Source organism: Miscanthus floridulus, chromosome 1 (assembly GCF_019320115.1).
Source record: "Miscanthus floridulus cultivar M001 chromosome 1, ASM1932011v1, whole genome shotgun sequence".
Lineage (NCBI taxonomy): Eukaryota > Viridiplantae > Streptophyta > Magnoliopsida > Poales > Poaceae > Miscanthus > Miscanthus floridulus.
In genome coordinates, this window is record NC_089580.1 from 131,912,172 (window position 1) to 131,984,260 (window position 72,089).

Consider the following 72,089-nt stretch of genomic DNA (forward strand, 5'->3'; position numbering starts at 1 on the left):
TATTTTAATCATAACTAAAGACATAAGCATCCAACAAGGGTGACCCTAGACTTTCTGCAAATCTAATGAAATTTTCTACAACATTGTTATTATCACCAAAAGCTCATTCCAAAGCTAGCCAGGTCAAACATGCCAATGTTTCACATCTACATAGATCTAGGATAGAAAAGTTGCAGTAATTTCAACAATGCATAACTAGAGTTATGGACATCCAACAAGTATGAACCTTCACTTTATAAAAATATTATTAAATTATCTAAAACATGTTTATTATCATCACAAGGTGATTCCTCAATTAACAAGGTCAATCAAGTACAACTGAGCACCTCTGTCCAGGCTTGAATAGCTTCTACCATGCAACTTCACAAGCTTATAACTGGAGATTTAGACCACCAAAAGGAGATGTCTCTAACAATTTGGAAAGCTAATGAAAAGCACTACACTTCTTCTATTATCTCCAAGACATGATTCAAAGCTTAGTTGGATCAAAACAACACAATCATTCAGATCTGTACAGAGAGCATGCAAAACCTAACAGGGAAATTATAAAATCTATAGCTCCTAAATTATCAGGCCTATGGTCATGAAAATTTAACACAAGATATATTATGAAGTTACCTATAACTTTGGTATTCACTACAACCACATCAAACATCATTTACACTATTAAAATAATTGCACAAGCAAACCTGCACCTGTAGTCCAAACAATAGTGGTATAGAAAACTGATAGGAACTTCAGAGAAGCATAACTAGAGTTCTAGACCTCCAAAAACCATGAATCATAACTTTTTGAAAATATTATGAAGTTACCTACAAATTTCTTATTCTCATCTTAAGATGATTCTACAGTTAAAATGGTCAATTAATGCAATAAATGCATGTCTATCCAAAACATGGATAGAAACTGACATACCATTTTAAACAGCTATAACTAGAGTTCTACATGTCCAATAAATGTGGTTCTAGACTTTTTGGAAATCTTAAAAAATTATAAACAACTTTGTTATAAACACCTAAAGCTAATTATGCTCTTAACAAGGCCAAACATTACCAACAAGGCAACCCTATCTGGGTTTGGGCGGAAACAACCACAGAAATTTAAGGAACAAAAACTAAAAATCTACTTAACAAAAATTATGCCATTTAGCTTTTTGGAAAGCTTAAGAAAAGTACTACAACTTATGAATTTTCATAAAATCATTATTCTTAATTTAACTAAGCCAATTAATATAAACATGCAGTCCTATCCAGAATAGGAGCAAAGCAACACAGGGCATTTGTTATTTTTATAGCTCTTAAACTATCAAATCTAAATTCCTAACATTTTTACCACAATATACACATAGCATCAGTAGACTACCATAAACATTTCACATTTATTTCAGCAAAACAACTGCAGTTATGAAAAAGACAAGACACAACTAGTATTAAAAACCTAACTGCATAAATTGATTTTTACAGCAAAAACTTTAAACTAAATCATGCCATATTATTGATCTATTGAATATATAATTTCACAAGGATTCCAAAAAGTCCTCATTTGCTATTTTAGGATTTCTCTACAATTTACAATGATTTTCCAAAGTTCCTCTGATTTCCTTGAAAAAGAGAAAAAGGAAAAAGGAAAAGAAAAGGCCACTTCGCATCGGGAACTCTAGAGTTTTTGCTAATCAACCTGTAGTACAAGAGCACTATTCACATGAGTCATGAGATCTACATTTAGAACCCTCTAAAAGTGTCTATTTATGTGCAAGATCCTCCTCTCTTTCTTCTTCACGGAGTCACAGCAGAGCACGACAGAGGAGGCTGTCGGGCCGGCCGGTGGCCGATTTGGCCGGCTAGGGAGGGCCATCGGGGGCCACAGAGGGGTGATGCATCTTCGTAGTGGCCGGCCATGGCCGTGCCTAGCCCTGGTTTGGCCTATAGCAGCTTGTGGCTGCCTGGCCATGGCAGCCGAGGGAGGCGGCCAGAGCCGTTCCGGCAATAGCAGGTTCGACAACGCTGGCTTGGACGCGGGTGTGTGCGAGGGAGAGGAGAGGGTCACTAAGCTTCTGGTGGATGCTGGGGAAACACTGACTCAACATCCATGGCTGCATGGAGCTCGGCTGCGGCTGGCCATGGCGAGCGGCTGTGCGGCAGTAGGGCGAGCGAGAGCGCTGGGAGCACAAGGGAGGCCAGAGGAAGCGAACGTGAGTGAGGAGGGAGCATGGAGAAGCTTGGGCGCTTGGTTTGGAGGAGCAGGGGTACGATAGGGAGGTAGTCCTCATGGCAGTGGCACACGACAATGGTGGGAGCGTGCTCGTGCGTAAGGACGATGCGTCGGCCTTTCGCCGAACACGTGGCGTGTGTCGCTGTGCCCGACTTGGAGTCCATTTTTGGGCCAGCTCTGCTCCAAACTAGGCTATGGGACTTTAAGCAAAGTTGTTCCTCTTCTAGGTGCTCTACAAACTTGATGAAGGGGTCATAGCCATTAGGTCTTTCAAACAGCGGTTAATTAGTGTCCAATTAGCAAGTGTCAACGTGTTAACGCTGATTTATCAAATCCAAAATTGAGGACCAAAACAGAGTCAAACTTAGTCCAACTTTTTATATGCTCTTCTCCACCATATATACTCTAACTTTTATTTTGGTACCAAATCATGTTGCTTAACAAAATTTGGAGAACGCGGAATGCCGACGTGTCAATGTTAGTTAAGTAACAAAGTAACTTTTGCTGTTTTTGGAAACTATTTTTGAAGATCCAAATGAACTCCAAATTTGATGAGACTTGATTTATTGTTTCCACCATGAAAGGTACTTCAACTCATCTTAAGGAATCCAATTGAGCTACCACATGAATTTGGAAGATAAAAATTCACAAACATTGTCAACTTGCCGTTGTCAATCGGGGACTTAGAATATTTTTCTGAGAGCCCTAAGACAACAGTTGATTCAATATTCAAACCTCGGTTTGACAATGTTCTAAGTTGATCTGGCTCTTGGTCCAAAAACAAAGTTTGTTCTACTCCAATCAATCTTCAACTTTTATTTAAGGTTCAACTCCATACAAACAATCTAAGCTACAGTTCAAACCAAGTCAAAGTAGCATCGCGGTAAAGCTTAAATCAGAGTTTTTGACAGATTGAGGCATTTTCTTGACCTTTGTTCAACATGAACCCTTCATGAATTTTGTTGTAGAGTTCAATTAGAGTCATTTGGGTAAGGTAGCAAGGTTTGGTCGACATCTCATATTCCCATTTACTTAATAAAGCAAGCCAAGAAATATTATGACTTATCATTTCATGTGACTCCTTGATTCCAAACTTCACGAAAATTTTCCACTGGTCAAGATGGATGCATGTTGATGTAATATACATGAAATAAGCATGTTTAACATTACTCTTGCATAATCTTAATAAGGTTACCCATGTAAGTAAAGGTGTGTTGTCCAAGTTTAAGTTGGAGCTTACTCTTGTAAATTTGATCTTGACACCTTCATCATCACTTAAAATGTCATGTTTGAGCTCAAACCCATTGCTTAATTGGTGACAAACACCTAGGGTGTTATAGCCCTCCCCCTTACAAGAATCTCACCCTGAGATTTGGTGCAAAAGACTTTTAAGGGAAGAAAAGCATGTCATCCATTTTCCAACATCAGTGATATCCTTAGGCTACTTAACTTCAGAGTAACAGAGAGGCTAATTTGGTCAAGACACTTTCTGATACTTGCTCTTCGTAGTAAGTTTTGTCAGAAGAATTTCCTTCATTGACATATGTGAAGCATTATTACTTTGGGAGGAATCCACATCAGCACAACACTTCATTCTCGGGATACAGAGGGTACTATGGAGCATAAACTAACTACCCATAATATCTATTTCCCTAGTGAATATAGCATGGACCATGTGAACTTTGCATTAGACTGCAAGCTTCAGGAAAGCTACTCATTATAATGGTTCCATGTTCATTCACAATGTTTGAAAAGTAGTCCTCTACCATAGTAGCTTGAGTACAACCTTTCATAAGAGATGAGATCATAGATGGGGTAAACATCCTCTGTAGTTGTGAGAAACCGAGTAACCAACAACAATATCTATGCCAGTCATAACCGTTCAATCACTCAGATGCCAACCAATGGAAAAAAACTACATAATGTCCCATGTGTGCAGTTCTCTTTCTTTAATGACAACACTGTATTATTTGAGTCCGTTGAGTGAGCGGTGAATGTGATAGCTAACTCTGTTGACTTAGTGTTTTCGACGATCATTACTTGATGGAATCCTCGTATCCAAGTGGCAACAGATATCTAGGTTGAATCTGAGGCAACCTCTTAGGTAAAAACACATAGAATGTACCAAGGACAAGTCTACCTTGGAAAACATTGCTGAAGAAGGATGTTAGCGAGGCCTAGAGGTCAACGAAAGTTGCAAGTATACACTGGCTAGAAAATAGTACACTACCAAGCAGGTTGAGCACAATTTGCCTTCATGGTGAAGTGGCGTAGTAAGTTGATTTGACTTGCACTGTAGCAAAACTAGCTTTGTTGAACTACATTGGACATTGAAGCTTCCTTTCTAATGTCAATCAACAACTCAAAATCAAAGTCTGAAATCTGTTGTTTGACACTTTTTGAATTGTTTTTTACTCATAATGGCACAAATTGACTTGTAGAACACCTTGACTGCTCCAGCATTAATTGATTTGAGAGGGCAAAAGCGAGGTACAAAGGGGTGCAAGGAGTCTCCTCTAGGGCATCTAAAGTATTAACAGTCATCACATTGCCAACATGACCTAAACTACAACACAACCTACTAATATGAGGGATACTAGTAGTCAGCAGAGGAATCACAGATTCTGTACCTCATGGTAATCAGTTCACATCCTACAAACTACTACTCCAAAATTTGGCTCAAACAAACACCATTTGACTATCCAAACAAATCATCTACCAAAACTACTTTGTTCTAAAATTTTGGAATTGAACTATCAAAACATCTCTCAAATCCGATGCTTTTCTCAACCAATCCTCAAACCAACTTAAGACATCAAAGTACCTTAAGCGAGGAATGAGATTACCAAGTTTGGTGTGAATTCAACCATGTTTGAGCCACTAATCACTTGGCTTAAAGATAACCGGTGGAGTTACTCAATTGAAGAGCATGACAAGCCATGGCTGCTTCTCCTCCTCTCCATGCAAAAATTAGATACACCAATTCCTTCCTCTCTTAATTTTCTAGACCACCTTTACTCCATGGGTATCCCTCATCTTCAATTGCATGAAGGCATGTAGAAACAACAGCCATATCTTCTCTCCTTCCTCCCTCCATCACGCACAATAGATGGACAACCCCTCCCTGGTTGCCATCCTCATTTATGCTGCCTCCTTTCCTTCCTCACATGCAAATCAGCAGCAATTAGTTCTCTCTTAATCCTTTGTTCCATATCTCTCTCAAATACAAAGCACCTAGACGCCTCCTCTCCTCCCCAAGTCACACCCTCCCTTTTTTTCTGTTTTTGCTCGACCAACATAGCAAGCAGTCCCTATTCTCCTTGCCTTCCTCCACCTTGGATGTTCCCTCCTCTTCCTCTATCTTCCTCTCCCTCCAGTCCATCAAAATTGAGTGCTCTCGCTGCAATGAATCTATTTTGCTGCTGCACGTCTTCCCATCGCCGGATTCCTAGAATCCTTCGTATTGTGCTGTAGTAAGGATCATTGCTTTCCCTGTTCTTCCTCGAAACTCATGTTAACCATGATCCCTCTCTGCTATGATGCCCCAAGTAAACACCATGGTGCTACAACGCTTCATGGAAGCCATCTCGGTGTGCCTTGTCGCCTCCCCAAACCTGCAGCAGCACCTCACTGATTGTCGTCGCCGCCGTTTCTATACAGCACATGGTGAGGTCGACCCTACACATTCCCTCTTTGATCTTGCTGCTCTTGCACATCTCATCCATCTCTATGATCTGTCATGTGGTGTAGATCATCACTGAAGTGGAATTGGCGATGCCCCATTGATTGCTGGCCCTACTGTCAACTGTCATCAACATCGGACGTCGTCAAATCCATCTATGGCCACCATGATTTTCCAGTGTGAGAACCCAACATCCTCCTTTATCTGATATGCAATACCTACTGCAATTTGTGTGCCATAGATCATGATTCAATTCATTATGGTGATGTCACCTTTGTGAACTTGCCGCTATCCTTGTGGGCAATAGCGTTGCCGCTGATGGAAACAACATTTCCCATTGATCCAACAGATAAAAGGATGAGTCTTTTCACCCAAAGAAGTCTCATATATTTGTGCACGTTTGTACAAAGTGGATAGGTCATTTGACAAGTGTCGACCATGTTTTTGACAGCCATCAAATACCTGCTGCTCTACTGCCCGAACAGATGTACAACACTGACTTGTTTAGACGTTTCCCGTTAGTCTGGCATACCTACCATCAAACCATTTTACCACATCATAGAACATGATCTTGCACACACCTCCACAAAATTTCATGGCCATAGGAGCTGCAAGCCAAAGATATTGATGTCGCCGCGCTCGCTAATCTTGCTGCCCCATCTGTTCTACAGTGTCACTGCCCCATCTTGTAGTTCTGTTCCCCGACCAACCATAACTCCTCTTGTTAATTCCTTTGAACCACATGTGTATTATGAACTTGAACACACCTATGTAAGTTGGTTTGGTCATAGGAGTTCAGATTCTAGAGATATCATCGTCACTATGTTCCCTGCTCTGCTGCCACATATGCCGCACTAGCAATCCACAATCCAAATCATTAAACCATTCATCCAACATGTGTATCATGTACTTGCACACATCTCTGTAGAATTTCATGGTGAGAGACACCAAGACGAATGAGATATCATCAGCTTTGTGCTTGCTGCCCCTGCTGTGTTTATAGTAGCGTACACCCTGTTTTGCAATCGCGTTTCCCAGTCAACCAATGCTCAATATGACTTACCCTTTTGCCAACACATGCCACATACAGTCCACAATAACTTCACAAAATGGTTTTCTAGTTGGTGCTACTTTGATCATGATCCTTGTGATCATAAACTCCGCTACGCGCTTATGTGCATGTTCTAGATGCACCAATGTTTCGTTGCATTCCCCTCTAAACTAGACTTTGAATTGTGAGCCCTTTGTCTTGAACATTCATAGGGTAGTTTCACACAATCCCACAAGATATCCTTACCAAAAGTTCAGCATGACCCTTCCTTTTGATGGCCACTGCCACCGCTACCCGCTGCATGGGCATGTCCAGCCGGTGCACACATTGTTGTAACTGTGTCCCTCATTGATCTAGCATCCACCTCAGCGCATCGGTTGTTCAGATATGTTCCCAAATGTCCGCTTCACAAATCCAAAACATAATATTCATATGAGTTTGCAAAACATGATCTAAATGTTTAGCTTCACTTTTTGCCTCGTATCAATATATGGTCGCCTCGCTATTGGTAAATTCCAACTATGCCAACCACCACCATTGTCCTTGCTTCATGTTCCTTGACCGGTGACAAATATTCTTGATAGTATCTCACCATACCTTCTCACTCTTGCATAGTTATTGCCATGTATATGTTCTCTCCAATCAAGCTTTCATAGTCATCTCGTGTGATCCAACTCTTAAATCTTCGTATGCTTACTTCATTCTCATAATGTCTGGTCCATCTTGTATACAAATTCTTTGATCATTTACCCTTCATCTATAAATCCACATGCTCTCTAAATCTTTCAAGTTAGCCCACATACATCATGTCTATTCTATTCCTATCATTTATCAAACTTTCGAACTTCTACCTTTGAACTTTCATGACTTTTAAATCGTAGCTTCGTTTCTAGTAGTCTTTGCGCTCATACATTCATAGCTACAAGCCCTATGTATTTTAAAACCTTTATATCTTGATTCATAATGCTTGGTGTACTATTTCTAGGTTTGTTTTACATGCTTGTACTGGATGATGCTATCGTTAGAAGTGGAGCTAAGCAAGGATGGTCCAGAAGAGTTGGAAAGTTGGATGGCAAGCTTTTGGAAAGCAAGTGTAACATAAGTACCCTAGTTACCTAATATTCTTATATTCACATTTCATGTGCATGTGTCTAATTTGATGAACCCTTAAGGACTTTACCTAGAACTATTGTACCCTATATTCCTTGATTACCTATGGGTTTATGCATATGGGTAGTTGCTTAGTCTGTAATCACCAAACTATGATCTTGACTAATGGATTATGGAATCAATATTAAAATGATGTTTTTTAGCAACATGGACATAAGGGGGCTAGAGCATTGGGCCTTTTTGGGTGCTCTAGTCTACCCTCCATAAGGACTGAATGTTAAAGTGGCAACCCAGGACTTATCGTACAACCATGAGAACTACATGGCTCTAGTCTTAGCCTAGTATCTTGATCTGTTCTAGTTCATCAGCAGCTTACTAAAAGGGCAAGAGGGGGGCACTAGTTGGTATGTTTCTTTTTTAGCCAGGGTGTGTACTATGCCATGACCATGAGTGCCACTCCTGGAGGAGGGCTGCATACGGCTAGACGGCTTAAACCTTAGCGGCTACTACTTATTAGAATGACTGGTAAAAAGCTTCGTAGTGATCCCTGCCGACTTATCTTGGAAGTGAGTCAAGAGGCTGATCACCTCAGGCAAAGGGCAATCATGGCTCATGGTGAAAGTGTACAAACTCTGTAGAGTATAAAACTGATATATCAGTTGTGTTCACGGACATGAGCGGCCTAGATCCTTTTTGAGATAGATGGTTTGGGATAATATCAACCTTAATGTTAAATATACTTTCACCTTGGGAGCTTAAGCATAACCTAGTGACACAGGTTTAACAAATAAAATATGATGAATTAAAAGTGCTTACCATAGTTCAGCCATGTCTAGCCTTTTTAGCCTTGCATCCCCTCATGTTATACTTGTTGAGTATGGTGCTTTACAATCAATAAAAATCTCGGATGGGTACCAGATGGTGGATCAAGTGAAGAGTTTCTTGTGGAGTCCATGAGTACCAAGCGAGAGATTCCCCCAGTCAACCGCCCCTGTGGGGTATGGAGACCCAAAGCGAAGATTAAGAGTAGTTTCCGCTATGCTTTGTAATAGATGTAAGTCTTGTTGTAACTATGTTTCAATATGTAATAAAGCATTGTCTTTGATAATCTCCATATTTGTCGCTATATGTGTCATGTGGACATCCTGGGCACACATATAGTTAGCGCTTGGCAATTCTTTGGAAAACCGGGTGCGATAGTGGCTATGGCGTCTTTGCTCACCAGCGTGATCAGAATTTGCTCACTCGCACCCCGAGCTTTACGACCTTAATGACAGAAAGGGTCGAAATTGAAAGCTCTAGTTTGGTTTTGGTGAATTGATGAAACCCTAAGTGTTAACCTAGTTTATCAAGTGATCATGAGATAGGTAGCACATTCCAAGTGGTGAAGCAAATGAAGATCATGACATGATGATTGTGATGCCATGGTGATGATCAAGTGCTTGGACTTAAAAAGAAGAAGAAAAACAAAATGCTCAAGGCAAAGGTATAAATAGTAGGAGCTATTTTGTTTTGGTGATCAAGACACTTAGAGAGTGTAATCATATTTAGGTTTGATAGTCGTACTATTAAGAGGGGTGAAACTCATATCGAAATGCGGTTGTCAAAATGCCACTAGATGCTCTAACTCATTGCATATGCATTTAGGATCTAGTGGAGTGCTGACACCCTTGAAAATGTTTGTGAAAATATGCTAACACATGTGCACAAGGTGATACACTTGGTGGTTGGCACATTTGAGCAAGGGTTAGGAACTTCACCGGTGGATTATCCATCCATAGAGTGCGGGCAGTCCGACGGTGCCACCGGCGCCCTAGACTAAAAAGATGGAGGTCACTGTAAGTGACCGGACGCTGGTCTTGGTTGGACCGGTGCGTCCGGTCAGTGGCAGTAGAGGGCATGTGTTTCGGTCTCATGACCGGACGCTGGGTCGCTCAGCGACCGAATGCTGGAAGGCTACGTCCAGTCATGTTGACATGGCAGCACAGAGGAAGACACCATGTGACCAGACATTGGCTGTGTTCGATCAAGAAAAATCGTTTCTGGAAGCTTACTGGAAATGACCGGATGCTAGGGGTTCAGCATCTGATCACTGTTAGCTGCTGCGTCTGATCGACTGTTGACCGTTGAGATTGGGTGAACAGTATTCAAAGAGAGGGGACATGTGGCGTGTATCGCGTGACCGGACGCTAAGGGCCAGCGTTCGGTTGATCTGACCAGAGCATCCGGTCACCCCGTGTTGTGCCCAGTGAAGGGGTACAACGGCTCTATTTTGTGGGGGCTTCTATTTAAGCCCCATGGCCCGCTCAAGCTCTCTGTGTCTCTTCTCCATCATCTTCTTGTCCTCTGTCTCCCACCGAAATAGTTTTTGCATCCATTTCTTATCTTCAGGCTTGATCTCAGTGTCGATCCACTGCTCAAAATTACAGAGCAGTGGAGGGGTCTGCATAAAATGCAATTATTACAAAACAAAAAAAAGTCATGCAAGATGTCATATGACACAAACATCAATTCCTCACCATCTTGTTAATGCGGCGCTGACGAAGTGTAGGCTCAAATGCAAAATTGGAACACATCCAATACCTCTGCATATATGTGTTCTCTTCATTGGACTTGGCTACCTTACAAGGATCGCCGCACAAGCACATGGGCACTGGAACACCGCTAGGCAGAGGCAATAGGTCAAAGGCATTTCCGGTCATCCGGCCATAACTACAATTCAACCATTTTCGTTCTAAGAACCAAAAGCAATTAATATTAAACCATAAACCTAGGGTTTCCCATTTGATGCACAACAATGAACCCATAACATAACAACATGCACTGAGGTTACCTTGGTTTGCTAGTTTTTCCACGCCATGGCATCCTACGGTTGTATAATACAAATATTAAAAATTACATGAAACCCTAAGTAATGATGATTCTTAGGTTGAAAATTCGACTAATATATACCAAACTGATGCGAAAAAACTAGGAGAGGAGCGAGGATACCTTGCCCTCGAAGATCTACGGATCAAATCAAAGTTTCCAATATCCAATATGCCGATTCATGAGGTAGGGCGAAGTGGGGAGAGAAAAAACCCGAGAAGGAGGAGAAACAAGAGGAAGAAGGCTCGGGCAGGAAGGTTGGGGGCCGGGTTAAAACACCACCTTAGTGCCATAGATATTGGCTCCAAGCTCAACACCAAGCTCGGCACCAGGATCTATGATGTCAAGCTCGCGCCAGGATATACGACGCCGAGCTGCCTACCAAGTCACCGCCATGTCTGCGTCGAGCCCAAGATGTAGGCGCCAGAATCTATGGTGCTAAGAAGTGTAAGCTCGACGCCACCAACGATGGCGCTGAGGTAAGGGTCTAGATTTTGAGATCATACCTCTAGGGGCATATTTGTGATTTTTTTTTAAAAAAGTTGGCGCCAGTGATGGACACGACCGCGATGAGAAGCTGTCCCTTTTGACATCTACAGGGTCGGCGAGACCCACATAAAGGAGAAGAAGGACCCAGTGACCCTGAAGGACTTCTTCCTCTCGTTCTCTTCTCTTCCTCCACTGTAACCCGTGCTCTCCCTTGGCCTATAAATAGAAAAGCAGGGCGTCCCACAAATGAGGACCGAATCAAACACATCCGAACTTGACTCGACTCGACTTGAATCAGAGCTCACCGAAACACACCACCAGAGACTTGGGACCAGTCCCTCTCCTGACCATTTATAACCCATGTTATGAACTTTTAGTGCTAGTAACACGAGCAGCAGCGACGAAGTGGACGTATGGACATTCTGCCCGAACTAGTATAAACCTTGTGTCCTCTTAGCACACCATCTGGGCCAGATGCGCAATATTAGAAATTTACTCATCGGTGGTAACTCAAAACATTGACACTACTCTTCAAAATTAAATTCTCCCATTGGCTCGAATTTAATTGGAAGATAATCTGTATTATTGCAGCAGAAACTTGATAATGAAATACATTCTTTTAGTTCAGGAGCATTTCTTGGTCCTTATCTACTCTCTGAAGAATTGACCACATTGGTGTAAAATTTATCAAAAATTTAAACTTCAAACTTAAATTCATTATAATATTGTCATCATCAACGTTGATCAGAAAATGACAATACCATAATCTTACTTAAACAAAAAATAGACTACTCCTCTAATTAAATTTTTCCGTTGGTTCTAATTTAATTAGAGGATAAACATAATAATAATTTACTAAATATAACTGCTCTTCAAATTAGATTCTTCCGATGGTTCGAATTTAATTAGAACATAATCAACATTAAACTTACAGCGAAAATATGAAAAAAATCTTTATCTACTTTTTAGAAGCATTTTACTTTACTCATCTACTCTCTGAAACAATTATCCCGTTGGTTCAAATTTCGACAGAGATACAAAACTTGATAAAATTCATTGAAATTTGCTTCTGAAAATAATAAAACAAAAACTTGAAGTTCACTGTTAATTTTGGGCTGAAACCCTCTCGCGTGCTGCGCGCTGTCGCGGTCCAGCAGCGAAATGCGGCCTAGTCAGTCGTGCGCTGCCACGCTGTCCCTGCGCCCAGGCCACAACCTAGGCTTGGGCCAAGATTCCCCAAACCCGCTTGGGCCAAATCCGGTCCGATCTCTATCGACCGTCGGATCTCATCGGATGGTGCACCGCGCGTTTTGTCCGATCAAAATTGCGTCGCAGCCGCTCCGATGGAAACCCTAGGTCCATTCATCACCCTCCTCTCCTCTCTCTTCGCCGTAGACGGCTCTTCTCTCCCTACGCCACACCGGCTCTCTCTCCTTTCTCACCCAAAACATGGCGGTCAGAGATGGCGGCGCTGCCATCAGTCCCCTTGCTAGTGCGCGCACCCACCATAGGGTGAGCACACCACCATCGAGCGGTCTAGCGGCGTTGCCCTTGACCCCGCGTGGCTCCACTCTCGAACCCTAACTCACTCCTCTCTCCCCATTCTCTCTCTGAGCGGCTCAACACCGAGTGGGTGAGCGCAGACAGCCACCTGAGCGAGCCCACGGCGGAGGGATGGTGGCGTCATCGCTGGCCCCCTCGCTGGCGTGCGTGCTCCCCAGCGGGTGAGCGCACCGTCGTCGAGCGGCCTAGCCACGGCGCCCTAGCATGCCCGTAGTACATCCGTCATGGAGGCCCTTCCTAGGGTGATCCGGTGAGTGGAGGCCAGTGAGGTAAGCCGCCTCCCTAGCCCTTCCCCTTTCCCCTTGATCTTCTCTGTTTGGATCTTCTATTCTTCTCGGAGCTGGTCCGATCTAGGGTTATGGTTAGGGTTAGGATTCAGGTTACTGTTCATCTTTTCCAATGGGTTAGGGTTAGGGTTCGAGTGTGGGTCGATCCAAATCGGCCCGAATTGAACCTTCATTGTTCTGTTGTTCTTCCCCTTCTAGGGTTAGGGTTTAGAACCCTCTATTTCGATTCGAATCGGATCTGTCTCATCATCTTCTAAACTGCTGCCCTTGACATGATCTACACACTAGATCGATGGCTCTGATACCATTGTTAGTCTCTTAGGATCATCTCAGTGTAGATTAGAGGGTGAATTCATTACTGGTTTAGTTTAATTCGACCTATAACATCATATAGAAAGGGGGACGGTGAGAGAAGGAGATGTAGGAGTGGCTGACCATCGGCTTCGGAGGAGGATGAGCCGTCCATGTCGAGGTCCAGTCGGTGGTGTCGTCCGGCGGTGGTGGATCCAGGTGGCGGTGGCAGCAGGGGTAGAAGACGCAATGGAGTCCGACATGGTGTAAACGTCGGGCGTGGCGCAGAGGCAGTGATGGTGCTTCCCGTCGCTAGCAGCACCCCCTCTCGATCGGTCTAGGGTTAGGAAGTAGGTGAGGGCGTCTGGCGGCTCAGGTGAACCTCTTGTCTGCGCCCTGGCCTCCACCTCCATCTATATAGTGCTGCGCGACAGGAGCCCACCAACCTTGGTTTGGTTAGATGCCCCCGATCAGGGCATTGGATCAAGGTCCGACTCGACCGTTGGGCCGAGTCGGGTGAGATCAACACTAACAGTTGTTAGTTCTGGTCCATCCAAACAGGCCCTAAGGAAGGTACATGGAAGGGAGAGATCTAAATACAAAATAAGGCTTTCTAGCTCAAACACAAGTTTAAAATTTTCTACGAGTTTGGATTTAACCTTCTATTTTCTAAACAATGCCTTGAAAGGTAGGAATCGGAAATAGATGATGATGGGGTGGTCGCATGTATAGCCTTTTATGTAAGCATGTCGTACTGAGACTGGATATTGCATGGCCTTAAGGTAATAGCCATGTTCGGCTTACTCCATATTCGGCTTGTTCGGCTTTTTTTCAGTCGGAATAGTATTTATCTCTCACAACAATTCAGCCAGAACAGTGTTTTCAGTCGGTTTCAGCCAAGTTTCAGACCAGCGAACGGGGCCGATGCTTATTCAACCATCAACATGTGCATCCATGACCATTTGCTTTCTAATCTGGAGTCAAGTAAGGCAAAGGCTCGAAGATTCAATCTTTTCTTTTATGGAATCGCCTCTCTCAAGAAGCTTTCGAGGGACCAGCGCTACAGCAACTGAACGCAACTTTAACGACAGCCGGAACGGTCAAACGGCATGACACACGGGCCTCGTTAGATTGCGAAAAAATTTCAACCGATAAAATTACCACTTTCGTCTTATTTGACAATTGTCCAGCGTGGACCAACTAGGCTCAACAGATTCATTCGATTCAACTAAACGTTAATTAGTATTTTTTTTTACCGACATTAAACTCCCGAAGCGGTTAAAAATTGAGACGGAGAGAGTGAAAACTTAGAATTGCACCTGGTAAACAGGCGCTGATCATATTTGGAACTCAAAACACCTTGGTTTTTCAAATGGATAGAGGCTTATCTCAGGTGGCTCTAGAAATCCTCATCTCAATGCAAGTCCATGATTTTTTTTTTGTTGGTAAACATAAGAAATATCGGCCCCGTTCGCTGGTCTAAAATTTGGCTAAAAAACACTGTTCTTGCTGAATTGTTGTGGGAGAAAAACATTGTTCCAGCTGAAAAAAGAAGCCAGACAAACCGAATATGGAGTAAACCGGATGAGAAGGCATGTCACTTGAAAATTTCAGTTACTAGGAGTACGTGCTTTTGAATCCCTATATCAAAAATCCCTGTATCATCCGAACAGCAATACATCAACACCCAAATCATTCATTCGTGTTACTCTGTCGCAGTCACTGGTCGTCGCACTCGAATTGGATTCATCCTGGACCTGACCTGACAAACGCGTGCAGATTCACCGGAAGATATTTTTCTCCCTACGTACGAGGGTTTGTTTGTTTAATCGCTTTTAAAATTTATGTCACATCAAATATTTAGATACTAATAAAGAGCATTAGATATAGATTAATTACAAAACAAATTACATAAATGGAGGCTAATTTGCGAGACGATTTTTTAAACATAATTAATCTATCATTAGCACATATTTACTGTAGCATCGAGTTATCAAATCATAGCCTAATTAGGGTTAAAAGACTCGGCTCTCAAATTAGTCGTAAGTTATGTAATTAGTTCGTAATTAATCTATATTTAATACTCTATGTATGTGTCTAAATATTTGATGTAACAGAAATTTTAGACTAAATATTTGATGTAACAGAAATTTTAGACGTCACGTAGAAACCAACATAGCCATAAAGAGCTCGTTGGGCGTTGGCTGATCAACCATTAAAGTGTGCATCCATCGATGAGTCGGGATCCGACACGACGGGACCCCCGCAAAGCCCCCAGGCCCAGCCAGCGCACCTGGCCGATCGATCGGGCACGGAAAACGCCATGCCGGCAAGGCAGCCGGGACCGTCCATCACGCCTACTACGGTGACCTTGTTGGCTGATCAACCAGTTCCATCCATCGATCAGCCGGGGATGGACTGGACCCTGCAAGCCGGCCCAGCGGTGTCCGCGCGCGCAATGATTTGTGATAAGGAGGCGGGCAGGGATTCGATCGCCGCACCCGCATCTCGCCACGGGCCCCCAGTCCCCCACGGCAGTTGCGTGGCCTACAGCGAGAGGAGTACGTACGGACGGGAGATGGCGGCACGCCGCACGCGTCCTTCGCCAGATTGCCCGCTCTTGTCGTGTGTGTCCCCGATGCGCAGCTGCCTGCTGGATGAGTCGTCCGTCCGTGGCCCGTGACGAGGGCGCCGCGCCGGGCGGTGGCTGCCATACTGATCCTGCGGCGCGTCACGATCACGCGTGATGGAAATGCGGTGAGACTGAGACGGTAGTAGGCGGCCGCCGATCCTAGCCGCTCTGGACTCTGGAGTTTGGACGGAAACTTGGATCGGGTGAGGTAGCCTGGTGTACACGTCAGGACGGTTAAGTTCTTCAAGCGTAAGTCACGGCTTAGTCGTCCACACCTCGTTCACAGCTCCTACTCGAACCTTCCTTTCCTGCTTGTGACATCGGTGCCTGGAGAAGAACGTACTGTCAGTGTCAGGTCATTGCGAATAACCTGCTCTCGGGCCTGGCTCATTGCGGGCTTCTTCTTGTGACCCAATGGGCTACAACAAAGCCATTCGTAATCCATGGGCCTCTGCTCTTCACAAAGCCTCCCAGGCCGAACTGGGCCAATGTCTATGCGGGCTGAATTGGAATCTGGCGACTCGTAGTTTGCAACAAAAAAAAAAACTGACCCAGGGTGTGTGAGTTGACCCGACGACTGGTCCAAACCTGGTCGTCCCGCGCACGCCATGATAGTGACGTGACCCAGAACGGGTCAATCCTGCAATTCCAAGTTTATCCACTAGTAGCAGTACATAATGTAGTGGTCGCAGCTCTCGCGCAGGAGATAGGAGCCTAGATATTCTCTTTCTTTGGCGGATATTCGCGCGGAGGGAGACCCAATTATTCACGCCACGATTCATCTCAACATGAAGATTAGTATAGGTTATATATATATTTGGCCTGATGTTCAGCACTACTTCAGCAGTGTTTTTCAATAAATAAATAATATTTTTCTCTTACAACAAATCAGCATATATCAAATTTCAACCAAACGAATAGACCTCTTATACCGTGACTATTAGTATGTTATTACTATAACTTAACACAAATTATTATATCTATACAACAATACAAAAGATGAATTTAGGAAGCATCCGTGTATCCAACACACGTAACTCCTCGCATCATTAAGAGCATAAATAAATACTACCTAGTCAGCACGGTAAGAATAAACATAGCGGGTACGCGTCATTATATATCCAAATAAGCACCAAATATGTTCATTACCCTTGGAACACCGTCGTCTGCACCTCGCTTAACTCCGGTTTTTGTTTATTGCGCCAGCCTCCCTTAAAAGCGACCTGCACTATTACGCGCGCGCGCGTAAACACACGTTCGCCGGCCGCTCGAGCCAGCCAGCAGTCCTCTCTTCCGTTTCTTCCGCCTCGTGTCGTCCCCCTCTTCCTACTCCCTCGCCAAGTCGCCGTCCATGCCGAGCACCGTCTCGCCTAGCAGGCGCCCCGGCGGCGGCAGATGGTGGCGCTGGCGCACCCTCACGCGCGGCGACCTCCTCACCTTCCTGGTCGCTGCGATGCTGTGCTCCGCGTCCTACTGCCTGTCGATATGGCACAACAGCCGCGGCGCCGCGGACAGCCGCGTCGTCCTCGGGCCCAGCGCGGGCGCGGGCGCGGCCGGGGCCTCGTGGCCCTGCGGAAGCGATGCACGCGCGGGCGCGGCTGACGCGAACGAGTCGCTGGACTTCGAGGCCCACCACACCGCCGAGAGCGCCGGGCTGTCCGTCTCGGCTTCTTCTGCGGCCGCAACGACGACGACGACCAGAGCCCGGCGGGCATTAAGCGGGGCCACGGCGTGAGCGGGGAACTTGCTTGGGCCGCGGCGCGGAGGCTGCCGCCGGCGCCAGGAGGTGATCCCGAGTTATGGGTGGGTCGTTCCGACCTCCGTGTGTGCCGGGTCTCGACGTCGGAGCCATGGTGAGTTCTGAGTTGATTGAGTTCGCGCCTGTGACTCTGTTTTTCAAGTATAGTTTGCATTGAGTATTTACTTGATAGAGGCTCTAACAACAATCGCAGTGCAAAACCACCGCTTTGTCCTATATGTTTCTTAAGTAGTTTCTAGGGGGATGTATGGTTGCAAGGACTTGTATGAAAAACTCCTTTGGCGTGGTGCGTGTGTGTAAGTGTAACGAAAGCGATCGGGCGACAACGCTGCAATTTAGTGGTCGAGCACTGCAATTTAGTGGTCGAGCACTGCAGGCGAGGACAAACCAGTGACCTCGTCAACGAAAGTTGAGTTTTAGATCTTCGTTCAGTCATAACATCGAGGAAGCAACACATAAGCATCCGGAGCTAGCAAGATGTTCAGTAGTATCTTGTACAGCGACGTGTCATTTTATTTTCCTGCGAGCTCATGTGTTATCAACTACGTCTACGACGATGCTACTTGTTCCGTCTAGACGGCGCATGCTGCGAAATTGGTCGAACCAATACCTATACCTAGTAAATAAAGAGGTAAAATTTATGCCATAATTTTTTTTCATCCAACTCTGATCTCTACTCGGATTTTGATTTCTTGTCCAGAAATCCTCTTTTCAAAAGTGTTGTTCAGCTTGGATCTAATCTATAATAACTTTTATATCCATAATTTCCCTTTCCTTGATTTGTGTCCCCACCTCCAACGTGATGGACTCCCCGTACTGATCCAATAGAAGAAATCGAATACAATACAACAACTCAATAAATAAATACGGATGCACTAGGAGAAATCGAATCGAATACAATAAAACAACTCAATAAATAAATGGAATATAAATTGGGTTAAACTGAACACCAATTAAACCAAATATGCAAGGCACCGTATCAGCGCAGGCGAGACGGCGCGAAAAGATGCTGAGACCGGAACGACAATGGCACGAGGCGTGGAGACTATGGCTTGGGCAACGGAGGGGCAACCCACGGTGATGTGAGCAAGACCGACGCAAGGATGGGCGACAGCGATGACGCAGGGCGAGGTCGAGGAGAGAGGAGACGGCGACGCAGGCAAGGCTGCCAAGTCGTTGGGGCATGCAGCCACTGGGGCTCCATCGCATGTACCTGCCAGGCTGTGGGGATGCCGTCGCGTGGAGCTACCGGGGCGTGGTCGCGTCGGGGCTTCGTGGCCGCCGGGGTGATGTGACCGTTAGCCCGTCAGGGCTCCATGGCCGCCTTCACTACTACAGAAAAACTTTTGCGAGGCGTTTCGAAAATGGCCTCGGAGGCGGACAGATATTTGAACCGCCTCGGTTAATGCATGGGATTAACTGAGGCGGGTCTTTTATTAACCGAGGCGGTCACAAACAACTGCCTCACAAAATTGATTAACGGAGGCGGTTAAAAAAATATCCGCCTTCTAAAATCTATTAACGGAGGCCGGCCTTATGCAAAGCCCGCCTTCAAAAATACCCCTGTTAACCGAGGAGGGCCACTTATAAGGCCCGCCTCGGTTAATCGTGACCTAGCCCACAAGCAATGAAAAAGCCCAAACCAGCCCAATTTCATGCCCACACTATATATACCGTGACTTAGGGTTTTAGCTCTCATTCCTCACCCTAACCTCTCATTCGCTGTCGCGGCTCCCATTCCTTCCCCCCACGCCCGTTCCTCACCGAGGCTTCCTCTCCCTCACCTCTCACTCCACCACTCTCTTTCTCCCTCCACTCTCCCTCCGCGCGCAGCGCGGCCGAGCGGGCTCGGCGCGGTGGAGCGGTCTCTCTCCCTCGCTGGTGCTTAGATCCATGGTGGTGGCTGGCGGATATGACGTCCGTGGCCCAGATCCGCCCCCTGCTCCCGGATCCGGCCATCCCCACGCGCGGCGGAGGCTTCGCGAGTGGCGGCGTGATCCCAAGCAGCAGTGGCTTCACACGGATCTGGTGCGACCCTAGCAGATCGAAGCGCCTCCCAACAGCAGATCCATGTTAGGCGCCCCCTTGCGGCGGATCTGACAACGACGACGACGGCGCCCTGATCCAGCGAGCAACGACGACGACGGCCCATGGATGGGCTCGGCGGTCCCGTGGATGGGCTCGCCAGGCTTATCCAAGGTTTTTCTTTTTTTCTTTTTTTATTCGATTTAATGAGGCGGGCATCCAACCGCCTCGGAAAATGTCCCATTTACTGTTACCTTTTGTCCGAGGCGGATGTGATGCCCGCCTCGGTTAATCGTTTTTGCCCGCCTCGATAAAGTTTTATGTAGTAGCGCTTTGCAAGGCTTCAGGCGGACGAAGTTGGAGACCTCGGGGTGTGAGTGGATGAGGCCACGTGACTCCAACTCCAAGCTAGCAGATAAGGATGAGAAAGAGAAAAAAAATAAAAAATAGAAAAGAGAAAAGAGAAAAGAGAAAAAATAAAAAAGAAAGAAATAAAAAGATAGGGTATTATGTTTCTTCCATTGATTAATTGTGTGCTATTGGTCTCGACTTTAACAAAATTTGCACGATGAAGTGTTTATACACTATATAAATTCACTGGTATGCAATATGCTCCATTATATTTGTTGATTCTTTGATGGCATAATTGGAAGTGGAAGTGAAAACGTGCGCCCTAGCCCTTCGTGTTCACCTGTGCTATGGCATAGATGCAATTGATTACTTAAGTAAAAGAAAATATATTGAACCAAAGTTTTATATATATATATATATATATATATATATATATACACACACACACACACGTTTTAGCATAACGAGTGCAATAAAAATATAATGATGTAAATGAAAAATTATAGCTTTTAAGACAAAACAACACATAGATATCAAAATTTTGGGCGACGCTAATATCTTTCCTCTCGTTGCATCGTACGGACACTTTTGCTAATAAATTACAGGGGCAAAAAAAGTTTGTAGACGCGACCAGGTGATTCAATAGCGTACCGGTTCATCATTGATATGTTTGAGTACTATTATTCATGAACGATATCTTACTTGCACTGCGGTGTTATTCGGGACTCCAACTCTTCAATTTTAATATTTGGCTCTCTAAAGACTAAACTCGTACGACGGTTCTATTTGAGACACGGGCTCTCAATTTTGATATTGGATCTCCGAACATGTGAGTGTTATCTAGGTTATTGAGCCCTTGTTTAGTTTTTTCACCAAAACTTTATACACTGTTACATTGAATGTTTAGACACATGTATAGTATATTAAATATAAACTAAAAAATAATTAATTACATAGATTGTGACTACTTTGCGAGACGAATCTTTTAAACCTAATTAGTCCACGATTTGACAATAAAGTGCTACAGCAACACATGTGCTAATGATGGATTAATTAGGCTTAATAAATTCGTCTCGTGGTTTACTTACGGATTCTGTAATTTGTTTTTTTATTAGTATCTGAACACCCTATGCGACACCCCATATAACATTCGATGTGATACCCCAAAACTTTACATCTTACATCTAAACACGAATTTGTCATAGGTGCCAAAATTGGTTCGGGCTCCGACCCGTCCTACGCTGTGACATGGCATGTCGACTGTGTGTTGACGTGGACCACACATATGAAATCCACGTGTCAATGTTCCTCTCTATCCACCCTCTCTTCCTTCCATATTCTCTCTCTCTATTAAGCTTCCTATCTCCTCCCTCCATAGCTTACCGGCAATAGCGATCACTGGCGCACATTAAACCCTCTCTCTTGCACCTTTTTGTCTTGTACCCTGCTTCCTCGCTGTCTCGCCTACTAATACTCTAGCATACTGAAGATCAATTATGTTGACAGGGAAAGGAGTCTTTTAGCCTACATAACACATAGATTCAATTGTCCCTCATTGATGATTGAACCTATTAACGAAAAAAAGTTAGAATCGTCAATACCATTCATAGATACTTGTCATTTCAACGCCTTAAATGACCCTGTTCGCTAAAACTTATCAGCCGACTTATCAGCTAGAATCTACAGTGATTTTCTCTCACAACAAAACAGCTTCAGCTGGCTTATCAGCCAGCTTTAATACCAGCCGAACAGGCCCAGATAATTCATCAGATATCCTATCATCTGGATATATTAAAGTGCACCAACTTAAGAGAAGCACAAGTATGTGGTTTGACTTGAGACAACCATATAAATTCAACAACATACGTTTCTCTAGATTTATCGTCCGAGCTATTAGAATTGTAGACGATAGTGTGTAGGATAGTGTGATTTATGAGACTCAACATCTTTACCTCAACTTTCAACGGAAGCCTTTTGCTGCAGTTGATTGATAGGGGGAAACTCATATGCTCTATCATTTCTTTGACATAAGAGCAAGGACCATTAAAAGTCAAACCAACAAGATCTTTTTTAGAAATAGTCAAACTAAAAATCGGCTTATAGTTTCTCGAAACCTTATAATATAATCAAAATTGATTCGTCCCGGCTTTGCTTGACTGATGTTAAGTGAGACAATTTTAATTATTGGAGCCATTAAAAAGTGTTCATAAAATGTGCGCTCTAGTTGCTCCGAATCATAAATGGAATTGTAGGGTAAAGACGTTCCAGTAAAGTATAAAGGAAACAAACGTACTCTAGCTGCTGCTTAGAACTGCCCTCACCTAAATATGCAAAATATTGACTAACATGCTCCATGGTAGATTTACTACCTCTCAGGTTTGATTTATACACCTAAACCTTCCTTAATGGATTTAGTCATGTCCTCCTCAAATAGTGACGTATCTAGGATGAAAGTTAAGGGAGGCTAAAGTCGTCATCTTCAACCTCTTGTAACACCCTAGGTGTTTGGCTCCCACAAAATTGCATTTCATTTCATAAACATGTGCATCATCTATCTCATCCGGCCATTATACTAAAACATGTATATGCAACATTCTCAATTATGTTTGTTTCATGCTTGATTGCTTGTGAATGCAACATGAGTTTCTCATACCTTGAAACATGGCAACTTGGTAGTGTAATTTGACAAGTGTAAAATTGCAACAAAGTCATGAAACATGTGAAACATGGAATTGCAACATTAGAGTAAAATTGAGTGTTTTGTTGCTTCATCACATGTGATCATTAGAAGTTGGTGTAGCACTTGTGTAGAGTGGTTAATTATGGTCTAATACACCTTAACTACACTTAGGGTAATTGATGGGACATTGTTCATGTGGACCAAAATGACTAAATTGCCCTCTAGGGGAGGTTTGACTTTGAATGACCCATAGAGTGACACAGTTTGACTAATTCAAAAGTCCAACCTAGAGATCTTGCATGGTTGTGCACCCTTTACCAAAGTTGTAGCCAATTTATCAAGGAACAAAAGTTGTTTTATGACCAACTCATGAAAATATGTGGAACAGCCTCAAACATGGCCCACAAGTCAGATTTGGGGTTGAATTCTACACTTAGTCCAAGAGTTGATTTCCAGTTTCGTGTATCATTGTTTGGAGCCTTGTATCTCCCTAACCAGGCCAAACCAACTCGAGCTCCAATTGACAAAGTTGTAGTACTCACTTGGATCTTCAATCTTATCAACTATACCATGAACCAGATCGCCATAGTTTGGGAGATATAGATTGCCAAAGTCACACTGTCAGTCGTCACCATCGAGTACTGAATCGCAATTTCAGATCGCTACAGTGAGCCGACCGTCAGAAGATCACCGCCGCGTGTATGCCACCCGTCGTCGGTCTCCTGATCGCGCTGCCACACGCCGTGGATGCCCTGGCATGGCTGGCCACGACGTGAACACCCCGCGCACCTGCCCGACCAGTTCGTCAGCTCCATTTACATCTCCTTCGCCTCCACCACGCACAGCAACAGGGCTGCAGCAGCTCCGCCATTGTCGACCGAGCTTTGCCATCACCGAGCTCGCTCGCCACCACAAAAACGCATCGACCATCTCGTCCGTAGCTTCGCCGTGTTCTCCTCTGCCTCCTCCACCTCTCAGTCGTGTCGATTAGGGCTTGGTAAGGGCGTATTCGCCATTTCCACCACCGCTGCCATGACGGGACCTCACCGGAGTTGGCGCTCCACGTGGCCAACTACCATCGAGGCCTTCCCATCCCCTCCTCTTTGCTTGGTTAGCTTGGTAGTGAACTCCGGAAGCTCATACCGAGCTTAGCTGCGCCCTACGGGGTCGAACCTCGCCAGAGCCGACCAACCCGTGGCCGTGCGTCGCCATGGCCGTTGCCACTTCCTCTAGCCGCTGGAATAGCTACAATTGATGGTATCCCTAGGTGCGCATGCGTGAGGCGAACACGTTGGCACCAATGGCCTCGCCGGAGCTGCCACTGGCGACGAGCTACGCCGTCGTCCTTCTTTCCATCCCCTGTCTGTCTCGCTGTCTTGTGGGACCCGCTCGTCAGCCGTCGAGCTCAGGCGGGAGCCGACCTGGGCCGCGCCGAGTTCTGGGCTACGCTGGCGCGCGTGTCGTGGGCCGCCGAGTCTTTCCGGGCCGGCCCAGCAGTAGTGGTTAGGTTTCCATTTTGATTTTGTTTATTCTTTTTCACTGATTTGAGTACATATTCAAAAATGTATATCTCTTAGTTGGTAGATCCAAATGATGTGGTTCCAATTTTGTTGAGTTTCTGATAATGTCTAGTTTATATTAAAAATATAATTTATGCCATGTTCTGTTATGAAAAATGGAGTTGCTAATTATCTCTTTTAATCATGTGGGAAATAGGGGTAATTATATCTTTTTCTGTGTAGCTCCAAATGGCATGAAATTTTTATGGTGTACTTCTCATATCATGAATAGCTTGTAGTTAAATTTTTATATATTTTGGACACTATATGTAGGAGTTAGGTAATTCTCTTGTTTGCATGGATGGATCTTGTGTGAATTTTCATAATTTTTCTATAGATCCAGTAAAGGTAAAATTTGGTGAGTCCTATTCTTATATTAGAATGATACTAGGAAAAATGAGAAATCTGTTGCTTGACACTTTTTAATAGGGTTTCCTAATTATGCTAGAAATAGACCTGCCATCTGTTATTTTTGATACAGCAAGTTCTGCTTGCCCAATTGCTTTGAAATTTTTATGGTAGTCTATGTGAAGCATGAGGTAGCTACTGTAATTTTTATAGATTTTTCTGTATAGTTTTACTATATGTTGCTTTAATCACCTAATTAACTAAATAAATTAGAAAAGGGCATTAAATAATCTAATTAGAAGTTGGCACTATACTTTCTGATGTTCCTCTGGTATGCACAACAAGTTGGTAAACTTGGTTTGGTCCAATTATGCTTTTGCATCATCACTAAATATTTAATTTAGTAAACCTGCCATTTCTGGACAGATTCTAGGTTTACTTGAATTCGATTCGATTAACGTAAGAATCGTGCTTTGATGTTTATAAATGATTTGTAGAGAATTTCATAAGCTTTTCAGAATGTCCTCTTGCAAGTCATTTGAAATTGTAGAACTCTTGTTGTGATTGAATTAAGGAACTGCTCGTTTGCATATGAAACCTTAACTGTTGATTTAAGTATGCCTTTACTATTCTTAAGCTTGTGGCAATGTTCCTAGGTGTTAGGCCTTTAACTGAAGATGAGCATCTTTATCTTAGGTTATCCAAGTTAGGTAAGTTGATCTTGTTCTTCAAGTTTAGTTAGATACATGTTTTAAAGTGATTTGAATAGAGCTATTCTTAGTCGGTAAACGAGTGTCCAGTGATATTTTCGTTAAACACTTACTATGATTCATTCATCATGAGCATCATGTCATTCCTTATGCATCCATGATATTTATCTTGTGCATCGGCATGCAATAGGTGTACCGGAAGGAGTGACACTGCTAGAATTCGAGGAACCGAGCGAGCAGCAGCAGCCAACATCGGAGGTTCAGGAGGTGCAGCTCTCAGGAGAAGTGCCAGACGAGGTCGCCGTTGAATGCCCGGATCACCGTCCATGCAACTTTGTGAAAGGCAAGCCCCGGAGCATATTAAGCCTCCTAATTTCTGAAATGCAGTTAATATATTATTGTTACATATATATATTGTTGCATTAAGTTTAGGTGTTGGATACAAACACTTGCTACATTAGTTATCCAATCCTTGTCCAGATATTGATACCCTGAATCCTATGTAGCTCAGGCTCGTGTAGTGCTTAGCCCTGCTTAAACGCGGTAGAAGTCAGGTGATTTCCTGTCACCTACGAGATATAAGGATATACATGTGGCATGGTTGGCTATATTTGCTATCGTGGAAAAGAACCTGTCTTAATCTGAAATGAAGACCGGGCGGAGGCTTGCCGGTTTGTAGTGACTCCGTCTGTGTCGCTTAAGGACTGAATCTTGGAGCCTTTCCTGTTCATGTTGAACGCATGCCTCTCTCTTAGTTGGCCATGTCCGGAGACCGACCACGAAGCCGAGTAGCTCACCTCAGGCCGGGAGTCGATAAGTATAAAGTACGCCTCGGAAGGGAGCCGTAGGCATGAGTCCAAGGGCAGGTGATTTAAAAGTCCTGATCGTCCTGGCAGAAGGGTAATCCCTGAGAGTGCTGGCGCTGATCGAACCCATGAATTTGGTTCCTGAGTTGTACCAAAGGTGACCCACGGCTACCCTTGCAAAGTATGCCAGGGTGAGAGTTAGGAATACCCCCTCAGCTGAGTTGTAATTCGATTCGAGTCGCCGTCTTTCCCGGTTAGTGAGAACTTGACGGGCTTATCTCCAAAGTAGATACACTAAATAACATAATGGTTCAGAAATGATGATATGATGATGACATCCTTATTATACCTGCTATGGTTAATATTGATTGCTCCTAATAAGTGAGTGCTCTAGTACAGGTGCAAATCTAGTGGACAGGTAAATGATGATAAACTTGATGTGAAGTTTAAATTGGTTACTATATTCATAAGCTCTTTTATGCAACTGTGTCCAGCTAGCCCACCTCATAAGCCTTGCATGACCCTTGGTGTCTTTTATTTCTGATTTTGACGGGTAAGTCTAGCTGAGTACCTTCTCGTACTCAGGGTTTATCTCCCACCTGTTGCAGATGACCAGTTCTACTTTGGTTACTGCAAGTATTGCCTTCTCCCGGCTGGGGATGAAGACTAGACCGTTGGGCGCGGTCTCTCCTAGTTCTCGTACCTGAAGATGCTTTTGTGGGACATGACTAAGATCTGGCAATGTATTTGAAACTATGAAGTTATGTACTAAACTATGTTGCTTCCGTAAATTCGAACTTGGTTTGTAATATTTTATTTGAACTCTGATGGATGTAATCCGAATGCCACTTGTGAAATGTTGTAACGAATGATGTGTTGTGTTGAATCACTACGATCTTGGTTTGTATGTCGAGAGTTGGTTGAAATCCTTCGTGATTTCCGGACTACCGGGATTATGGGAGCTTAAGTACAGAAATTTGATCACTTCGGTGATTGTTTTTGTACTTACGTTCTTATGATTTGGTCGGTTCTGTTACACCTCTAATCTTAAAGTAGCCATGACAAAAATTCTTGGAAGGGCTCTAGTGGGCTCCATGGGATCTGCAGCGGTAGGAGGGCTTGAGCCCCCCGCCCCACCGCTAGATTCGTCCATGTCCCCAAACTAGCCATGCAAGTGGGTCAGCACAAATTGACCCAGACACTGACCCATAGTACCCAACCAACTTAGAAGTTTTTGGGTCGACCCAGCCTTGCTAGTAGATGTGTTGACACTGTGACCCAATGGGTCGACCCGTTCATCCGTTGCACTGCTGGCGCACAATGTTGTTCATGGACAGTTTTTTTTTTAGAAACATGGACAGAATTTTGTTGTTAATTGGGATACTCTCCAAATTAAAGTTTCTCTGGACTTAGGCCCAACCCAACCAACGCTGTTGAGTGTTTTCGACCCCGAGTTGGTGGGCTGGGCTCCATAATCCGCATGGGTCTTCGCATAAGCCAGCCGTCTATGGGGTTAAGTGTAATCGGGCCCATGCGTGCCGTGTTCCTCCTGGTCGGGCCTGCACGCTCTGATTGCATGTCGACCCAAAGTCGAGTCAACTAGTCAACGCGCATCGGGCGCCAAAATGGACCAGTTCCGCACATCCAATTGCAAACTGCCAACCAACTCGTGCTCGTCGGGAGCGACCAATGAAGTAGTAAAACTGGATTGTTTGTGTGAGGACACGACCTCGTTCTGGTCACTTCTTTCATTCAAAGAACCGAATAGGAGTACGACAATAGTTTGGCGGATCTTCGCGAGGACGATGGAGACCCCAGCATTTCATCATCATCCATAACCATAGGATACTGCTACTACTACATACAATTTGGAGTATAATTATGATGCAAAAATAAATCACGACCCTTCCTAAAAAATACTGCTGCTTTCATCAGTCCTGAGCATCCATGGAGATGGAGACTATCGACCCCAACTTCCAGGTTCCAGCTTCGTTGTTGCAACCTACACACACAAATACCATATAAAACTTTGGCCTCTACTATGCACCAGAGGCTTCGTCAAAGGCGACTTGAGTCAGTTCTCTCCCGGTTCCTCCGCCTCGTGTCCGTGTCCTCCACCCCCTCGCCGCTCGCCCGCTCCAGGCCATGGCGAACGACGGATCGTCGCGCGGCGGCGGCAGGAGGTGGTGCGGCACCCTCATCACGCGCGTGGACCTCCTGATCTTCCTCCTCGCCGCGGCGCTCTGCTCCGCGTCCTACTGCCTGTCGATATGGCACAACAGCCGCGGCGCCGCGGACAGCAGGGTCCTGCTGGGGCCGAGCGCCGCCGGCGCCACGCACTGCGGGGACGACGCCGACAAGCCGCTTGACTTCGAGACGCACCACGCCGCCGAGGACGCCGGGCTCTCCGTGTCGTCTACGGCGGCGGCGAAGACGACGACGCGCACGCGGCGGGCACTGCGAGGCGGCGCCGCGGACGGCAGCAAGGTGCACCGCGGCGTGGCTTGGGCGGAGGCCGGCGGCGGCGGCAGCCTCCGGTTCACGGACGCCGTCGCGTAGGTCCACGCCTTGTGTCCAGGGCCTCGCCGTGCGCCGCTCCGGACGCCGGAGCCACCACGGCGTGTTCGCGGCTCCCGGTCCTCAATCCCAATGCAGTTCAGGGTCGTCTGTTACATTTGGCCATTCGGGGTGCCAATTTACCGTCTAGTCCTTCTTGGTTATTTTTCAGTTGTGTGAACATTTTCCTTTCAGTGGACTCCGTTGAGAGAGTATCTAAACGGAGGAGAGTTTCGGAATTTTATTTTTGGCGTGATGTGTGCGTGTAATAAGACCGTCTCCAATAAGGCGATCTAAATCTAAAATGGGCTAAAGTACCTATACGTTAGATCTATTTTGAGTTGTCTGAGAGACAAAACCCAAATATGGATATCCTCTCTCTTGAAAATCCATTTGCAGAAAGGATTTTTCTTTTGGGTTTTATTGTTGGAGAAGATATCGAATATGTATTGAAATTTTTGCTTATAGCGCTACCCAAAAGTACGAATAAGTCTTGTATTTTAGGTGGCGTCGAACGGGATGGCGCAGCCGGCAGCTTTGCACTTTAGTGGGCGACCAAATCAAGGACAAGGGGCGGCAGCAGGCCGCCACGAAGAAGCGGTGATGTCGTCAGCGAAGAAGACTTTTGAGAGCCGAGTTGACATTTTTGTTGTAACATATGGCTAAAAAGATTAGCGCCCAAACTACCACAATTTGCAGGAATGATAAGTAAGCATCTTTGCGGTTGAGGATTTAAATACTCGAATCTAGATAGACAAATAAATTCATATCACAGAAAATTAGGCAACTGAGCACTTGATCTTGTTCTTGTCCGCATATCTAGTTCGCAAACGCGTCAATGATGAATCCGATCGATCACCCTCGACGTCGTCTAACGAACTACGATCCGTTCTCTTCGCGACTGCGAGCTGCACCTGGCACGGGCGGGGTCGTTGTCTCGATGGCGAAGCAGTAGCCCGCAGCCACCCTCTGCATTCGAGATTTTCTTCAGCCTGTTCGCTTGCTCGTAAACGATCGTAAATTTCCAGCCGGGAACAGTGTTTTTTTCTCACACCAAACCAGCCAGCAGTAAATAATCCACGATACGATACGGCCTCCCGAACAGGCTGCTTGTCGCTGCTATGTATTGGTCACTGACCGAGGCCGTTTCTGATCACACAAGCCCAATTTGACGTTTTACTGAGGAAAAAGTCCACATTACTCTCCTCAATTTTTGCAAAAGTCCGATTTTCATTTCTGAACTCTAAAACCGGGCAAAACACCTCTCTCAACTTTTAAAACCGTTCATCTTACCTCACTGTTCATGTTATAAGCAATTTTGAAGATGGTTGTCTTTTTTTTGGCTGAATATTTGAAAACCCATAGTAAATCACAGAAAATCATAAAATGAAAAATCCAATTTTGTTGGACTCCACATGAGTAGATCTACACGGTGAACATATAATATGGTATGCTTTAGTATAAAGTTTTTGTTGTACCTTTAGATCGTTGCTTTTATGTAATTAATTGGAATAATTCATAGCTGTACTTTCTATAGTCCAATTGTAATAAAATTTTTATGGTGAGCTAATTATTGTACGATTGAACTAGTAAAAATTTCATACTCATTCAATCATGTATAGCTTAGTTATAGATTTATTTATATTTAACAATCATAAACCTAACTAAAATCTATAACTAAGTTATACACGATCCAATGAGTATAATTTTTTTACTATGGTTTAAAAATACAATAATTAGCCCACCCTAAAAATTTCATCCTAATTGGACCATAGAAACTGCAGCTATGAATTATTTTATTTAATTACAAAAAAGTATAGATCTAAAGGCACAGCAAAAACTTTGTACTAAAACGTACCATATTATATATTCACTGTGCAGATCTACTCATGTGGAGTCTAACAAAAAAAAATAGATTTTCTATTTTATGATTTTTCTATGATTTACTATTATTTTTCAAAGATTCAGCCGAAATAAATAAAAAAAAAGAAAAATATAAAACCGCTTTCAAAACGATGAACGGTTTTAAAAATTGAGGAAAGTGTTTTTTATGGTTTTAGAGTTTGGAAAGGAAAAAGTGGACTTTTGCGAAAGTTGAGGGGGTAACGTAGGCTTTTTCCTTCTGCTAACACGCTGCATGGCTTGACCTTTCTCTCGGCCCAATATCCCACGTACCGAAACTCCTTCGCAATCCACTCGAGCGTTTCCTCTGTGTAACGGCCCATCGCAACGCAGTTCAGGAACGAGATTTTCTTCTAGCGGCACCGCCGCCGCGGCATCCACTGTGTAGCCTGAACTGAGCTAGACTCTGTTGAAGCATGGCAAGAAGCCAAGAACACATGAAGTTGCACCTATGAAGCCTCCTTCATCTAATTCTGGCCTGTTCTCTCTCTCTCTCAAAAAAAACCCTAATTCTGGCCTGTTCCAGCCCATGAGCTCCGCAAACAAGCAGGTCTTAATTCTGAAAACCTCGTTTTGTTGAAACCACATTTTTTGACGGAATTGTTGAAACCACATTAATTTGTATTGTCAACTTCGGTGCAGTTCATTTAAATTTGTGGGCATCTAATTTTTATGTGGCCTATTTACCCGTGCAAAAATAAATTCATTTTCACACCGTACATCAAGCGATCGGTATTTAGTAGCTAATACCTGGGTTTTTTTTTTTGTTAATTGGACTGGGGCTTTGTTTGGAAAGTCTTTTTGAGGGCATCAGTTTTACGAGCTGTTCGGCTGATGATTTCTACGGCTGATAAGCTGTCTGAAGCTGATTTGTTATGAGAGAAAAACATTATTCCATGATACAAGTTCAAGCGAACAAGGTTTTGGCTTCTCTAGCTTCTCTTAAGAAACGGTTGTGTACGAAAAATCTCCAGAGAGGAGAAGCTATCTTTTGCACTACAAGGATGGATTCACATAAACATAAGAATCTCATCGGCTTCTCAGATTTCTCGGGGAGGTTTTAAAAAACATCTGCCTAACAAGGTCTAAGTATGGCCCCCGTTTGCTTCTGCTAAAGGTGTGGCTGCTGCTAGGACGGTAACATAAAGGGTATTGCAGCCACAGCTCTAGCGGAAATGAACACCCCAAATATGGTAATTTATTATATTATGAAAGAACCACAGTACAATACAACTGCGAGCTAGGAGTAGTTTGCAAATAGCTTACAGGTGAAAGATTGAAAGCATTTCAATTTATTTTTGAACATAACATTTCAATTTTAACTCGCTGAATAAATAGAATGAATCATCAATCAGATAAACATAATAATGTCATATATAAACCCGGTAGTCACGTTCTGATGACATTATGTACAGTAAGACTGAGCGAGCTGTATATATCTATCAATTCATGAAAATGCTGGTCCAAAAAAAAAAAGGTTCCATGCTCTCTTCCTGGCTTCAGTCCATTGTGTCCGCACACCAATCTTCACTTCCCACAGCTCCATCTGGAGGTCGGAACGCAGCTGAGGTAGTGGCACCACCCGCAGTGATCATTCGCGTTCACTCGTCTGAAAAGCATCCCCAGCCCAACGGCGAACCTGCGCAACACATGAGTTCAAAATTCAGTCAAACCGACCTAACTGACAGAACACTTTTTTTCTTTTTCTTTTGGGGGTGGTGAAACGAAAGCTGACAGAATGCATTAGATTAGCATCATGGCATCAGGCGCATTAAGATATGAGCGGGTGTACCGGAAGGAGTGACACTGCTAGAATTCGAGGAACCGAGCGAGCAGCAGCAGCCAACATCGGAGGTTCAGGAGGTGCAGCTCTCAGGAGAAGTGCCAGACGAGGTCGCCGTTGAATGCCCGGATCACCGTCCATGCAACTTTGTGAAAGGCAAGCCCCGGAGCATATTAAGCCTCCTAATTTCTGAAATGCAGTTAATATATTATTGTTACATATATATATTGTTGCATTAAGTTTAGGTGTTGGATACAAACACTTGCTACATTAGTTATCCAATCCTTGTCCAGATATTGATACCCTGAATCCTATGTAGCTCAGGCTCGTGTAGTGCTTAGCCCTGCTTAAACGCGGTAGAAGTCAGGTGATTTCCTGTCACCTACGAGATATAAGGATATACATGTGGCATGGTTGGCTATATTTGCTATCGTGGAAAAGAACCTGTCTTAATCTGAAATGAAGACCGGGCGGAGGCTTGCCGGTTTGTAGTGACTCCGTCTGTGTCGCTTAAGGACTGAATCTTGGAGCCTTTCCTGTTCATGTTGAACGCATGCCTCTCTCTTAGTTGGCCATGTCCGGAGACCGACCACGAAGCCGAGTAGCTCACCTCAGGCCGGGAGTCGATAAGTATAAAGTACGCCTCGGAAGGGAGCCGTAGGCATGAGTCCAAGGGCAGGTGATTTAAAAGTCCTGATCGTCCTGGCAGAAGGGTAATCCCTGAGAGTGCTGGCGCTGATCGAACCCATGAATTTGGTTCCTGAGTTGTACCAAAGGTGACCCACGGCTACCCTTGCAAAGTATGCCAGGGTGAGAGTTAGGAATACCCCCTCAGCTGAGTTGTAATTCGATTCGAGTCGCCGTCTTTCCCGGTTAGTGAGAACTTGACGGGCTTATCTCCAAAGTAGATACACTAAATAACATAATGGTTCAGAAATGATGATATGATGATGACATCCTTATTATACCTGCTATGGTTAATATTGATTGCTCCTAATAAGTGAGTGCTCTAGTACAGGTGCAAATCTAGTGGACAGGTAAATGATGATAAACTTGATGTGAAGTTTAAATTGGTTACTATATTCATAAGCTCTTTTATGCAACTGTGTCCAGCTAGCCCACCTCATAAGCCTTGCATGACCCTTGGTGTCTTTTATTTCTGATTTTGACGGGTAAGTCTAGCTGAGTACCTTCTCGTACTCAGGGTTTATCTCCCACCTGTTGCAGATGACCAGTTCTACTTTGGTTACTGCAAGTATTGCCTTCTCCCGGCTGGGGATGAAGACTAGACCGTTGGGCGCGGTCTCTCCTAGTTCTCGTACCTGAAGATGCTTTTGTGGGACATGACTAAGATCTGGCAATGTATTTGAAACTATGAAGTTATGTACTAAACTATGTTGCTTCCGTAAATTCGAACTTGGTTTGTAATATTTTATTTGAACTCTGATGGATGTAATCCGAATGCCACTTGTGAAATGTTGTAACGAATGATGTGTTGTGTTGAATCACTACGATCTTGGTTTGTATGTCGAGAGTTGGTTGAAATCCTTCGTGATTTCCGGACTACCGGGATTATGGGAGCTTAAGTACAGAAATTTGATCACTTCGGTGATTGTTTTTGTACTTACGTTCTTATGATTTGGTCGGTTCTGTTACACCTCTAATCTTAAAGTAGCCATGAAAAAAATTCTTGGAAGGGCTAGTGGGCTCCATGGGATCAGCAGTGGTAGGAGGGCTTGAGCCCCCCGCCCCACCGCTAGATTCGTCCATGTCCCAAACTAGCCATGCAAGTGGGTCAGTACAAATCGACCCGGACACCCATAGTACCCAACCAACTTAGAAGTTTTTGGGTCGACCCAGCCTTGCTAGTAGATGTGTTGACACTGTGACCCAATGGGTCGACCCGTTCATCCGTTGCACTGCTGGCGCACAATGTTGTTCATGGACAGTTTTTTTTTAGAAACATGGACAGAATTTTGTTGTTAATTGGGATACTCTCCAAATTAAAGTTTCTCTGGACTTAGGCCCAACCCAACCAACGCTGTTGAGTGTTTTCGACCCCGAGTTGGTGGGCTGGGCTCCATAATCCGCATGGGTCTTCGCATAAGCCAGCCGTCTATGGGGTTAAGTGTAATCGGGCCCATGCGTGCCGTGTTCCTCCTGGTCGGGCCTGCACGCTCTGATTGCATGTCGACCCAAAGTCGAGTCAACTAGTCAACGCGCATCGGGCGCCAAAATGGACCAGTTCCGCACATCCAATTGCAAAGTGCCAACCAACTCGTGCTCGTCGGGAGCGACCAATGAAGACACGACCTCGTTCTGGTCACTTCTTTCATTCAAAGAACCGAATAGGGTCTTGTTTAAACTGAGGTTAAGAATTAGTATTTGGTACTGTAGCACTTTCGTTTGTATTTGATAATTATTGTCCAATCATGTTTTAACTAGGCTCAAAAGATTCGTCTCGTAATTTACAATCAAACTGTGTAATTAGTTATTTTTTTTATCTACATTTAATACTCCATGCATATATTCAAAGATTTAATGTGATGAAAAGAGAGTGAAAAAACTTGCAATCTAAACCAAGCCTAGGAGTACGACAATAGTTTGGCGGATCTTCGCGAGGACGATGGAGACCCCAGCATTTCACCATCATCCATAACCATAAGATACTGCTACTACTACATACAATTTGGAGTATAATTATGATGCAAAAATAAATCACGACCCTTCCTAAAAAATACTGCTGCTTTCATCAGTCCTGAGCATCCATGGAGATGGAGACTATCGACCCCAACTTCCAGGTTCCAGCTTCGTTGTTGCAACCTACACACACAAATACCATATAAAACTTTGGCCTCTACTATGCACCAGAGGCTTCGTCAAAGGCGACTTGAGTCAGTTCTCTCCCGGTTCCTCCGCCTCGTGTCCGTGTCCTCCACCCCCTCGCCGCTCGCCCGCTCCGGCCATGGCGAACGACGGATCGTCGTCGAGAGCGCGCGGCGGCGGCACCGGCGGCAGGAGGTGGTGCGGCACCCTCATCACGCGCGTGGACCTCCTGATCTTCCTCCTCGCCGCGGCGCTCTGCTCCGCGTCCTACTGCCTGTCGATATGGCACAACAGCCGCGGCGCCGCGGACAGCAGGGTCCTGCTGGGGCCGAGCGCCGCCGGCGCCACGCACTGCGGGGACGACGCCGACAAGCCGCTTGACTTCGAGACGCACCACGCCGCCGAGGACGCCGGGCTCTCCGTGTCGTCTACGGCGGCGGCGAAGACGACGACGCGCACGCGGCGGGCACTGCGAGGCGGCGCCGCGGACGGCAGCAAGGTGCACCGCGGCGTGGCTTGGGCGGAGGCCGGCGGCGGCGGCAGCCTCCGGTTCACGGACGCCGTCGCGTAGGTCCACGCCTTGTGTCCAGGGCCTCGCCGTGCGCCGCTCCGGACGCCGGAGCCACCACGGCGTGTTCGCGGCTCCCGGTCCTCAATCCCAATGCAGTTCAGGGTCGTCTGTTACATTTGGCCATTTGGGGTGCGAATTTACCGTCTAGTCCTTCTTGGTTATTTTTCAGTTGTGTGAACATTTTCCTTTCAGTGGACTCCGTTGAGAGAGTATCTAAACGGAGGAGAGTTTCGGAATTCTATTTTTGGCGTGATGTGTGCGTGTAATAAGACCGTCTCCAATACGGCGATCTAAATTAAAATGGGCAGTGAGAGATCTAAAGTACCTATACGGAAGACCTATTTTGATTGTCTGAGAGACAAAACCCAAATATGGATATCCTCTCTCTTGAAAATCCATTTGCAGAAAGGATTTTTCTTTTGGGTTTTATTGTTGGAGAAGATATCGAATATGTATTGAAATTTTTGCTTATAGCGCTACCCAAAAGTACGAATAAGTCTTGTATTTTAGGTGGCGTCGAACGGGATGGCGCAGCCGGCAGCTTTGCACTTTAGTGGGCGACCAAATCAAGGACAAGGGGCGGCAGCAGGCCGCCACGAAGAAGCGGTGATGTCGTCAGCGAAGAAGACTTTTGAGAGCCGAGTTGACATTTTTGTTGTAACATATGGCTAAAAAGATTAGCGCCCAAACTACCACAATTTGCAGGAATGATAAGTAAGCATCTTTGCGGTTGAGGATTTAAATACTCGAATCTAGATAGACAAATAAATTCATATCACAGAAAATTAGGCAACTGAGCACTTGATCTTGTTCTTGTCCGCATATCTAGTTCGCAAACGCGTCAATGATGAATCCGATCGATCACCCTCGACGTCGTCTAACGAACAACGATCCGTTCTCTTCGCGACTGCGAGCTGCACCTGGCACTGGCAGGGTCCTTGTCTCGATGGCGAAGCGGTAGCCCGCAGCCACCCTCTGCATTCGAGATTTTCTTGTCGCTGCTATATATCGGTCACTGACCGAGGCCGTTTCTGATCACACAAGCCCAATTTGACGTTTTACCGAGGAAAAAGTTCACGTTACTCTTCTCAACTTTTGCAAAAGTCCGATTTTCCTTTCTGAACTCTAAAACCGGGCAAAACACCTCCCTCAACTTTTAAAACCGTTCATCTTACCTCACTCTTCTGGTTATAAGTAGTTTTGAAGGTGGTTTTATCTTTTTCTTTTTTTTATTTATTTCGGCTGAATCTTTGAAAACCCATAGTAAATCACAGAAAATCATAAAATGAAAAATCTAATTTTGTTGGACTCCACATGAGTAGACCTACACAGTGAACATATAATATGGTATGCTTTAGTATAAAGTTTTTGTTGTGCCTTTAGATCGTTGCTTTTATGTAATTAATTGGAATAATTCATAGCTACACTTTCTATAGTCCAATTGTGATGAAATTTTTATGGTGAGCTAATTATTGTATGATTGAACTAGTAAAAATTTCATACTCATTCAATCATGTATAGCTTAGTTATAGATTTATTTATATTTAACAAGCATAAACCTAACTAAAATCTATAACTAAGTTATACACGATCCAATGAGTATAAATTTTTTACTATGGTTTAAAAATACAATAATTAGCCCACCATAAAAATTTCATCCTAATTGGACCATAGAAACTGCAGCTATGAATTATTTCATTTAATTACATAAAAACATAGATCTAAAGGCACAGCAAAAACTTTGTACTAAAACATACCATATTATATATTCACTGTGCAGATCTACTCATGTGGAGTCTAACAAAAAAAAATAGATTTTCTATTTTATGATTTTTCTATGATTTACTATGATTTTTCAAAGATTCAGTCCGAAATAAATAAAAAAAAAGAAAATATAAACCGCTTTCAAAACGATGAACGGTTTTAAAAATTGAGGGAAAGTGTTTTTTATGGTTTTAGAGTTTGGAAAGGAAAAAGTGGACTTTTGCGAAAGTTGAGGGGGTAACGTAGGCTTTTTCCTTCTGCTAACACGCTGCATGGCTTGACCTTTCTCTCGGCCCAATAGCCCACGTACCGAAACTCCTTCGCAATCCACTCGAGCGTTTCCTCTGTGTAACGGCCCATCGCAACGCAGTTCAGGAACGAGATTTTCTTCTAGCGGCACCGCCGCCGCGGCATCCACTGTGTAGCCTGAACTGAGCTAGACTCTGTTGAAGCATGGCAAGAAGCCAAGAACACATGAAGTTGCACCTATGAAGCCTCCTTCATCTAATTCTGGCCTGTTCTCTCTCTAAAAAAAACCCTAATTCTGGCCTGTTCCAGCCCATGAGCCCCGCAAACAAGCAGGTCTTAATTCTGAAAACCTCGTTTTGTTGAAACCACATTTTTTGACGGAATTGTTGAAACCACATTAATTTGTATTGTCAACTTCGGTGCAGTTCATTTAAATTTGTGGGCATCTAATTTTTATGTGGCCTATTTACCCGTGCAAAAATAAATTAATTTTCACACCGTACATCAAGCGATCGGTATTTAGTAGCTAATACTGTGGGTTTTTTTTTTGTTAATTGGACTTGGGGCTTTGTTTGGAAAGTCTTTTTGAGGGCATCAGTTTTACGAGCTGTTCGGCTGATGATTTCTACGGCTGATAAGTTGTCTGAAGTTGATTTGTTATGAGAGAAAAACATTATTCTATGGCTGATACAAGTTCAAGCGAACAAGGTTTTGGCTTCTCTAGCTTCTCTTAAGAAACGGTCGTGTACGAAAGAATCTCCAGAGAGGAGAAGCTATCTTTTGCACTACAAGGATGGATTCACATAAACATAAGAATCTCATCGGCTTCTCAGATTTCTCGGGGAGGTTTTAAAAAACATCTGCCTAACAAGGTCTAAGTATGGCCCCCGTTTGCTTCTGCTAAAGGTGTAGCTGCTGCTAGGACGGTAACATAAAGGGTATTGCAGCCACAGCTGCACCCTAAACAGCTCTAGCGGAAATGAACAGCCCCAAATATGGTAATTTATTATATTATGAAAGAACCACAGTACAATACAACTGCGAGCTAGGAGTAGTTTGCAAATAGCTTACAGGTGAAAGATTGAAAGCATTTCAATTTATTTTTGAACATAACATTTCAATTTTAACTCGCTGAATAAATAGAATGAATCATCAATCAGATAAACATAATAATGTCATATATAAACCCGGTAGTCACGTTCTGATGACATTATGTACAGTAAGACTGAGCGAGCTGTATATATCTATCAATTCATGAAAATGCTGGTCCAAAAAAAAAAAAGGTTCCATGCTCTCTTCCTGGCTTCAGTCCATTGTGTCCGCACACCAATCTTCACTTCCCACAGCTCCATCTGGAGGTCGGAACGCAGCTGAGGTAGTGGCACCACCCGCAGTGATCATTCGCGTTCACTCGTCTGAAAAGCATCCCCAGCCCAACGGCGAACCTGCGCAACACATGAGTTCAAAATTCAGTCAAACCTGACAGAACACTTTTTTTCTTTTTCTTTTGGGGGTGGTGAAACGAAAGCTGACAGAATGCATTAGATTAGCATCATGGCATCAGGCGCATTAAGATATGAGCGAAGCCTTGTTTAGATTGCAAATTTTTGCAATCTGGACACTGTAGCACGTTTCGTTTGTATTTGACAAACTTTGTCTGATTATGGACTAACTAGGCTCAAAAGATTCGTCTCGTGATTTACAACCAAACTATGTAATTAGTTATTTTTTTTACCTACATTTAATGCTCTATGTATGCGTCCAAAAATTAATGTGACGGAGAAAGAGTGAAAAAACTTGAAATTTGGAGGTGATCTAAACAAGGCCCGAGTACTACTAGTACTAGCGTGTTAGGTTTCAGAAAGAGGAAGCACCAGCATGTGATGTGAATGTGTGATGCTTTACCCGACGACAGCGAGCACCGAAGCCACGGCCAGCAGAGCCCACTGATAGGCCAGGTACTTCTTGGCGGTGTACTTGACGTCGGAGGGCAGGACGTAGCGCTGCATCCAGCCGTAGTGCGGGCGCATCAGGAAGACGAACCCCAGGAGGAAGCCGGTGAGGAACCCTCCGATGTGCGCGAAGTTGTCCACGTGCGGGAGGATGCCGATGGCGAGGTTGATGGCGATAACGACCAGGAGGGTCACCAGGGCTGCAGCCTGCAGATTGGACATTACTACTTGAGTGAGCTACAATTTCATTTGGGAACCACATTTGGTGCCGAAAGATTCACATTGCAATGTGAGGACTGAGGAGGGAAGATATACACCTTGTTCGAGTAAATGGTCCAGTTGGTGAAGAGCTCCGACAGCATGGCCCCAAGGAGTCCGAACAGAGCTCCAGAAGCGCCGACAGAGATGGCTGTTCCTGATGAACAGAGATGAGAGCACGCTGCCTCCAACGCCAGAAACAATGTAGATGATGCCAATTCTCACTGCAAGGGAAACGGGAATAATGCAGATCCAGATCAGATATAGTGCTACTCAAGCCGAGCGGTATTAAGTTCCTGCAGCTGTGCATACCGTATCCAAACTGTTGCTCGAGCCTGAGTCCGATGAGCACGAGGCTGACCATATTGGCTAGAAGGTGGGCAACACCGGCGTGCAGCCAGATGCAAGTGACGAGCCTCCATCCCTGGTGCTCCTGCACAACTTTGTCCCATACAAGTGCCCCCAGCTTCTGCAGCCTGCGGGAATTAAAGAAGGTGTTCTGATGTGAGAAACCGTTCACCGTCCATCCATCAATCCAAACAATTTCGAATTGCGTTTATTTTGGGCAAAGGAACGCAGGAATTTCACAAGAATTGCGTAGGAATTTCACACGAATTAGTTCATTTTCACATGAAAAACACATAACAGAGAAAAAGGGCTTAAACGTTTATTTTGGGCAAAGTAAAGCTGGCAAAGCAATCAAAGATAGTAGGGCGGAGTCGGTTATGGAATCTTTTCTCTATGTGAATCCATTACGATCTGTATGTAGCATTGCTTCATCTACATCTCTAGCTAGTACATTGAAAACCGAAGAATGGAGAAGATACGGAACAGTAACTGAAGAAAAGGCAGGAGGAAACGGATCGATCGGAGGGGCGGCTCGGGCACTTACGTGGCCGACGAGGGCCCGAGGAGCGGGTTCTCGCTGAGCGGCTGGAAGGAGAAGCGGTGGAGGAACCCGCGGGCGACGCAGGCGCCGCCGCCGCGGCGAGACGAGGCGGCGGCGTGGGCGGGGCAGTTGTTGACGTACATGGCCACGGCGAACAGCACGATGTTGACGGCGGCGACGAGCGGCACGAACCACGGCACCCAGTCCCTCTCCCCATCCCGCTGCGGGTACAGGTGGTGCTCCGGCGTCGGAGGCGAGTGGTGCGGCTTCCCCTCCCCGCCCTTCTCCACGTCGTAGCGCGCGGCGGCCATGGCGGTGGTGGACTGGTGGTCGTAGCGCGCGGAGGCCGGTGCGGCGCGGCGCGGCGGTGTGGATGTGTTGAAGCGGCTGTGACGAGGTGGTGGTGGTGGGATGTAGTGGAGACGTGCAAGTATATAAACGGCCGCACCTGGCGGATGGATGCCGGTGGTGGGCGGCGTTCGGACCTCGGCTTCGGCGGTTACGTGCGTTGTTTCCGGCGCGTGTATGGGGTGGGTTTGCGAGTTGGCAGGCGGCGAGCTGGCCGTGACCCAACTTGTCGGCGCGGACGCGGCTGCACGGTTCGATCGGTTCGGGTACGCGGCACCGGAACGCGCTTGCGAGCTGTACACTGTACTGGCGCGACCCATGTGTAAGGTCACGGCCGCACGCCCAGTCCTCCATTTTGTGTGTTGGATACACTTGGATGATGCATGGGAGGAGAGAAACAGGAGCGGCCCTCTCGGTCGGCCTCCTTGCCGCGTTGTTTCCGCCGCACGGCGGCCCAGCTTGTTTTTGTGGTGGCCCAAACGGCAATGCGGGTTGCGACCGACGATACCCCCAGCAGGCGGCGGCGACGCAGGGCGACCGACGAAACAAAAACTGGGGGAAAGCTTGTACTGCTCATTTCAGGCAGACAGCGACATCACACATCCGTGTAGGAGTACGTACAAACGGTTCAGTGCACGCGTACAGCGTCTATCGGTGCGCGGGTCCTCGGCGCGACCTGCCCGTCACGCAACTCGCAATCAACGGCCGCGCCTGCAATGATCGTCACACGACTTGCTCGTCCTGTCTCGTGTCCGTCCTCACTACCTATGCGCGGACGCCGCGCCGTTCTCGTAGGAGAAATCAGTGAAGCTTCCAGCGGTCCAGCCTAATGATATTGTCGATCGGACTCGTTGTTCCGTCTGCCTAAGCAGTAGGAGTAGTAGTTGATTCTGGGACGGCGACAGCTATATTTGGCCCACGCTGTCTGAGTCCGTGCGGCCTCGCCCAAGGCCCTGTTTTTTTTTTTTGGCTCAGGCTCGGCACAGGAGGCTAGCGGGCCCAGGCTGGCCCGGTCCCGGAGGAGCAGGCCATGCTTGGGCCTTACCCCAAGCACGTGGGTTGGCATGGCACGGCCTGCTACAGTCAAGCCGGCCCGCTAGCGGCCCGGCCTGCCGCCTCCTGGCCTCCCCGCGCCCCCCATGCCCCGCCCCCGCACCGCATATATAAGCGGCTCGCCTCATCCGCTCCGCCTCCGCTCTCCACTTCTCCCGTCGCCTCGCTCGCCGCCTCGCCCTTCTCCGCTTCGCTCCGCGCCCTCGCGACCTCCCTCTCCGCTCCACTCGGCTAGACGGCCACGCACCGCGCCCCTCCTCCCTCCTCGCGACCTCCCTCTCCCACTCCCTCCTCCATCTCTCCAGACAGTGGTGGTGGCGGTGCCGCCCTTCCCTACCCTCTTCCTCCCCTCTCCCTCATATCCGGCGAGCAGCCAGCGACGGTGGCACCGTCTTCCTCAGATCCGGCGAGCCAGTGACGGTGGCGCCCTCCCCCACCCTCTCCCTCAGATCCGGCGAGCCCAAGGCGGCCCAGGCGGTGGCATCTGTTGCGGGAGCGACCGGGAGCAACGGTCGCGCCCTCCCCCACCCTCTCCCAGATCCAGCCCCCTCCTCCCGGATCTGGTCTTCTCCGCGCACGGCGACAGCTTTGCGAGTGGCGGCGCGACCCCGAGCGGCGGCGTCTTCGCGTGGATCCGGCGGGGCCGGAGGGGCCTCTCCGGTGGCGCGCCACGGCCTCGCTCCTCGGCGATGGATCCAGTCTAGGAGCGCGGCGCGGGGACGGGGCCTCCTTCCCTGGTCAGATCCAACGACGGCGTGGTACGGGGACGCCGGATCCGCGCGGGGATGCAGCGGCGGCGGTGGAGCTGCACGGGGCAGTCGCTTTGGGATTTTTTTTGTTTTTTAATTCATTAACCGTGGGCTGGCACGGCCGTGATTTTGGTCGTGCTTCGCGGGCCGGCTCGGCACGGAAATCACCCCATAGGGCCATGCCTGGGCCGAAGGCCAGGCACGTGGCCCTGTGAGGCACGGCCCGGGAGGCACGACGTGCCGTGCCGACCCGTTGGCTATCGGGTCATGCTGGCACGGCCCGTGCCATGCCGGGCGGGGCCGGCCCGTTGGCCATCTATGGCGACAGCGATGCTTTGAAACTAAATTTCAGCGTTCCTGCTGAAGACTACTGCGAGCGTCCGGCTTCTGTTCCAGTTCCGTATGAGAGAGTGAGGAGCTGAACGAACCTGTCGTTGCCTCGTTGGGCCGGCAGCATGGCGAGACTCGCGGAGTGCACGCCACGCGCGCTGCGGTTCGGAGCCCGGATCGCGAGAGACCGGCGGGAGACCGCGGCCCCGATACCCCGCGCGGGTGGCAGCCCCCGCTGGTCCTCGCTCTGCTCCCCCTCACAGCGTCGCCGTCCGATTAGGTGGGCAGGGGGATCGGACGTGTGAGGACCGGCGCGCGGGCCCGGCGGTGGTGGCAATGATTGGGCTCGCACCCGGGGGCTTTGACCGCCGGACTCACCTCCGCCTGTGCCCAAAAATTCCGGCTGGGTCTCTTTTGTGCATGGCACCCTGACGTCTTGAGTAAAACTGTCCAAACCCTTTCTTTGTCCGACTCTAGAGTTTGATTTTTTTTGACTTTTTGTCCGCAACCATGCACAAGTGGTGGACACTCAAGGTCTTAAGAACAGGGAGCGAAAAAATAAAATAAAAAAAAACATAAGAAACAAGCCACAGAAATCCACTTTTACTTTTCTTAGCAGGAAGCGAGGATATTTTGAATTTTGGACTGAATGTTGTATACGCCGTGGCATCTTATGCCTCCACCACTTAATCACCATGTTCATTTGTTCGTTTCAGCCAGGCTTATTCAACCAGCCAATAATATTTTTATTTCACAACAAACCAGCACCAGCCAGCCCAAACCAACCTAGAAACCAACCAGCGAACACGTCGAATATTCCAACCTTTTCCCCCTCAATGACCATTAATGTACTAAGATAGGTCTAAATTTACTCCTAGAATGAATCTCACAACACCACTACAACAATAGCGTTGCTCTGAAGTGTATCTAAGAAAAAAAGAAAGCCATGTCAGTTTTAGATAAGAACAACCAGTTCAACCTATATAAAGCATAGAAGTTTTTTTTCCAAAGGGGAAATTATATTAAAGAAACCATAGCGCAATACATTCTAGTCTTACAGAAAACACCCTAGCAAAACTAGAAAATAGAAACAATAACACCTAAGACACTAGAATGTTCTCAGCGTCCTCGCTTAAAAGTTGTCCACTGGAAACGACTGTCGAGATCATGTCAAGATCCACCTCCTAACCTCACAAGGGGCGCCAAACCTTGGATCTGCCGCAAGAGCGAGCACCTAGAAGCTCCAGTAGAATTCGTTGACTCTAAACAAAGATCGACCACCGGCGCGAGTGAAGGAAAAGGAGAGGAAGAGGGATACAACAACGCTGGCCTCGAGATCAATGCTCGAAAGATTATTTCACCGTTGCCAACACTATCAACAACATTAACAAGGAACCCACCAAAAGGGTAGAGCATCGCTTGAAGGAGCTAGAGCATCGCTTGCTGAAGGGCTCCCCGTAACTAGCTGCGTTAAAGTCATCAACACGACTGCCAATGATAAAGTGGAGATAGCAAAAGCACCCATGCAGCATCATTGCCCCGGGTAACCTAAACCCTAACCTAGCTAATACAACCTAGTGGTATAGGGTATGTACATCAACCATCAAAATCGAGGTTATCCATACCCTCTAGCGTTGTAGAGGTCACCAGAGGCAAGGGGGCCACCAAAATCAATGTCGAAAAGCGAGTCGCCCTTAGTTCACCCTGGTTTATTGTAGTAATGGGGAAATGAGTCGATGAATTAAAGCATACCACGTTGGAAAAATACATCCTAGCTATTCAAGCACAAGGATATAAAAAGTTGTTTGATCACAAGCCAAAGTCAAATGAAAAAATCAATCCTACAAAAGTTGAGATTGGCAAAGCTCCAATCCAAGTTTGTGGAAGTGATGAGTCAAATGGTGCTTATGAAGTTTTGGTATGGCAATTGTCCGTTTCCTTCCATGACACTTGATACATCATACACACTATCTATTTATTTCATGATAAAATGTTGTTATTGCTTGGTCCTAAAAACATCTGCTGAAAGTAGGGAATGAGAGTATTATGCTTCCACCGATGAAAGTGTGGCAGAACCTGTCTAATCTAATGCCTCCCAGGAGTACTTGTGCTTCCATTAGACACTAAGTACCCTAAGAGATGAACACTAAACTATGTAGTTTCATCGAGCACACCCAAAGGGAGAACTCAAAAATCCATATTTTTCCATTAGGGATCATAAAATGAGAGAATACAGCTTACAAGCATTCTCTTAAGTCATTTCTTGCATCACTTTATTACAAGTAACAAAATATGACCTTAATTGATTATAACATCGGAATATAACAATGTTATTAGAGTTATAGAGGAAGCAAGATTAATTTAATAATATGATAGAAGCATTAACATAGTGGATATTTTTATACAAGAGATGCTAGCATATTTTACATCTTTTCTTATAAAAACCTTTCATGAGGGTTATAAATAAACACTATGATCATAGTATGAAAGGAATCCTCTCTGAGTCCACCAGGAGGTTTCCACACATAAGAGTCAGCTCTAAGTATCCTCCAATCATCTGCAATAAGAGAATAAAACATTAAGTACTCGATTGTACTCAGCAAGACTTACCCGATAGGAGAAAAATAAAAAACTCTAAAGATATATAAGGCTATCTGGCTTGTGGGTTATTGCATCTGTGGAAGCATTACTAAACGTGCGTTCTTATATTCAACTTCATTAGCGGTCATTATTAGTTCATTAACTAACCATTCTATGTAAGCACCTATGCTACTTTTAAGCAGGTGGCAAGCAATCAGAACCATTTTACTATTTTTCATATTCCAATTCTTACTACGGTGCTAGACCATAGCCAAGTCGTACTGTCTCATAGAAATAGCGATTCGCGAACCAATGTATCACAACTGGGTACCCCAAAACACATGCCCCATTTATACCCTAGGCATAAACAAGACCAACCTATTCCACTCCTATCACAGGGTCCAGGTCCCCGTCTAAACTTGCGGCCTATTCGCTGGTTGGTTTCTAAGCTGGTTTAGGCTGGCTGGTGCTGGTTTTTTGTGAGAGAAAAACACTATTAGCTGATTGGTTTGGGCTGGCTGAAATCAATAAGCAAACAGGGTGTTAGACTCCAAGCCCTCACACTTGAGACCCGATTTTAGTATGGTGCTTAGACCTCCATCTTTCTCCGCCTTTAATTAGTCAATCCGAAAAGAGTCAGAACCCACGATAAGGACGTAACGAGCCTTCCCGCTCCCATAAGCAAGTATGTGCTCAGGATAATAAGTCTATGACCTGACTACCATCCACAGCAACGGACGGTCCTCAATCGACACAAGCAGAACAAGTGTAATCCGAGCCTCGCTCGAATGCCTAACCAAGCCTAGATCCAAAGTACCATTCCGTCCGGTCTCCAATTATCATTCATATATATTCCATGTGATAGTAATATAATAACAACAATAATATATTTCCTATCTCTCGCGAGTGACAGATAATCACTCGACTTCTACCGGATCCTATAGCATAGCAATCTACATGATTCTGACATACTAGTAGGACTCATAGGATAAGGATATATATGCAAGTGGTTTTTATTCAACTCCTTAAAACTTAATGCACAAGCATAAGATAAAGTGCAGAATAATATGAGTTATGCATCGAGGCTTGCCTGGGTAAGATATAACAAAAAATTAGTATTCTATCATAGTGACACGATCATTAAGGCATTATCTTTCCCGCTACTTCAGTCTACTCTATAATCCATCATTGTTCCTATTATGATATACGTGGATATAACACAGAGGCACAATTAATCAACGGTAGCCGTAACTCTTAAATATATGATTACGCTCCACAGGCTAACGAGCCAGATTTAATGAGTAACGTATTGGTCTACGTATCCACGTCGTCAAGTAAGGCTTTATCTCCAAAAAATATTCTAGTTTTAAAATTCCAAGGTGCTTTAGCATTTTATTGATTAAATATATATTTTTGAACTAGGGCTCATTTAGCTACCTTAGTAAACTAATTATTATGGAGCTACAAAAATTACAGTGAGCACCTAATAATATGAGGAATTTACTGTGAAAGTTTCAGAATCAACACTATCACCAATTTATCACAACAATTCCTGTAAGTTTATATCTTACAATATTAAGCATCTTAAATTAATTAGATAACTCCTAAAAATATTATAAAACTATATGAACAAAATACACTAGTAGATAGACCATAATTTTAGAAACTTAACAAAATTTATTTCATAATTTTTAAACATCTACATGATTTTAGATTAATTACACAAAACTAGTTCTTAAATAAAAATACAAAACTATTTCTAATTCTTTACTAAAAAGACGAAACAAACTGGCCCAACGTGGCCCACACGAGGCGCGGCCCATGCGCAGAGGCGGCCCACGATGGGGAGCCCCCGCGCGCGCTGGCATTTTAGAGGAAACGCCCACAAGCTACCTACTATGGTCGTAGCTACTATTTATCCTATTTACTCAGTCAGCACTTATGCACGAAAGACTGTTAGGGTCGAGATGGCGGACTAGAGAGGGGGGGGGCGAATAATCCTTTCTAAAATTAATCGCGTTGGCTAACCGAAACAAGTGTGGAATAAAAACTATCGGTCTAGCTTCCCTCTATCTATGTTCTCTAGCACCTTCTAAAGATACTAATTAAGCAACAAAGGTACCAAGCTAGCTAGAGCTCACCTAACCAATTATAGGAGCAAGGTCACACAAACCTATGCCACTAATATTTTAAGCAACAAGGGAGTTCCTACATATGCTAGTAAGCAAAAGCACAAAGCCAACTAAGCTCACTAGCAATGCTCAATAACAAGGCAACCAATGTCAAATTAGAGAGCATAAATATTTAGCTACACAAACTAAGCAAAGTAACTAATAAGGTTACACAAACCTAATTAGACACATAAAGGAGCTATTTCTATGCTACACAAGCAAGAAGGTAACTAGTAAGCTACACAAGCTAACTAATTACAAGAGCAACTATACAAGCACAATGTATATGAAAGTAATTACAAGTTTGTGTAACAAGGATGCAAATCAATGGGAAGAATAAGGTTGACACGATATTTTTTTCTCCCAAGATTCACGTGCTTGCCAACACGCTACGTTCCCGCTGTGTCGACCGCTCACTTAGTGGTTCGGCGACTAATTGGCATCACCCGTCAAGCCCGCATGTCGGGCACTGCAAGAACCTACCCCGAAAGTGGAGGTAGCTCAATGACACGCTCAACTAGAGTTGCTCTTCGCGGCTCCCACGGGGCGAGCACAATGCCCCTCACAAAGCTCTTCTCCGGAGCACCGCACAAGCTTCTTGTGGGCTTCGACGAAGACCACCACCAAGCCATCTAGGAGGTGGCAACCTCCAAGAGTAACAAGCATCACCGGCTTGCAACTCAATTACCTAGTGCCACTCGATGCAACCTCATGATGCAATCACACTAGAATCACTCTCTCACACAATCGAATGATCACTATCAAGTATATGTGAGATGGAGGGCTCCCAAGCGCTACTATACAAGCCACCAAGACTCTAGTATGCTCAGCTACCGGCCCAAGGCTGACCATGGCTTCTATTTATAACCCCATGAACAAATAGAGCCGTTACCCCTTCATTAGGCAAAAGTCAGGATGACCGAACGCTCTGGTCCGATCGACCGGACGCTAGACCCCAGTGTCTGATCGTGCGATGCACGCCACGTGTCTCCTTCTTCAAACGCTGTTCATCCGATCTCAACGGTCATCTGATGACTAGACGCTCTAGCTTGAACTGACCGAATGTAGCAACCCTAGCGTTCGATCGTTTCTAGTAAGGTACCGGACATGACCGGACACATCCGATCGGTCATGATCGGATGCAGCACCAGCGTCTGATCACTTCCAGCTTCTCTGCTCTGCTTGTATCATCACATGTCACCCTGACCGGACGCACATAGTCAGCGTTCGGTCACTTCTAGCGCCAGCGTCCGGTCGAAGACCGACGCCTGCACACTGTCTGTCGCCATTGATCGGACGTAGGACCCTAGAGTCCGGTCACTGCATGACCAGCGTCCGATGCACTCTATGAGACCCTATCTTTTCTGTCTAGTGCGCCAGTGGCACCATCGGACTGTCCGCACTCTACGGCCAAATACTCCGCCGGTGGAGTTTCAAACCCTTCTCACCTCTGTTCCATCGCTGAGTTGATCCACATCAACTCCAACTTCATCTCCTTTATAATGTGCCAACACCACCAAGTGTACACCACCATGTGTATGTGTGTTAGCATTTTCACAATCATTTTTCAAAGGATTAGCCACTAAAGGGTCGAGATGGTGACTAGAGGGGAGGGTGAATAGTCTTTTCTAAAACTTAAACACGTCGGCTAACCGATACAAATGCAGAATTAAAACTATCGGTCTAGCCAAGACTATATCCCACTATATATGTTCACTAGCACCTTGCAAAGATAACAATTATGCAATAAAGGTGCCGGGCTAGTTAGAGCTCTCCTAAACAATTCTTGGAGCACAGTTACACAAACCTATGCCACTAGTTCTTTAAGCAATAAGGGAGCTCCTACACATGCTAGTAAGCAAAAGCACAAAGCCAACTAAGCTCACTAGCAATGCTCAATAACAAGGCAACTAATGCTAAATTAAAGAGTGCAAATACTTAGCTACATAAACTAAGCAATGTGACTAATAAGGTTACTAAAACCAAATTAGCCACGCAAGGGAGCTACTTCTATGCTACACAAGCAAGAAGGTAATTAGCAAGCTACACAAGCTATCTAATTACAAGAGCAACTACACAAGCTTAATATATATAAAAGTAATTGCAAGCTTGTGTAACGGGGATACAAACCAATGGGAATAACAAGGTTGACACGATGATTTTTCTTCCGAGGTTCACGTGTTTGCCAACATGCTAGTCCCCATTGTGTCGACCGCTCACTTGGTGGTTCGGTGGCTAATTAGCATCACCCGCTAAGCCCGCACGTCGGGCACCACAAGAACCTACCCCTTGAGTGAGGGTAGCTCAATGACACGCTTTACTAGAGTTGCTCTTCACGGCTCCCGCGGGGCGGGCACAATGCCCCTCATAAGCACTTCTCCGGAGCGCCGCACAAGCTTCTTGCAGGCTTCGACGGAGACCACCACCAAGCCGTCTAGGAGGTGGCAACCTCCAAGAGTAACAAGCACCACCGGCTTGCAACTCGATCACCTAGTGCCACTCAATGCAACCTCATGATGCAATCGCACTAGAATCGCTCACTCACACAATCGAATGATCACTATCAAGTATATGTGTGATGGAGGGCTCCCAAGCACTCCCAAGCATGGACACAAAGTCCCCTTAGGTGCTCCACACCAGCCATGGCCGAAGGCCACTTCTATTTATAGCCCCAAGGGCTAAACTAGCCGTTACCCCTTCACTGGGCAACGGTCAGGCCGACCGGACACTCCGGTCGTGTTGACCGGACGCTAGACCTCAGTGTCCGGTCGCCCTCAGACGGCCACGTGTCCTGGTTCCAACGGTCACTTGACTTGACCGGACGCAGTAGCTTTCAACTGACCGGACGCTGAACCCCTAGTGTCTGGTTGTTTCCAGTAAGGTACCGACCTCGACTGGACACGTCCGGTCACACTTGATCGGACACAGCCAGCGTCCGGTCACACTCCAGCTTCTACGTCATCATACGTCAGCCTGACTGGACGTAGCCTGCCAACGTCCGGTGCTTTTAGACCCAGCGTTCGGTCAATTGACCGACGCCAGTATCTTCGCGACCAACTCGTTTTTACTTCTAACTTCTTCACCCTTGCTCCAATGTGCTAACCACAAGAATTTGCATCCGGCGCAATAGAAAATAGGCATTCCATTTTCCCGAAAGCGACCCAAACCCATCTCACCCCTACAAATACCACCTCCTTTGTAAATGTGCCAACACCACCAAGTGTACACCATCATGTGTATGTGTGTTAGCATTTTCACAATCATTTCCCAAAGGATGTTAGCCACTCAACTTGCCACGCCACTCGATCCTAGCGACAATGCAAAGTTAGATCACTCAAGTGGCACTAGATGACCGATATGCAAACAAGTTTGCCCCTCTTGATAGTACGGCCATCTATCCTAAACCCGGTCATAAACTTCTCTACACACCTTTGCCTTGCGCATTCCATTCCATCTCCTCCAATGTCGATGTAACACATGCACCAACACAATCAACAATGATATGATCCACTTCATATCATCACATGATCATATTGGTTCATCAATCTTGACTTCACTTACTTTTCACCATTGCCTCCGTCCATCGGCGCCAAGTCTTGCTTTAGCTTCACTGCCACGTGGTCCATCGCTCCAAAGCCTTCGACTTGCCCTTCACGCTTGCAACCGGTCCATCAAGCCAAGTCTTGTCTTGATCTTCTCTACCTTGATCACATGACTCAATGTCATGTCTCATGTACATTTAAGCTCCTTCATCATCACATGTGTGAGCTTTGCAACATCTCCAAGCCATTTTCACCTTCATGGCATATGTTGCTTACACACATGTACCTGTGGACTAATCACCTATGTATCTCACATAAACACAATTAGTCCACCTAAGTTGTCACTCAATTACCAAAACCAAATAAGGACCTTTCAGCCACTCAACTTGCCACGCCACTCAATCCTAGCGATGATGCAAAGTTAAATCACTCGAGTGGCACTAGATGATCGATATGCAAATAAGTTTGCTCCTCTTGATAGTATGGCCATCTATCCTAAACCCGGTCATAAACTTCTCTACACACCTATGACCGATGAAATGAAATGCCCTAGGTTATACCTTTGCCTTGCGCATTCCATTCCATCTCCTCCAATGTCGATGTAACACATGCACCAACACAATCAACAATGATATGATCCACTTCATATCATCACATGATCATATTGGTTCATCGATCTTGACTTCACTTGCTTTTCACCATTGCCTTCTGAAGGGACCGAGACGCCTAAGAGGGGGGGGGGGTGAATTAGGCGACTTAAAATTCTAACTCCAAACTATGGCCTCTTTTTCTACCTCTAGCAAAACCTATGCAAAAGATAATCTATCTAGATGTGCAACTATGGTTTTACTAGTGTGTTGCTATCTCTACCGCAAATGATGATAATGTGATCAATGTAAATGCGGAAGCTTAAAGAACAAGGTAGAGATATGCAAACTCCCGTCGATGACTCCAGTATTTTTACCGAGGTATCGAGAAGCGCGCAAGCTTCCCCCTAGTCCTCGTTGGAGCCCCTCGTAAGGAATCCCTCGCAAGGGCCAAGCTCCCGATCAGGTAACTCCGTGGATAGCCTTGGGCCTTCCCCACGCGCAAGTGGGTCTCCGATGTGCCTTCCGGCAAGCCTCTCCCGGATGCTTCTCGCTGTCTTCACTATCAAGCTTCCGGCCGAAACGCCGCGGGCCTTGTTTCCTTCGGTACACGGTGGCGGCCGCACCACAAACGCGGTTGGTGCGATCTCGCAAGACTTCAAGCCCCTCCGATGTACAACACTTGTGCTCGCAAGCATGGGGTGGCAAGAGGTATGCAAACCTCACTAAACACCTAGAGCAAGCGCATGAGCGGTGGTCTAATCAACCTAAGCACTTCGCAAAGCACTTATGCTAATCATCTAATAACACACTAAGCACTATGCATGTGGAGATCACTAAAATGGTGCATCAACACCCTTGGTATGTTTCATCAGCTCCACACCCTTCAAATGGCCGGTTGGGGGTTGTATTTATAAGCCCCACTGAGAAAGTAGCCGTTGGGGTCGAACTCCCACAATTCTGCTATTGACCGGACGCTGAGATCGTCCTGACCGGACGCGTCCGGTCGTCCCGACCGTTGCAGCCACGAACTACCGATCGGACGCTGCCAGCGTCCGGTCGCCTGCCACCGGACGCGTCCGGTCGTAGTTTCGCGTGCCTGGAACCTCTCTGTACTCGATCGGACACTGTGTTTCTGCGTCCGGTCGGTTGCCGCTAGCGTTCGGTCCTCGCGTCCGGTTGCTTGTCTGCCGAGCCACCAGTCCAGCGTCCGGTCGCGCTTTCAGCGTCCGGTCCAGCGTCCGGTCGCCTCTGCGAGCTTGTTTCTTCGCGATCTTGCGTATGGCTTGGTTCCTATCTTCGTGCTTGGACTTTGCTTGATATCTTGGGTCTTCACTTGTGCTTCTAATGTCTTGCTTGAGGTGTTGATCATCGGATCATCACGTCGCCTCCAAGTCATGTCTTGCACCCTATTAGACTACAAAATAGACACTTGCAAATTCATTAGTCCAATTTGGTTGTGTTGGTCATCAAACACCAAAATCCAAAGTAAATGGGCCAAGGGTCCATTTTCCTTACAATCTCCCCCTTTTTGGTGATTGATGCCAACACGACCAAAGCAAGTAAATAATAAAAATTTTAAATTTAACAACTACCTACTTGCTAGGATGCAATGCAAAGGGCAAGTTTATGATGCTAAGAGATACTACATGAAAGACTATGATACCAATTGAAGACCTAGCTTGCCCTTGCAAATGTCCCCATGTGGCATTATGGATTAAAGTTTTGCTTCTTATAAATTCTCCCCATTACTTAAACTAATCCATAATCCACTATCCTCCCTTTCTTGGACCATTACCATTTGTAAACATTAACTTAATGCTTGCCTTTGGTCCTCCAAATTCTCCTCCTTTGGCATCAAACACCGAAAAGGAAGACATTAGTAGCACAAGGGAGGGTCAAATTTCATGATCCTTTGTGTATAGAGTGAAATGGATCACAAAATTTGACTCTCGCATTATATAGACTAAGCTCCCCCTAAATATATGCATACATATGATAGAAAACAAAGCATATGCATAGTTAGCAATTTATTGTTCAAGAGAGTTTAATCTATATAATGCATGGAGAAAGCATGTAAATATGAAATGAAATCAACATGATGAAGCCAATTGAAGAATGATGCTTAACTCCGGGGACTCCGATTTCCTTACAATGAGACTACTACAAATGTGATAGTTTTCAAGAAAAATTGATATCATTTGAACAAGTGTTAGTCTCAAGGCATCCAACTTATAGATTAAGCTCCCCCTAAATTTGTGCACACAAGTGTTGAATACTTGTGAAATTTGTGCACATTGATTTAAGAATCAAAATACCATTTGAAAGATGATATTTGGGAGAGATTATCTACAATTTGGACTTTGGCACATATTAGATAATTAATTGTAAAACAAGCTATGTGCCGTGCTCCTAAACAATTTTAAAAACATGTAGGTTTGCTCCAAGGGTTGATAATGTAACCGAGCAAGCCTACCATATGATATACCTATTGAATGCATAACAAAAGATATAAGCATGTAAATGCAAACATTAGGCATGAAAGATAACTAGATGCTTTAAGAGTATACCAATTGAAAGACAAAGCCAATTGAAATGAATACTAATTGGAAGTAATGACATCTAGTTACCTAACATGGGAAGGAGAATTTGGGTCCATAGTATTTACTAACCCACTTGGCAACGACTATGTCCATCAAGATGCACCCCATGAAATGCACCCATACTTTGCCAAGTCTCCAAATTCCCCGTGTCCAACGGACTTCTCACTTCCCTTTCGGGATCCAAATCTTCTTGGTGCTCTTCATGTTTGAAATGATCTCCTTTGGCACCCAAAAGCGTTTGACCCCATTGTCAGTTTGCTTGTTCACCTTGATGGCCACCACCTTGTCATTTTTCTTCTTCTTCAAGAGATAAGGTGTGGAGGCCTTCTTGTCCACCTTGTTGGTGTAGGTGTTGGAGAGCTTGCTTGTTTGCTTTTTTTTCTTCTTCTTTACTCCTCCCCCATTCTTCACCTTGCACTCATAAGACTTGTGACCTTCTTTGTGGCACACGTAACAAACCACGGTTTATCCTTCATCAAGCTTCTTCACTCCCTTGACGGTGTTATCTTGATGAAGTTGGGTTTGCTTCGCCTTGCCTTTCACTTGAGTCAAGTCCTTGGTGAGGCGAGCTACTTCTTGCTTGAGTTGCTCATTCTCTTTTGCAACCTCTTGTGTGCATGTATCTACAATCACTTTCTCAACACAAGCTTGGTTGCACAAATGTGAGTCTAAACATAAATCATTGCAAGAGGTAGATGCATCCTTTTTAATTATGTCATTTCTTTTAGATGCCTTGGTGGGGGTATTTTTGACGGCCTCAAGATTAGCAACTTTATTTGTTAGCTCATCACAATGTTTGCACATGATTTCCATTTTAGCAAGCAAACTTTGATAATCATTTTGTAAGCTAGCTAACTTTTCTTTTAATTTTTTATTTTTCTTTTCAAGTTGCTTATCATTAATTGTGCATGCACTTGTTGTTGCATTAGCCTCAAGTCGCTCAATTTTAGTAGATAGTTCAACATTGAGATTTGCAAAGTTTTCATATTGTTCAAGCAAATTCTTGTATGCTTCTTGTGAACTACCTAGCTCTTCTTTTAAAGTTCTGAGCTTCTTTTGTTGACTAGTGCAAACTTTAGCATATTTAAGATTTTGTTGCACAATTGTATTTTAAGAAGGCAAATCATCATCACTATCACTCTCACTAGAGGATGAGCTTTCGTTACCTCGTGCCATAAGGCACACACGAGAAGAGCTTGATGATGAGTGCTTGTGACCTCGCCTCTTGTGATGGTTTTCTTCTTCACTTGAAGAATCATCCCATGACCTTATTGTTGTGAGGGCTTTGTTTTTGCACGCCTTCTTCTTTGTCTTGGGTGTGGGCTTGTTTGGACAAACTTCCACAAAGTGCCCCAACTCGCCGCATCCATAGCATCCTCTCTTTCTTTGCTCATTTCTTTGATTGGTGAAAATGAGATCTTGAATTTGGATGGGCACACCCTTGACATTGAGCCTTTGGATCATCTTCTCCACCTTGTTGATTAATTTGATTGATTCTTCATCAAGGTCGAAGGTGGAGGAGGAAGATTGATCATCATCACTTGAATCTTCATCATCATCATCATCCTCATCTTCTTCTTTACTTGAGGAGCTTGAGCTTGAGCTTGACTCAACTTTCTTGCCCTTCATCTTCTTCTTCTCGCTACAAGCGAGAGCTTTGCCTTTGCTTGATGAAGATGCTTCTCCTTGACCCATCTTACGTGACATTTCAAATGCCACTAGCTTTCCAATGATAATGCCCGGGGTCATGGTGCTCAAGTTCTCCATGTTGTGAAGGATGGTGATGATGCTTGCATATTTCTTTTGTGGTAGAACGGAGATGATCTTCCTCACTATGTCCGCATCATCTAGCTTTAATAATCCTATTGAATGGAGCTCATTGATGATTAGATTCAATCGAGAGTACATATTACGAACAAGCTCATCATCATTCATAGCAAAGGAGTCATAATTTTGCTTGGCTAGACAATGTTTTTGCTCACGGACATTACTTGTGCCGTCATGGAGCTCTTGGAGTTTTAACCAAATTTCATGTGCCGTATTTAAGGTGAACACTTGGTTAAACACATCCATGCTAAATGATTCAAACAAGCAATTCTTAGCTCTAGCATTAAAATGTATTTCTTTTTCCTCACTCTTTGTGGGCTTTTTGGGATTCTTAATGGGTTTCATCCCGTCGCGAGTGACTCTCCATACACCCAAATCAACCGCCTCAAGGTGGCAAGCCATTCTAGCTTTATAGTATGGGAAGTTAGTGCCGTCAAATTATGGAGGCCTAGCGGTATCCATCCCAACCACTCTACAATAGCGTCGGCTCAACGGCGGTTAAGCCAAAGGTCCAAATATGAGCCAACTGGCTCTGATACCAATTGAAGGGACTAAGATGCCTAAGAGGGGGGGGGGGTGAATTAGGCGACTTAAAATTCTAACTCCAAACTATGGCCTCTTTTTCTACCTCTAGCAAAACCTATGCAAAAGATAATCTATCTAGATGTGCAACTATAGTTTTGCTAGTGTGTTGCTATCTCTACCGCAAATGATGATAATGTGATCAATGTAAATGCGGAAGCTTAAAGAACAAGGTAGAGATATGCAAACTCCCATCGATGACTCCGGTATTTTTACCGAGGTATAGAGAAGCGCGCAAGCTTCCCCCTAGTCCTCGTTGGAGCCCCTCGTAAGGAATCCCTCGCAAGGGCCAAGCTCCCGGTCGGGTAACTCCGTGGATAGCCTCGGGCCTTCCCCACGTGCAAGTGGGTCTCCGATGTGCCTTCCGGCAAGCCTCTCCCGGATGCTTCCCACCGTCTTCACTATCAAGCTTCCGGCCGAAACGCCGCGGGCCTTGTTCCCTTCGGTACACGGTGGCGGCCGCACCACAAACACGGTTGGTGCGATCTCGCAAGACTTCAAGCCCCTCCGATGTATAACACTTGTGCTCGCAAGCATGGGGTGGCAAGAGGTATGCAAACCTCACTAAACACTAGGCAAACACCTAGAGCAAGCGCATGAGCGGTGGTCTAATTAACCTAAGCACTTCGCAAAGCACTTATGCTAATCACCTAATAACACACTAAGCACTATGCATGTGGAGATCACTAAAATGGTGCATCAACACCCTTGGTATGTTTCATCAGCTCCACACCCTTCAAATGGCCGGTTGGGGATTGTATTTATAAGCCCCACTGAGAAAGTAGCCGTTGGGGTCGAACTCCCACAATTCTGCTACTGACCGGATGCTGAGATCGTCCTGACCGGACGCGTCCGGTCGTCCCGACCGTTGCAGCCACGAACTACCGATCGGACGCTACCAGCGTCCGGTCGCCTACCACCAGACGCGTCCGGTCGTAGTTTCACACGCCTGGAACCTCTCTGTACTCGATCGGACACTGTGTTTCTGCGTCTGGTCGGTTGCCGCTAGCGTCCGATCCTCGCGTCCGGTCGCTTGTCTGCCGAGCCACCGGTCCAGCGTCCGGTCGCGCTTTCAGCATCCGATCCAGCGTCCGGTCGCCTCTGCGAGCTCGTTTCTTCGTGATCTTGCGTACGGCTTGGTTCCTATCTTCGTGCTTGGACTTTGCTTGATATCTTGGGTCTTCACTTGTGCTTCTAATGTCTTGCTTGAGGTGTTGATCATTGGATCATCACGTCGCCTCCAAGTCATGTCTTGCACCCTATTGGACTACAAAACAGACACTTACAAATTCATTAGTCCAATTTGGTTGTGTTGGTCATCAAACACCAAAATCTAAAGTAAATGGGCCAAGGGTCCATTTTCCTTACACCTTCGTCTATCGGCGCCAAGTCTTGCTTCAGCTTCACCGCCATATGGTCCATCGCTCCAAAGCCTTTGACTTGCCCTTCATGCTTGCAACCGGTCCATCAAGCCAAGTCTTGTCTTGATCTTCTCCACCTTGATCACATGACTTAATGTCATGTCTTATGTGCAATGAGCTCCTTCATCATCACATGTGTGAGCTTTGCAACATCTCTAAGCCATTTTCACCTTCATGGCATATGTTGCTCACACATATGTATCTGTGGACTAATCACCTATGTATCTCAGATAAACACAATTAGTCCACCTAGGTTGTCACTCAGTTACCAAAATCACACAAGGACCTTTCAATCTCTCCCTTTTTGGTAATTGATGACAACTCTACAAAGATATAGAAATTAAGCTCTTTTGGATTCATATTGCTTGCCCAAGCAATTTTACCATGTGTAAATGATTTTGGACAAGTACCACAAACCCGAAATGGTAGTATTAGCTCCCCCTACATATGTGCTAGAGTTTTTGTTTTGAAGCTCGCACATATGCATAGATTTAAATTGTGGAAGAGTAATTGCTACCAAATAATGCTAAGGTGTATAGAATAAACGTTTGAAGTGTGTACCAATCGGAGTTGCACCTTTAAGTTCATCCTTAGCACCATGGTTAGCTAGATATCACTTGGAAATAGAAGCACTAGATACCTTTGTGAGATCAACATTAAAAGCAAGGTACTAGTATTACTTGAAAAATATACCAAGTGTCTAGCTATCATCCTATGCATGCTAGTTATCAAATCATCATTCAAGTTCTACAACTAGCATACACCACATAAGCATGCATATTGAATTTGAAAGCTTATGCAATGCAAGCAAGCACATGAATATGCACATATCAAATGCAATCAATCAAAGTTTATGAGCTTGCTCCCCCTACTTGTGTGCTTCTCTTTGATCCATCTCTTTTCTTCAATGTTGCTCCTTCTTTATCCATGTCCATGTCTATGTCCAACCTCTACTTCTTTCTTTGTCCATGTCCATGTCCAACCTCTACTTCTTTGAGCTTTTATATCTTATCTTTCCCCCTTATACAATCTCAATCTCAAAGCTTTTATATCTTTGTATAATCTCTCCCCCTTTGTCATCAATTTCCATAAAAGGTGTGCTTCTCATTGATGCAAAGGTATGCATTTGGGGTAGATGGTTGAGGCTTGAATCTTGCATTTTTATGGACATCACTTGATTGTTGGAATGACACCATTTGTAGATACCACTTGTAACTTGTACCACTTGTATCTTATGTAGGGCTTCTTGAGATACCACATATAAGATTTTTGATCTTGATATCAATTTATGGGACACCTCCCCCTATGTGATAGCATGGGTCATCCATTTGATACACTTGAGCTCTTGTAGGTGAAGGATGTATTCTTCATTTGATGATCACTTAAAGTTGAGGATCACTTGTGGAACCATCATCTTGCATGATCGATATTATGTGTAGATATGATATCACTTGAAAGAATCTTCTAGTATAGAACCACTTGTTGGATTTATTAATAAAAAACATTTCTTGAACATTTGCTATCTTCATGAGTACCACTTATAGGATGTCACTTGTGAGTTGATCTAGACATCATTTGTAGATTCTTGATGAAATGCTTGAGTCTAGATACCACTTGAAACAAACGAACTAGATATCCATTTGCATTGTTGTCTTGTGCTTGTACTCTTATCACTATCATAAGCTTCTATGGTTAACTTGAACTAAGTTGATTTGCCTAAACTTTCAAGTCTGGTTTGAACCAATGACAAGCTTCTTCACACCTCTAGCAAGGGTTATCTTGCCAATGTTATACTTGTCACTTGTTAGCAATCCAAATTAAGTCAAGTAATTGGGTTCACTAGCTCATGAACAAATTCATATACTAATCACTAGATCAAGTAATCATTCAAGCAATAGTGGTAAGCTATGAATTTAAACATTTCATTTGTTATGCATGATCCTATGAAGCATGTACTATATGCACTAACCGCATACTAGTAAGGGATGAAATAATCATACACATTACAATGATACCTTTGCTATGTTGGAGTAGAGGATAGTCACATAGATTCCAATTCATTACTCTAATAGCAATGTGAAGTCTAATTATAAGCTTGGTGAAGACTAATAGATACCATTTTGAATTCCACTCTTCACCCATATGAAATGAATACCACTTATGATTAAGTGCACTTTCTTGTTGTGGTTGGCTTGCTTCATCCTTTGATCAATACTTGCATGAGAGCATCGACGTGAGAATACCACTTGAAATATCATGATTAGCTCTTTTTTAGGTGTTGCTTGTTTTTCTTGATCAATCCTTTTGATTGCTTCAACTAAGCATCTCAAATATTTCTCAGATCACCACTTTTATGTTAGCCTTCCAAGTACCATACTTGGTTTACCTACTCATAGGCGGCAAGCCCCTACACTAGAGAGAAGTGACCTCTCACCAAAGAACCATTCTTGATACTCATTTGAAATAACTTGATTGATTGATCTAAGTGATGGACTTAACTTGATGAGTAACCTAGATTCCTTCTTTAAGTCCTTTTCTTTCTACTTGTTTAAGTCCTTTTCTTTCTACCAAATGATTTTCAATGGTCACTAGAACTTAAACTTTATCTTCATCTTGAGTTTGATCTTGATCTTTCAATTTGAGTACCGAATATGTGCAAAGTACACTATACAATCAAACGGCCTTGTACTCTTTGCTTATCATGCTTCTAAATCATCTCAAAACCAAACTTAGGTATCTCAACCACTTGTAAACATGTTTCCAACTTGAGGACCTTTCAATCAAAGTGACTCTAGATCAATCCAACATTTGTCACTTTTCTGATAGATTTTGTACCCTTCAAAGAAATAAGCATATCTCACAAAGTACAAATCCAAATACCAATAAATTTGGTGGAGGTGTGCAATACTAAGTTACCTAATAGCTGTAAAAATTTTAGCTTCATTTGACTTCTAGATTGCTACCAGATTTCAATTCTTCCACCACTGCTACATGCTAAAAACAGCTGCACTATAGCTGATAAGATCCACTCCAAAACCGAAGTATTTCTTATCCAATTCTCATAAAAATTGTACAACATCTTATATCATAAGTCTATAGCATGTACACCAATTTTTATACCAATCCAATAAGTGTTGATTACTCAAACATGGCTAAGATCACAGCTAGCTCAGATTCTCAATTATAGGACATATTTCAACAATTGAGCTATACTTCATCATGTATGAATCAAACTTGAAACCAACTTATTTGAATACTTCCATAAGACATATCCATTCAAATTACTTACTAAAAGTCATCTCATGAATTAATCCAACACAAATTAATTCAAACTTGACTACTAATCAATTATCCATTCAATCATCTCATAGCAAGCAACATTGCATATTTATCCAATTCAATCAACTCATATGCACCCAAATGAAATGATCAACAAAAGATATACCTTGATTAGCTCATGATCATCCAACTTGCAAGCTTCAACTCAATTATTTACAAACCATCAAATATAACCAATGAATCACTAACAACTTGAATTATAGCACTTGTATGATGTAGCATACTTGGACTTTACTCAATTATCATGGCATTGGGTTTGGATGCGCACTAAACTTCATATCTTGACTCAACATATGATGATCAATATGAAATCAATTGAATTAAGTCTCCAATGCCGATGGTACCTATAATCAATCATCCACTTTTTTATGGTACCCAAACAAGTTTGGGTCCTCTCACGTTAGAAGCAACATACTTAGGCATAGCCTTAGTATAAATAGCGGGATGTTTTGCAATAGCAACCATAGAGATACCATTACCATCCTTCCTAAGCATAGAATCATCATCGATTGAAATAGGCTTAGAAGTTTTACCTAGGGGACATGAATATGCCATGTGTCCCCTTTCCCGGCATGAGTAGCACTTTCTCTTTGATTGAGTCTTCTCTTCCTTGCTCATATGGTGCTTCTCATTGTCTTGCCTTTCATGGATTGCTTGATCCTTTTTCTCAAGCTTGGTAGGACACTTAGAGGCAAAGTGTCCCGTACTTCCACACTTGAAGCACTTGATGTGAGCATAATCTTTCTTCTCATCTTTATTCTTGCTCATCATCTTGGCATCTTGAGTTTGCATTGGATGCCTGCCTTTCCACCCCTTCTAGTTTTCTTCTTCTTTATCATCAAATCACCACCATCTTCATGGTTGATCTTGATTTGAACTCGGGGTGTCTTCTCTTGCTCAACTTGTGGCTTTGGTTGAGTCTTCACTTGTTGCTTCACCAATTACTTGGTTGAGCACATTGAGGTAAGATGACCCCAAGTGAGGCACTTAAAGCACTTCACATGCCTTAGCCTCTCTTCTTCTTTCTTCAACTTGAGCTTTTCTTCATTGGGGCAACTATTTGCAAGATGTTCTACTTCATGGCACTTGAAGCACATGAAATGAGAGAGCTTCTCTTGTTCTTGCTTCTTCATCTTCCTTTCTCTCTTTCTTTCGCCCTTTGTCATCTTCTTCTTAAAGCCAAGGCCACACTTGTCACCATAGTTTCTTTGAGTCTTCAACATATGCTCAAAGGTGACTTTTGAGTTGTAGCACATCTCTAACTTGTTGCTCAATTTCTTCACTTCACTTTTGAGCTCAATGTTCTCCTTCAAAATGTTAGTCTCACAAGACATGGAAGTAGAACAAGCATCTATATATGAAGAGCATGGCATATCTAATAAATCATCATAAGAGGTGGATACATGCTTCTTGCCTACATCACAAGGGTTAGCAATAATTTATGATTTATCATTTGATCCATGTGATGATCTCTCATTAGTTTTAGTTTTTCCATTAGAAATCTCCTTAGTGAGAAAAGCATGGTCTTGTACCAAGTTATCATGAGCAACACTAAGTTCCCCATGAGCCAATTTTAGCTCCTCATGTGAACAAGTAGTAACATAAAGTAGATACTTTTGTTGTTCACATGTGTTCTTTAGAAAAGAGTTTTCATTTGTCAATTTCTCGGTTTTAGCCATCTATTTTTCTAAAGCTTTGATCATGCAATCATATCTATCTAGAAGCTCCTCATATGAATCAAGATCAATCACATTTGTATTAGATACCTTAGTGTCACCTTGTGACATGAAGCAATGTGATGTAGTTGGAGAGCTTGAAGAAACATTACTCTCATAGCCCGAGCATGATCCATCATTATCACCATCAAGTGTGCATGGAGTAGCATCATCATTAGCATCACTTGTGGCATCATCATCAATCTTGTCAAGTGGGGATATGATTATTATCATCATCACTTGACTATGAGGTGGGGTAATCTTCCACAATCACCGAATTGTGGTCATGCTCAACACACTCATGCGCCTCCTTCTTGGGCTCATCTTCATCATTAGAGATCGTCCCATACTTCTCATTTAGATAACTCCAAATCTCATAGACGGTCTTCATGTCAATGATCTCTCCAAATATACAATCATGCAAAGATCTATACATGATGTTAGTAGCTTGGATGTCGAGATCTAGGCATTTCTCTTGTGCTTGAGTTAGATTATCTTCATCCAACACATGAGAAAAGCCTACATCTACCATCCACCACATTTGAGGGCAAATAAACTTAAAATTGCATATCATCCAATTTTTCCATCGTGTAAAGTGTGTGCCATAAAAAATGTGTGGACAATCAACATCTAGCCCATAAGTCGCCATCCTCTCGGGTCGGTGAAGACCATAAATGAGAGACCTAGCTCTGATACCACTTGTTAGGGTCGAGATGGCGGACTAGAGGGGAGGTGAATAGTCTTTTCTAAAATTAATCGCGTTGGCTAACCGAAACAAGCGCTGAATAAAAACTATTGGTCTAGCTTCCCTTTATCTATGTTCTCTAGCACCTTCCAAAAATACTAATTAAGCAATAAAGGTGCCGAGCTAGCTAGAGCTCACCTAACCAATTCTAGGAGCAAGGTCATACAAACCTATGCCACTAGTACTTTAAGCAACAAGGGAGCTCCTACACATGCTAGTAAGCAAAAGCACAAAGCCAACTAAGCTCACTAGCAATGCTCAATAACAAGGCAACCAATACCAAATTAGAGAGCGCAAATATTTAGCTACACAAACTAAGCAAAGTGACTAACAAGGTTACACAAACCTAATTAACCACGTAAGGGAGCTACTTCTATGCTACACAAGCAAGAAGGTAACTAGTAAGCTACACAAGCTAACTAATTACAAGAGCAACTATACAAGCACAATGTATATGAAAGTAATTACAAGCTTGTGTAATGAGGATGCAAACCAATGGGAAGAACAAGGTAGACACGATGATTTTTCTTTCGAGGTTTATGTGCTTGCCAACACGCTACGTCTCTATTGTGTCGACTGCTCACTTGGTGGTTTGGTGGCTAATTGGCATCACCCGCTAAGCCCGCACATCGGGCACTGTAAGAATATACCCCAAAAGTGAGGGTAGCTCAATGACACACTCAACTAGAGTTGCTCTTTGTGGCTCCCACGGGGCGAGCACAATGCCCCTCACAAAGCTCTTCTCTGGAGCACCGCACAAGCTTCTTACAGGCTTCGATGAAGACCATCACCAAACCGTCTAGGAGGTGGTAACCTCCAAGAGTAACAAGCACCACCGGCTTGCAACTCGATTACCTAGAGCCACTTGATGCAACCTCACGATACAATCACACTAGAATCGCTCTCTCACATAATCGAATGATCACTATCAAGTATATGTGAGATAGAAGGCTCCCAAGCACTACTACACAAAGCCACTAAGGCTCTAGTGTAATCAGCTACCGGCCCAAGGCTGACCATGGCTTCTATTTATAACCCCACAAATAAATAGAGCCGTTACCCCTTCACTGGGCAAAAGTCAGGACGACCGGACGCTCCAGTCCGATCGACCGGACGCTAGACCTCAGCGTCCAGTCGTGTGATGCACACCACGTGTCCCCTTCTTCAAACACTATTCATCCAATCTCAACGGTCATCTGACGACTAGACGCTCTAGCTTGAACTGACCGAACGCAGCAACCCTAGCGTCCGGTCATTTCTAGTAAGGTACCGGACATGATCGGACGCGTCCGGTCGGTCATGATTGGATGCAGCACCAGTGTTCGATCACTTCCAGCTTCTCTGTTCTACTTGCGTCATCACGTGTCACCCTGACCGAACGTACACTGTCAGCGTCTGGTCACTTCTAGCACCAGTGTCCGGTCGAAGACCGACGCCTGCACGCTGTCTGTCACCATTGACCGGACGTAGGACCCTAGTGTCTGGTCACTGCATGACCAGCGTATAGTGCACTCTATGAGACCCTATCTTTTCTGTCTAGTGCGCCAGTGGCACCATCGGACTGTCCGCACTCTACCGGTGGACACTCCACCGGTGGAGTTTCAAACCCTTCTCACCTCCGTTCCATCACCGAGTTGATCCACATCAACTCCAACTTCATCTCCTTGTAAATGTGCCAACACCACCAAGTGTACACCACCATGTGTATGTGTGTTAGCATTTTCACAATCATTTTTCAAAGGATTAGCCACTCAACTTACCACGCCACTCAATCCTAGCGATGATGCAAAGTTAGATCACTCGAATGGCACTAGATGACCGATATATAAACAAGTTTGCCCCTCTTGATAGTACAACTATCTATCCTAAATCCAGTCATAAATTTCTCTACACACCTATGACCGGTAAAATAAAATGCCCTAGGTTATACCTTTGCCTTGCGCATTCCATTCCATTTCCTCCAATGTCGATGCAACACATGCACCAACACAATCAACAATGATATGATCCACTTTATATTATCACATGATCATATTGGTTCATCGATCTTGACTTCACTTGCTTTTCACCATTGCCTTCATCCATTGGTGCCAAGTCTTGCTTAAGCTGCACCGCCACGCGGTCCATCGTTCCAAAGCCTCTGACTTGCCCTTCACGCTTGCAACCGGTCCATCAAGCCAAGTCTTGTCTTGATCTTCTCCACCTTAATCACATGACTCAATGTCATGTCTCATGTGCAATGAGCTCCTTCATCATCACATGTGTGAGCTTTGCAACATCTTCAAGCCATTTTCACCTTCATGGCATATGTTGCTCACACATATGTATCTGTGGACTAATCACCTATGTATCTCACATAAACACAATTAGTCCACCTATGTTGTCACTCAATTACCAAAACCACACAAGGACCTTTCAAAGACCATAAGAGAAGTTGTCTTCACATCAAGGAGGTCCCCGTGACCCTCGTGCTCGGCGGCGTGGCGTGGACCGATATGGCCCCATTACGCCGTCCACCTAGGACCCTTGAAGACCTACCTATGGGACCGATGCTCACCTATAGGCCAACATGCGACGATAGGTGGGGTTGCACAAACAGAGGAGAAGTAGAGCGGGCTCTCCCCGGTGGCGGGCAACCTGCAGCGGTGGCAACCGCATGCCGGTGAGCCATAGCATGCAATAGATAATAGAAGTAATGGGTAAGTATTAGTAAGGCACCATGATCCTACCCGTGGTGGTGGCCAAGCTGGAGATGCCCCGAGCAAGTCTAGCCATGTGCGTGCGTGAGCTCAACGACGAACCACAGCGACACAGCCATGTTAATGGCGTGGAGGCGACTATAGGGCTATGACTTGGGTGCGCATGACGAAGAGGGGTTCTAGGTGGGGCTAGTGGTGTGGTCAATTCAACGCAAGATGGCGAGGATGGAGCTAGCCACAGTAAGGCGGGTAGGGCCTTAATGACGCGATGGCGAGAGTAAAGCTCCAAAATTGGAGCTTGGCCGAACCGCAATCAAAGCGGGGTGGGGACAGTTGGAGAGGGGACGTGATGGTAGAGCGGTGGGTGCAACGAATTAATGAAATGCATCCTCTTGAATCTAGGCGCTCTAGCACGGCGCAACGGCGGCGGCAGTAGAGAGGCGGACAGGGGAGAAGCGAGCAGATGAGAGGTGGTGGGGACTCGGTCAGAGGCTCAGCATGTGCATGCTTAGCGGGGCGCGATTGGCATGATCAGGGTAGCCGACGGCCACGCGCTGTAGTGCCATAAATGGCAAGGCACAACGACACGGCCTCGTGCGCGCGACATCAAAGCGGGCCAGCGACGCAACGTGGTGCAGCGGGCAGGCACAAGCACGATGTGATGTGATAGCGGCTGCATCGTGGTGTGAGGTGGGTCGGCGGTGCGGTAGTGCCCATGGTAGGGGCAACGCCGCTCAGTCGGGCAAGCCACAACAATAGTGGCTCCTCACGGTCGGGTTAGGGTGACCAGGCCAGCCAAGCGTGGCAGTGCGCGTGCACACACAGAGTGCATCAACGCCGCGACGGCACACCCCCATGGCCTAGTGACTGCGCCCAGCCTAGAGGGCTAGCCCGAGAATGTGTCGTGCATGGATTTTAAAGCAGCGACTACCACTAAACCATTGCCTCTAAACTGAAACTGACTTTACCACAATCAAACTAATACATGAGGCTACTCAGCTGAGCTAAAACACCGCATCACCCTCTAACCCAATCTCTCTAAATAAATTGCTAAAGTTAGCAATGTCTAACTGTTGACTAACTTATAAATTTTCGAAGTTTTGAGCTGAATTTGATTTCAATTTATGATTTCTAAGCTATTGAAAATATTAGCTAGTAATATTATTTTTCGACAGCAAGTATTTCACTGTCATCTACAAAGTTCATATTTCAAACTTTATTTAAGTATCACACACATGTTCTATAGTATTTTTGTTTAATAAAAATTGGTTTTAAACTCTACTTGATATGCATGAACTATCGAATCAACTTTTGTTTAACATTTTTATTGATCACTTCAAGTTATAGAAATTGATCTACACACTTTATTACATGCATTAACATATAAACATGATGCTCGTGACATGACTTAGTAGTTGGTTTAGGGCGTAATACCGAAGGTGTTACAGAAAGAGCTGGAGCACCGCGTGCCGAAGGGCGCCCCGCATCCAGCCACGTCGAAGTTCGCAACACGACTGTTGGTGATAAAGTGGAGGCAACAAAAGCACCCATGCAAGGTTGCCGCCCAGGTAACCTAAACCCTAACCTACCTAATACAAACCTAGTAGCATAGGGTATGCACATTGGCCATCAAAATTGAGGTTCTCTGCACCCTCCAGTGTCATAGAGGCCACCAGAGGCAAGGGGTTGTTGAGATCGACGTTGGAATGTGAGTCGCCCTGGCTTACTATAGCAAGGGGAAATGAGCCGATGAATTGAAGCATAGCAAGTTGGACAAAATACATCAGAGCTATTCAAGCACAAGGCTATAAAAAGTTGTTTAATCACACATCAAAGTTAAATAAAGAAACCAATCCTATAGAAGTTGAGATTAGTGAGGCTCCGATCCAGGTTTGTGGAAGTGATGAGTCAAATGATGCTTATGAAATTTGGTATGGCAATTGTTCGCTTTCTTTCATGACACATGATACATTATACACATTATTTATTTATTTTGTGAAAAATGTTGTTATGGCCTGGTCCATAAACATTTGTTGAAAGGAGGGAAGGAAAGCCTTATGCTTACGTCGGTGAAGGAGTCGGAGCACCATGTGCCAAAAGGGCGCCCCACAACCAGCTGCGTCGAAGTCCTCAATGTGACTACCAACGATAATGCATAGGCGACAAAAGCACACGCCGCCCCATTAACCTGTACCCTAACCTACTTAATACAAACCTAGTAGCCTAGGGTATGTACATCAAACATCGAAATCAAGGTTCTCTGCACCCTTTGGCGCCGTATATGCTACCGGAGGCAAGGGGAGCCTTCGAGGATCGACGCCAGAGAGCGAGTCTCCCTCGGTTCACCCTGGTTCACCGGGGAAAACGAGTTGATGAATTAAAACATAGCAAGTTGGACTCATCCTAGCTAGTCAAGCACAGGGCTATAAAAAGTTGTTTAATCATACACCAAAGTCACATAAAAAAGAATCCTACAAAATTCGAGGTTGACGAAGCTTCAATTCAGGTTTACGGGAGTGATGAGTCAAATGATGCTTATGAAGTTTTGACGTGGCAATTGTTGGTTTTCTTTCATGATACTTGATACATCATACAAATTATTTATTTATTCTGTGATAAAATGTTATTATTGCTTGCTCCATAAGCATCTATTGAATGGACATACAACTTCGTGAATAATAAAAAGTGGGCAAAACACATACACCCAACACCATTTTTGAAAAAGAAGTGGACGATACACAAATCACCCCCGAACCATTTGAAAACTAAGCCCGATTCGAGGATAACAAAAAAAAACCAGGGAGCCGAGTGCAAAGGTCTCTCAGCTTTGCCATTTGGGCAACCATCACCAACAACCGGAGGAGAGAGCTCGAGTCACAAAAGCTAAAAAAAGCACCGAGAAATCTAGTGGTGCAGCGAGCGAACCCTCCCCTTCCTCCGCCTCCCATTCCCAAAATTTTCAACGCACGCCTCTCTCCGGCTCCCCCGCGACGACGACCCCCGAAGCTTCGCGAAGCTTCCAGGGCCTTCCCCCGCGGCCGCCCCTCCCTAGATCGCCGCCTCCGGCAGCGGCGAGGCTGCATCGCGAGGGCGGTGGAGGAGCCGGGCGACGGGGTCGACGAAGGCGGGGCGAAGGCGAGGCTAGGGTTTGGGGTCGGTGTCGGGCTGCTTCGGCCGGCGCCCTGTGAGGGAGGAGGAGGATGCATATGATGCGGCGGCTCAAGAGCATCGCCTCCGGCCGCTCGTCAGTCTCCGATCCGGTGAGAGCTCCATTTCCCGGCCCATTCCCCACCGTGATTGGTGGCCCGGGCACCCGCATTGGGTGTTTAATGACGCTATATGCTAACGTTCGGGTTCATTTTGTTGGGATTCGCTCGGTCGTCTCTTGCGGCAGCGTTTGTTTGTTCCATTTGCTTGCTTGCTTGGTTGTGGCTGCCTACCCTTACAAAGGCAAAAGCGTTGCACGGCCTGCTGCCCCCTCAGGTGGCAAGCGCTTTATTTTGCTTTAGCCGGTTTGGCATTCGGCTCCTTGCGCTTTAAAGTCGACATCTTGTTTGTTTTTGCTCAAGTATTTATTTCTCCAGTTGGTCTAATAGATGTGATTTTGGCTGTAATGCGTTAGCAATGTGAGCTTCATAGGACCATGTAGAAAATGGATAGTAGCCTATTCACTGAGACTCTACTAGTAAAGGATAATGGCAGGTTCTAGTCAGTCCATTGGTTCAAAAAAAATTTGCTCATTCCGGAAGGATTTAACCAATGGATTAATCAGGAAATGGCTCCCGTTCACAAAAAAGGACATGGGAAATGGGGGTTGTTACATTGAAGAAACTCTGCCTGTTCTTCTTCTATAAATGCTAAGGAATAACGAAACAAATAACCATTTCTCGTTGTCTATTGTTAGGGTGGTGACTCTGGTTCCAAAAGGCCAAAATTTGAGCAGGATGGAGCAGGAGATATTGTTATCGAGCCACACTTAACTGAGGACAAACCTGTGCGGATAGACCAAGAATCATCGTCATCATCTAATAGGGATGCTGAGGCAAGCACATCTACTAGCATGAAGCCTGTTAAAACTGAAGAACCAGGAGCAGATCTTCTTCCCAAAGAAATGAATGATATGACAATTAGTGACGATAAAGCTGATGACCATAATGATAAGGTTATTTCAATCTCATTGATTCATTGATTGCTGAGCACATACCATTTCTACTTTTGGTAGTCATGCCTCGTGTTCTCTGGCTACAGGAAAGTGAAGGTGTTACTCTTGATGGGAATGGAACTGAGACAGGGCAGATAATTGTGACAACAATAGGAGGTCATAATGGGAAGCCAAAGCAGGTAATATATTAACCTATATCTTGTTAGCATTTAATGCCGATTCTTTTTTGCTTTCATCTAAAAAGGCATTGAATACCAATGACAATACATTACATTGAATATTCCTGCATGCTATATATATATATATATATATATATATATATATATATATATATATATATATATATATATATATATATATATATGTTTTAAAAAACTCCTCTGTGGATGACATTGCAGCAGCACTATACTACTTTTGTGTATTGTTATTGGATATTCTTTATGTGATTGCTGCAAACTTTTGCT

General features: G+C 44.8%; 4 protein-coding genes and 1 pseudogene across 7 annotated transcripts in view; 4 read left to right on the forward strand and 1 right to left on the reverse strand.

Annotated features, from left to right (window-relative positions):
* Positions 1 to 17,374: 17,374 nt before the first annotated feature.
* Positions 17,375 to 27,248, forward strand: LOC136493735 (uncharacterized). Of its 4 annotated transcripts, XM_066489886.1 has the most exons (3): positions 17,375 to 18,037; positions 25,807 to 25,959; positions 27,031 to 27,248. In XM_066489886.1, exon 1 carries the CDS (start codon positions 17,536 to 17,538, stop codon positions 17,917 to 17,919), a length of 384 nt encoding a protein of 127 aa, XP_066345983.1. In that variant the 5' UTR covers positions 17,375 to 17,535; the 3' UTR covers positions 17,920 to 18,037; positions 25,807 to 25,959; positions 27,031 to 27,248. The 4 variants fall into 4 exon arrangements, with proteins under 4 accessions (XP_066345983.1, XP_066345996.1, XP_066345989.1 ...); XM_066489899.1 differs by lacking the exons at positions 25,807 to 25,959; positions 27,031 to 27,248 and adding an exon at positions 18,915 to 19,808; XM_066489892.1 differs by lacking the exons at positions 25,807 to 25,959; positions 27,031 to 27,248 and adding an exon at positions 18,176 to 18,905.
* Positions 27,249 to 28,000: 752 nt separating this feature from the next.
* On the forward strand, positions 28,001 to 29,351 carry LOC136493728 (uncharacterized). The gene has a single exon (XM_066489864.1). It carries the CDS (start codon positions 28,568 to 28,570, stop codon positions 28,979 to 28,981), a length of 414 nt encoding a protein of 137 aa, XP_066345961.1. The 5' UTR covers positions 28,001 to 28,567; the 3' UTR covers positions 28,982 to 29,351.
* Positions 29,352 to 35,272: 5,921 nt separating this feature from the next.
* LOC136493758 (uncharacterized) lies at positions 35,273 to 36,437 on the forward strand. The gene has a single exon (XM_066489908.1). It carries the CDS (start codon positions 35,629 to 35,631, stop codon positions 36,058 to 36,060), a length of 432 nt encoding a protein of 143 aa, XP_066346005.1. The 5' UTR covers positions 35,273 to 35,628; the 3' UTR covers positions 36,061 to 36,437.
* A 2,712-nt stretch (positions 36,438 to 39,149) lies between these two features.
* LOC136493766 (RHOMBOID-like protein 2) lies at positions 39,150 to 41,613 on the reverse strand (annotated as a pseudogene).
* A 28,705-nt stretch (positions 41,614 to 70,318) lies between these two features.
* The window catches only part of LOC136541650 (shaggy-related protein kinase alpha-like), a 4,522-nt gene continuing 2,751 nt past the window's right edge, over positions 70,319 to 72,089 (forward strand). The window contains exons 1-3 of the mRNA XM_066533646.1: positions 70,319 to 70,723; positions 71,368 to 71,625; positions 71,712 to 71,804. Of these exons, the coding sequence (XP_066389743.1) occupies positions 70,664 to 70,723; positions 71,368 to 71,625; positions 71,712 to 71,804 (411 nt within the window). The 5' untranslated portion in view covers positions 70,319 to 70,663. The remainder of the gene's footprint in view (positions 70,724 to 71,367; positions 71,626 to 71,711; positions 71,805 to 72,089) is intronic.

Coding starts and splice junctions, on each gene's coding strand:
- LOC136493728 (XM_066489864.1), top strand. CDS start 28,568: ATGGCGAACGACGGATCGTCGCGCGGCGGCGGCAGGAGGTGGTGCGGC.
- LOC136493735 (XM_066489886.1), top strand. CDS start 17,536: ATGCCGAGCACCGTCTCGCCTAGCAGGCGCCCCGGCGGCGGCAGATGG.
- LOC136493758 (XM_066489908.1), top strand. CDS start 35,629: ATGGCGAACGACGGATCGTCGTCGAGAGCGCGCGGCGGCGGCACCGGC.